The sequence below is a fragment of the Olea europaea genome, chromosome 2 (genome assembly GCF_002742605.1).
Source record: "Olea europaea var. sylvestris chromosome 2, O_europaea_v1, whole genome shotgun sequence".
Taxonomy (NCBI): Eukaryota; Viridiplantae; Streptophyta; class Magnoliopsida; order Lamiales; family Oleaceae; genus Olea; species Olea europaea.
In genome coordinates, this window is record NC_036238.1 from 11,638,452 (window position 1) to 11,697,132 (window position 58,681).

The 58,681-nt window shown below is 35.2% G+C and overlaps 5 protein-coding genes across 7 annotated transcripts in view; 1 reads left to right on the forward strand and 4 right to left on the reverse strand.

The window, feature by feature from the left end:
• LOC111410911 overlaps positions 1-670 on the forward strand; it is a 14,865-nt gene extending 14,195 nt beyond the window's left edge. Inside the window, exon 5 of the mRNA XM_023041508.1 lies at positions 168-670. Coding sequence (XP_022897276.1) covers positions 168-246 — 79 coding nt within the window. The 3' untranslated portion in view covers positions 247-670. The remainder of the gene's footprint in view (positions 1-167) is intronic.
• A 2,024-nt stretch (positions 671-2,694) lies between these two features.
• LOC111410920 (heme oxygenase 1, chloroplastic-like) lies at positions 2,695-6,605 on the reverse strand. Of its 2 annotated transcripts, none has more exons than XM_023041516.1 (4): positions 5,910-6,605; positions 3,457-3,680; positions 3,096-3,203; positions 2,695-3,022 (listed from the first exon to the last, which is right to left on the reverse strand). In XM_023041516.1, exons 1-4 carry the CDS (start codon positions 6,301-6,303, stop codon positions 2,912-2,914), a joined length of 837 nt encoding a protein of 278 aa, XP_022897284.1. In that variant the 5' UTR covers positions 6,304-6,605; the 3' UTR covers positions 2,695-2,911. The 2 variants fall into 2 exon arrangements, with proteins under 2 accessions (XP_022897284.1, XP_022897289.1); XM_023041521.1 differs by having other exon boundaries at positions 2,699-3,004; positions 5,910-6,600.
• A 1,834-nt stretch (positions 6,606-8,439) lies between these two features.
• LOC111410935 (U1 small nuclear ribonucleoprotein 70 kDa) lies at positions 8,440-21,420 on the reverse strand. Of its 2 annotated transcripts, XM_023041531.1 has the most exons (10): positions 21,230-21,419; positions 18,429-18,527; positions 17,833-18,266; positions 17,340-17,406; positions 17,151-17,204; positions 11,372-11,440; positions 11,181-11,246; positions 11,015-11,083; positions 9,629-9,727; positions 8,440-8,957 (listed from the first exon to the last, which is right to left on the reverse strand). In XM_023041531.1, the coding sequence occupies exons 1-9, from the start codon at positions 21,338-21,340 to the stop codon at positions 9,656-9,658; spliced, it is 1,041 nt and encodes a 346-aa protein (XP_022897299.1). In that variant the 5' UTR covers positions 21,341-21,419; the 3' UTR covers positions 8,440-8,957; positions 9,629-9,655. The 2 variants fall into 2 exon arrangements, 1 of the variants encoding a protein (XP_022897299.1); XR_002705789.1 differs by lacking the exon at positions 8,440-8,957 and having other exon boundaries at positions 9,416-9,727; positions 11,181-11,265; positions 21,230-21,420.
• A 2,547-nt stretch (positions 21,421-23,967) lies between these two features.
• On the reverse strand, positions 23,968-27,894 carry LOC111410949 (SPX domain-containing protein 1-like). The gene is made up of 4 exons (XM_023041542.1): positions 27,754-27,894; positions 27,340-27,659; positions 25,086-25,212; positions 23,968-24,601 (listed from the first exon to the last, which is right to left on the reverse strand). The coding sequence occupies exons 2-4, from the start codon at positions 27,652-27,654 to the stop codon at positions 24,165-24,167; spliced, it is 879 nt and encodes a 292-aa protein (XP_022897310.1). The 5' UTR covers positions 27,655-27,659; positions 27,754-27,894; the 3' UTR covers positions 23,968-24,164.
• Positions 27,895-30,441: 2,547 nt separating this feature from the next.
• On the reverse strand, positions 30,442-34,369 carry LOC111410961 (SPX domain-containing protein 1-like). Its single transcript, XM_023041553.1, has 4 exons — positions 34,229-34,369; positions 33,815-34,134; positions 31,561-31,687; positions 30,442-31,075 (listed from the first exon to the last, which is right to left on the reverse strand). Exons 2-4 carry the CDS (start codon positions 34,127-34,129, stop codon positions 30,639-30,641), a joined length of 879 nt encoding a protein of 292 aa, XP_022897321.1. The 5' UTR covers positions 34,130-34,134; positions 34,229-34,369; the 3' UTR covers positions 30,442-30,638.
• Between the last annotated feature and the right edge of the window lie 24,312 nt (positions 34,370-58,681).

Sequence of the window (58,681 nt, forward strand, 5' to 3'; positions counted from 1 at the left end):
TTGTTCCAACCCCCCCCCCCCCCCCTCTTCCGCCCTTCCCTCGAGACAAGAAAAAAAGTCAACTTCCTGGATTCATGTATCACTGTATGGCTTCCACCTGTTGCAGAAAGTAACAGTCATCTCTATTATCAATCACCAGTTCTATATTTGTGCCAATTCTTGTGCAGGGGTAAAAAGGAGATTCTGTGTGGTAATTGTAATGGCGCAGGCTTCATTGGTGGTTTTTTGAGCACCCATGATGATTAAAACACAATGTTGGATCTTCACTGTACGTTCCATTTAGTTCCTCTATGAATTTATCTATCTTGGGCTTACACAGGCATGGATGTAGCAGGGTGGATTACCTTGCAGAAGTTTAAAGACTCATTACGTATTTCTGAGAAAATTTTAAAGTAATGCAGAAAGAGATCAATGTACTTAATATCAATTTCCTTCGTATTTGCTACAATTGTTGAAGGATCATGATGGCCATAAATCGGCTAGTCAAAACTGTTCATCAGTTGTTTGTAATGCACTTGGTATATGAAGTTAAGTTAGGTTCAAACAAGATCGTACTTGTTTTTCCAATTCTCTGAGGGAAGTACTATAGCTGCTAGTTTGTTTTCGTGTTAATATTTATGAATTTCATTAGATTAAATGTTAGAATGAGTGTGTCCTCGCTCCTTAGTCATTTACTGAAGTTATCCAGGACTGGCCTTCTCCATGAAGGTAGTGGTTTTGGAGTAGAAATGTTGTAAATATCTGTTCTCTTTACTTTGGTTGTTATCAATATCCAAATATGGTTCTTCACTTCCTTGCTTGTGTCACATAGCAGCAAAAGTTTTTCTTCAGTGACTTGGGAAGGAAGATGATTTTTCTTTTGAACTTATTTTGCTTGTCTATTAATCGTCCCCTCTTCTTCTCCCTTTCATGCGTCCTCTCCGAATATGGCTTTGCTAGCAGGCATATGGTGGTCATTAGAATTATATAAGAGCTGAGATTAGGTGTTTTGTGTGTGGTACTCCAATGGAGTCTACTTTGGGATGGGGAAGAGAGGTTATCCGATCAAGGCGAGCCCCCTCTTTTTGCTTTCGTTGGACTTTGCTTCTAGATTTCATCCCTTCGATCTTTTCGAGTATTCTATGAGTGCAACCACACATGTAGTGGCACATTTCTTAGATTGAGATAAACTAGGTCTGAACTTTTACTAAGCAGGAGAAGGAGAACACAAGTGGACGAAATGGTGGTGTCTAACTGCCCCTCCATTTGTCTCTCCTTGGTGGCACATGCTCGTAGATGGAGATATATTTTATTAGAATGATCATATATGCGCACACGATAGGATCACTCACTCAAATCGAGACAACTGACGCCCAAAAACATGTAAGTCAGTACATCTTAGATGCCAAATGAGTCCCAAGGTGCTTTGATTTAAGTGATTCGGGATTCAATGTGTCATGATTTGGATTGACGGTTTTATTAGATGTGCATATAGGAATCCCCGCTAAAGTTACCTTATGTTGCCGTAAATGAAGTGGCCTCACATCCTCTGTTGCTTAAATGTAATTTGATTATATATTTCTGAGTATTTGCACTTGCAAGTTTGTACTATCATCATATTATGCCCCTAGTTGGCCCCCATTTTCTTCAAATTAAAATAGGGAAAATAGTGTTTTTTTGGAGAATGAGTGGTTAAAAAGAAGGAAGAATTTTCGATTTACGTGTGATATTATTTTATGAAAAAATGCAAGTTTGTACACTCATCATATTACTTTTGAATATGCATATTTCGAGTATTTGCAAGTTTAAACTCTCATCACGATATTTTCAGACTCATTGATGCCTCAAAGAGACTTGGTTACTTATCATGATAGAGAGATTGTATTTGTTGGTACAAAAGTTTTATTTAAGTTAATGATAATCATGCATAGTTAAATGTCATGTTGTAATCGAGATAAACATTTCATCTAGACATTATGATCTTATGGAAAATATCATCAAACTTAGATAATCAATGATAAAAATCAAGCTATATATTATGAATTATATCATCACCACAAACAGCAACGTGCATAATTCTAAAACCTACCTATAAATGTGGAGCAATAATATATTTTGCTCGACAATAAATAACATTAATGGTGTCCAAGCTCAAATTTTCTTGAAATTATTGGATTTCAATCAAGCTATGGTGTCAACCCTCCTTGACAGAACACTTACAGGTGAAGGGGATGTGCACTTTTTTTGGTATTTTTTATTTAACCAGATCCCATGTAGGTCTTCCGCGCATGTGAGTTTATGTCAACCAACGTGTCAATCATTTTTTGGCAAAGGAGCTTTATTCATGGGATTTACTCTGCAGCAAAAGGTCAATGAATCAAGCTCACATCCCACTAGGAAACATGTTGTGCCTAAAAGTCAAGATAAAGAATCTTGATCACCAACTTCAATTCTCTTGCAATATATGATTTGATAAATCGAAATTGTTATTCTGGGTAATGTTATTCATCAATATTCTAAATGATTGTTAGTCTATACGAGATAGATGTTAATGTTTAAACATACATTCTAGCTTTATTGGACAATATGACAATAACCTCACTGCCAAACAAATCGACAATTATCTAAACTTTAGATGAATTACATTATTCTATTAATTTCACTAAAATTTAACAGTATTGACTTGAGCATCATATAATAAAAACTCTATCAAAATGCATCGAGAAGGGGGGAACTAATAGCTTTATTTGCACAATATTGCACGTGTATAGGAATCTTTCTTCAGACTGTTGTAGCAACACAGTGTATGTTTTAGAGTACAATGTGTAAAGAAAAATGAACCTTGAAATAACAGAAATGGGAAATGTGTGGAATATTAACGGTGGTTACACTTAATGACATCGATTGCACGGGGAAGCTGACACTTTGAGCATCATGACAATATCAAACGAAGGATATCCCCAGAAAGCTTGAACGATTTCTCAGTTTCTTCTAGGCAATGATTCTTCTCCTCCCTCGTCCAGTTCTGAGCAAATTCCCACATCTTATCAGATAAGAAGCCAAGTTAAAAATGATTATGCATTAAATTTAGAAAAAAGGGGCCGTAAAGAAGTTACTTCAGCAACCCGGTTGAGCTTCTCCCGAACATTTTGCAACAGTTCGGATAAGTTTCCATCCCATTTATAGAATTCCAACTCCTCCTTGTTAAGGAGCTTTTCTGCTACCTGATGGAAAAGACATCATATTTGAGCATAAAATTTCTACCTAATAGGATTCTTCCTTCGAGTAACGTTAAGTTGTAAACAAAACTATGCTCGATTTGGTGTCGGGTTTTGCACATTACGCTATGGTTTGCACAGCATGCTTTCTAAACATTTCACATCAAAAGTACAGCTTTACACAGTATGTTCACAAACTGAAGCTCAAAGAACGAAAGTAAGCTTGAATGCCTTTCTTTCTTAAACTGAAACTGATTACCTTCTTCCCAATCATTCTCCCACCAGCTGTATGGGCAAAGTATATGTTATAGAAGTGGCAAATGAGTGCTTGAGGATCCTTTTCGGATAGTTCTTCCAGATACTGAGCATAGCTAACACCAGGAGAAGATGGTTCTGGGATGGCATAACCTTGCGTCTTAAACCATTCCAAATCTTTTGCAAGACTTTCCGACCTCTCTAATCCCGTGTTTCTAAATTCTGCATCTGAGCACAAAATGAAAATAATCAGAACTTTAACAATCCCCAAAATACTAACGTACATATAGCAAACAAAATTTGAAGAATATGTATTTACTTTAGTACTGTCAGAAACTTATTTGAGAATTCAATTCCTGAACAAATGAGTGAATTTTGAAGTGAAAGAAATGCAATATCAAACTCCAAGGACCATTCAGCAGTATCTGAAAGAGAAGATCTAGCTTTTTCTCATAAATTAAACGATGATAAGCTTTTCTTGATAAGTAGTTGAGAATGTGTTACATCCAACTGCTAAATCTAACGGCCTTGCTATTGTGACTCTAAACTGTTAATCAACAGCGAATACTTTCTTATATGGAAATTTTACCCAAATGAAAAATGGGAGCCGAGTGACGGGAAATTGAAGAAGCATATAAACGGATAATTGCCAAAGCAAAGAACTGTTGTTCACATATCCAGGAAGTTAAATATTTGGGTATGAGGATGCAGATAAGCACTACAAAGGGGTTAATAAAACACAATTGGACTAGGACATATATTTTGCTGCACACAAAGATAAGCCTCACAACTGCAATCCCCAATATTCAGGTGTATGCAAAGCTAATAATCATATTGGCGATAAGTTCGGTGACTCCACGTTTAAGCTAACAAGTATGACACGAATCATACACAAGTCATAAGTTGATGAAATGAATGCTTTTCTAATAAATCTAAAGGAGGTTGGGGGGGGGGGGGGGGGGGGGNGGGGGGGGGGCAGCAGATTCTATTAGCTTTTACAATCAAGGAATCAAAACATACGATTCAAGACCATCTATGCAATATAAAATGATGGCAAGAAATAATGAAAATATTTCAGCAATTTTACTACAAGTAATTGCAGGACAAGAGAGATAAGCTACAAAACATTATGCAAAAGCTTACACTCAATACTAAATAGGAGAGCTCGACGTAATGCAAGCGAGAAGGTGGTATAAGAGAAGAGACAGTATGGCCTGCGGTAGTTAAAGATTATTAACTGCATGGAGTGAACAGATTGACCATGATTGGGATTAAATCCTCTAATTTTGGGATATTCACGAGTTCATGACAGTTGAATATTATCTCTAATTTTGTGGAGACAATTTGGGGAAGGGTGACACAATCGCATAATCATAGGTGATTATTTTCCACCAATAATCAAGATTGTCTACTATGCTCCAGCAATATGGGTCAGATCAGAGACTACAATCTTGGAACAAAATAGCTATAATCTAGTTCGTGATAGAGGATTCACAAGAGCATTAACAATTCAATCGTGAGTATTGATGTGTGAGACAGCCAACGAGTGTTTGCTCAACCTTGTCTTGCACAAAGTAGAAGAGTAGAAGAAAGGATTGGCGTAAAGATAAGTGGCACCAACATTGCCTCAAGAACAGGCCATGTTTAACCACCTCATCTAGAGGATTAACCAGTTATAGATGATAGAACTTTATATATATGCACACACACAATAAGCTCATCCATGTGGAAGTTTCATTTTTTCATCGAAGGCTAACACACAATATAATTTACATATATAGGTGACAGTGAGAATAAAGATAGGACATTAGCATGTTTCAATACGGGATAATGACAAGGAATAAAGAAAAGGATTGACACATGTTTATTACAAATCTTTGTAGTGCAAGAATGCCAAACAAGAGAAAACAATGCGGAAAAGCTCATGCTCAATTCTTACGATGAGAGTAGTTATAAATATAGATGTAAGTGACCTGATCTTACAAGGGAAAACAATAACTCTATGGTAATTACAGATTATTATCCCTAACTTTATCGAGAGATTCATTGTGATGGAGATGCAGTCCTCTTGTTTGAGGGATATTGATGAGTTAGTAATTGCTTAATATCATCTCTAACTTCGAGCAAATGTTAGGGTCTTCGATGAGTTGGTTGCGATGTTACGGCAAATAATCAAGATTGTACTATCATACTCTGTAGACACAGAGAACAAAATTTCTGAATTAACAGAGGATCCGTGTTATCTCATAATAGCACAAAAACGTCCATAACACAATTGTTCACCCTAACCATATTAAAAGAGGAAGTTTTTCAAGCTAGCTAACATAATTCAATCACGAATTTACCTCAAAAAATATTAAGAACAGTAACATATTCAATGCCAAACCTTAAACTTAAATATCAAGTAGAGCAGCAAGATCAAAAAATATATTCCAAAAGTAAATGAAACATACTCACATTCAGGAAAAGCAGCTTTGTCCATAATTGTCTCCAGGGTATCATAAACCAATTTACTGTCCACCAAGAATTTCAAGTACCCTTCAACACTAGGCTCCCATTTGCCCAGGGGCTTACCCTCAGGCTCCTTTTCTCCTTCCTTAGCCTGGTCCCTTGTGTGCAATTTCATAGCCACAAATCTCATCTCCTCCACAAACCCCTTAGCCTCTCCAGGACACCTCTTCTTGGACGTCTCAGCAGCTACAGTGGCGGAAACCACCACCATCCTTGTCTTCCTATGAGAAAAACTCATAGTGGGTATTGACAAAAACTGAGGTTTAGGTTTGTTCAAGATTGTGAATTGAGGTTTCTTGAATAAGGGCTGGGACTGTGAGATGGGTGTTATAGAAGCCATTGCAAGATTAAGAACAAAATTGTGACTTGACGTAGACAGATTAAACAAAGCTTATTGTTGAATGCAAACAAGATTAGAGAATTCCGTAAGAAGAATTAGTAGCCTTGAAGCTCTATAGATACGTGTACGTGTATGTATAGGTATAGGTATGAACAGTAATATTGGTATTTTTGCTTGTTTATTGGTAGTGGAGTGTAATAAGTAATAACTACAAAGCTATTCTTCCAAGGAAATGGATATGTTTCTTTTCTTGACACCCTTTTCTTTGTTGAATGTTCGGAAGATGTTTCGTCACGGCAGAGGTGTCGGTGGTGCTGTTCCATGATGTACGACGTCGTGTTTCATTGGTTAATTAGTCGCCAGTTTATTTTATTATTATTTTAGGACATGACTGTAATTTACAACATTTTTGGTTTGTCTATTATGCCCCTATGTGACAACCATTATTACAAAAAAAACTATTCTACGTACTCATTTTTAATCACATTTTTATAATAAAACATTCTAGATATAAATCCATTTTTTTCGTCAATTACTCGTAAGTTTGTTTTATTATTATTTTAGGACATAATTGTAATTTACAACATTCTTGGTTTGTCTATTATGCTCTTATTTGACAACTATTTTTTCAAAACTTTTTATTTTACATATTCATTTTCAATCATGAATTCACATAATGAAACACTTTACATGTAAATTCAAAATATTTTTCTATTTTTAAGCTACATATTTTTCAAAATTCACTATTCAAAATGTTGTTTTTCCCAAATAAATTTCGTACATATTTTTCAAAATTCACTATTCGAAACGTTGCTTTTCCCAAATAAATTTCATCAAAAAGAGGCAATATAACATTTTTATTTATTTAGGGCTAATTATTCATTACATGCTTGAGTAAGGGACTAATGATAGTCAATTGTTAATGATAATATGAGCTATATACTTGTGTAGAGAGTTCAAAATATTTAACTTATATTTCGATTGAGAGTAAGTTATTCTAGATCTACTTAAAGAGGATAGAAATCTAAGCCGAAGGGTCAATTATTCTACCAAATAGGGGTATATAGTTTGTCTTAATTGTGACGATTGTCCATTCGAGAGTAATGACACTGACTCAATTGTGTGTGTATCGGATGAACCAATTGAAGTGTTGATTAATTTTATACAGTACAGTGCTAGAAGAATTAATTACACTTAACTATTTTATGAGTTATCTAAATTAGTTACAGGATACTGATTGCTATCTGTACACTTGATATTTGATGTCAATGAATGAGATCAATTTATTATGATTATCCCACCGTTATGTTGAGAGCTTATAGAATCGAAGTAGTGGTCCATATCAGCATTTAGAGCCAAGAATTCGAGAGGTAAATTAGTTCACTTAAGTATTTTGTTCTAGAGAATAGTGTAAAGCTGAGTTGAGTGAATAATTAACATAATAGTATTTATGTTGTTTTTATAGGGAAACCCTGATTTTGTACGTTGCTTTTATATCTTAAACCATTTGTACTCGGTGTACACTTCCCTCATATGAGGGGAGTGGGCCCCAGGGCATTTAATGCGTAGGCCCCAACCCTTGTGTGAGAGGCATGCTCGGTGTACATATAGCTTGACTCTTGCTTTTATAGTGATTTTATAACACAAGCAAAAAATGCATGCAAAGAGAATTTACAATTGAGCTTTTAAAGAAAATAACATCAAACGATTCATGGATAATTCCTGTGTCATTAATTTTTGCTTGTCTTAGCTCTTGTTTGAGGCCCCCTTTTTTCTCCAAAAAATTCATTTTTTAATACTCATTTTAATCACATATTTTTTATTAAAATAAATTTACACGTAAATCGATTTTTTCTTATTTTTTAACAATACATTGACCAAAAATTACTATTCAAAATACATTTTTTCCCCTGAATCAAGGACTTAATTTATATGCGTTCCATCATGCCTCGTATCAATTTTCCGCGGCACGTGACGTGCTTCATTTTAGCATTATTTCGCTAACCAGTCATCTTTTTTGTAAGTCAATAGGCAGATATAAATGAAGTGACCCAATACCAATCGAAACTAAAAGTGTTTATAATATGAATACTCACTAAAAATTAGGTGATCACTAATATTTTTATCTCTGTAAGAGACTGAAATTTGGACGATGCTTCACTTACAAGTGGGCATTTTACAGGGCTTGGCCAGGGCACACACAAAGACAGGGCCCACACAATTTTTTTTAATGTAGGTCAATCCCACCGACCTGCCAGATACAGTGAGGGGGCCTGTAAACCCCTTATAGAAGTAATAGAACAGTGCCCTATACACAAGACATTGTTGCTGAAATTTTGGATCAAATTCAAATATGATCAATTGCAAAGTGAATAAAGACACTGGAATAGACTTCAGTACGTGCAATGCTACTCATTTTGATCATAGCCTTTTGAAACTCAAAATCAAATCAAACTTCAAGCAACCATGTTTCCCGCATGATTATCCACAATTCGAGGTGATGAAGAATCTCCCCAAAGCCTCTGATCTGATTCCAGAATTTCATTTCCATCCCTTACATTCTTGAAGAAGCTTATGTTGAATTTGGACTGGCTGTCTTCGTCTAGAGCTACCCTTTTTGAGCAACCTCCGCCTTTAGGAGAAGTAGATCGTAACTGTGCCAAGTATACTTGGTTAATGCTGTGTTGAATTCCTAGTACTTGTGGTGGAAAAGTTTTATAAACCGACGATATTGGAAGAAACAACAGTTCAGTCAGCCAACAATATGTGCCCATGCAACTTTTGGTCTTTGAATTGAAGATGATTTTCAGTTTAGTGCAAGATTTGCACCAAAATGAACCCACAAGCTCGACTCAGCCGACGAGCTCGTGATTTTTTTTTTTTTTTTTTTTTAAATTTTCACAACTTTGTCACTTTATTGAAGAGCCCACAGGCTGAGCAAGCTCGGCTTGGGCTCGTATGTAAAAATACGAGCCCGAGCTGCTGCGAGACTCATTTTCGTGAGCCGAGCGGCCGGGTCTGCCATCCCTCACTGAAATTAAGTTTAAGCAAAAATAATTTATAAAAAATAATCGACGTGTCCATCTTTCTAGGACTGAAAAAAAAAAGATAATGACCAATGATTTGGCTGTTTCATATGATCAAACGTCCATTTGAGCAAGAATTTCAATTTCTTTGACACATTACATTACCATACATCTAACCCAAAATAAGTATGCTAGTTACGTGATACTGTACAAGTTTAAAAAAACTTTTTTGAGCATCTTTGAGTAATTAAACAGGCCTAAAATTATGCGAATAACGGGCAATAAATATGCAAAACAACCTTGAGTTCAAAGTAAAGGCCTGCCATTTATGGGGACTCATCAGTTACACCTACTCTGTCACCATGTTCCAAATCCATCCTCGTCTTATCTATCAGCATCTGCAAGGAATAACTTTGATTAATTGTTTAATACAGCACAACGTCAAAATAAGTTCACATAAATTAAGCCAAATGCAGAAAATGACATTTTCGTATTCTATTTCCGCTCTATGAGCGCAATCACAGTTCTTATCATCATCAAAATGTGTGGAATCTCCTGGAGAGCTGTTTTATATCGTATACAATAAGAATTCAGGTGTTCATAAAAACTTTAACTCAAGTGTCGGCAAATTATGAAATCATATATCATTGTCAAGGCAACATTTCTCTCAAGCTTAAGACTGGTAGCTTTTATTTCGTTGAAAAAGAAATGTGTCAGCTCCTTCACTTGCCATCTAATGACCAACAACAGTATGGTAACAACAATTAGACAACACGTGTAAATTATTTTATTAAGAGAATGTATGGTTAAAAATAAGTTTGGATAAAAATGAGTTTTGAAATAATGTTGTTTTTCAAAAGAAGATAGCTATATTCCTATGGGATCGTTTAGGCCATGAAAGATGCTATTTTAATTTTAACAGAGTTATCCATTTGTACCAAAATCAATACGATGATCAATTAGAACCTTTTTAGATGAAATTTAACAAAGAAATAAGCTCTTCATGAGGGCTGATTTCTATTTTAAGCTAGATGCTATTTTGGAAAAAATGCTAGCATGGAAGAGAGCATGACTGCAGTATGTATACCTATTGCAGTAGGCATATCATGAACAGCCCGCAATGAAATTTTCTTGTGATCTTTTAGTAAAAATGTTTATGACATAACTTTTCATCAAGTACAATATTTATATATATTTGTAACCTTTAACTGCATAGTTTTATGCAAAATAGTTTGGATTGATAAATAGAAAGCCATATCTTTATCCCAAAAATAACAACTCTTATTTAAAGGGAACTTACAGAAGCTGACATTGAGAAATTTCATATTTGGACTAAATTAGATAAGCCCATGTTCGGTTATGATTAAAAATCTGATTTTAATTAAAATAGAAGTCAAATAATCAATATTAACCACATCTTTCATATGTCCCACAACTTTTCAACCACATATTTCAAAAACTTCTATCACAATCTACTAAAAAAATCTAATTTGAATCCCCACCAAACATCCTCTAAAAGTTCATCTTCAGATAGGTCTTTATTTTCATCTGTAAAATAACTAAGAAACTGATTGGTGAGGAAAGACAAATCAAGAGAGATCATGCATTAACAGTACAACAAATATTACAGAAGGTTTGACTCAATTGATGCAAAATTGACCAAATAAAGATGTGGATAGGCTAACCTGGAATTCCTGTTCAGAGGTTTTGAGCCTGTCATCATAATCCTTCACTTGCAGATAACATTTATGCAACTGCACAAATTTCATAGAACATGATAACCATCTTAAAGAAACTTCGAGTTATACACATATACTCCGAAACAGCAAACCGAATATTCATTACAATTACCTTGGTTAATTGTAACCGATGATATAATGTGGTCTTTTTTGCAGCGAGCAGTGAATCCTCCAATTTCTAAAGTCACCAAACCATTCTAATCAGGAAAGGCAAATGTAAAGAGAAATCTGTTTGTGAGCACAAAAAGCCAAGAAATGGAGTACTTCCTAACTATAAAACCACCAATTGTAATGAATCACAACCTGGGATTTTTCTCGTAACTTAGAAATAAATTCTTCCTTCTCTGCTGCCACCTCTTCCATTCGAGATATCTGGATCAATAAATTAAATGTTAGATCCTAGAGTTGTCACCTGAGCTTTAATCTAAGTATTATGAGAACAAAAGACAGCTCACTGACATGAGGTCTACAGCTATTTTAGCATGTAGTCTAGATTTCCAATAACTAGAATGAAAAAATTTCAAGAATACGGAAATCAAATTATTCATACTATATGACAAATGCTCAGGCCATTGTATCCCTGCTACACTTTCGAGTAACGAGAGAATGTACACTAGTGTAAGGGCATGTCATGTGTATGGGCGTGAATATTTAGTTAAATCTTAAGTTGAAAGTATTGATTATTTTGAGATGCACTTAAGGATGACAGAAGCTTAAAATATGCTTTTGAAATTCGGGTTCAAGCAACTGATATCAATTTTTGCAGTAAAGGTATGGTAATTTTTCTTCAAAAGGTCCAACTGAATTTTGGCAACATCCAAATGTTAAGAAACAGTAGTAGTAATTTAAATTTGTGAATATACAGTTAACCTTTAATCTTAATTTATAGGAAAAAGTGATAATTTATAATGGAAACTGTTGAAGATTCCGGAATATTAAGGATTGGGTGATTTATTTGTTTCCATATATATATATATATATTCTTTCTTCAGTTGTAGATTTAACATATATGTAATCTTTGCTATGTATTTTATCCCTATAAAAGGGGCTGTACACAAGGGGAATAACATTGAATTGCTCTCTCATTATTTTGGTGTTTAACTTCTACCTCTCGGGGCTGTACACGAGGGGAATAACATTGAATTGCTCTCTCATTATTTTGGTCTTTATCTTCTACCTCTCTCCCCGGTTTCATGGTATCAGAGCCGTGGGTTACTTAGGTAGGTGGAATGGAAAAGACTACCATGACAGGTGCATGCCGAGGAGGATTCGAGGAACTCCACCACAATCTCCGAACCTTTCTCTACAAGTGCACCCAACACTTCAAATTATCAACCCTGAACTCATGGTAATTCATGGTCGACGGCGTCTTGGGTACGTCATTGGAACTACAAAAAGACCATATGAAGATGATCCAACCTATCCTACTTGGGATGCACACAACTCCATGGTAATGGCATGGATAGTTAATTCAATGGAGGAAGGTATTAGGGAGTCTTACCTTATATTACTCGACTGCAAAGGAGCTCTGGGATGCACTTACGATGGCTTTTTCAGACCTGGAGAACTCTGCTCAATTGTTTGAGCTTCGAAACAAGGCCAAAAATCTGCACCAAGGGGAACTCGATGTCACACAGTATTATAATGCACTGCAACGGCTCTGGCGAGTAATCGATACGTTTGTCCAGATTGATTGGGATATACCAAAAGATGCCGAAAAGTATAAGAAGCAGGTTGAAAAGGAGAGAATCTTTGATTTCTTGGCTGGATTAGTCCCCAAATTGGACGAAGTTAGAGGCAGATTGCTGGGCATGAAGCCAACTCCGATAATTGATGAATTTTTTGCAGAAGTACGCAAGGAGGCTAGCCGACGACATGTCATGCTTGGAGACTCTAAGCAATCTTCACTGGAGAATTCGACCTTGCAGCTAGCTGACAAGAGGCATCACAAGGGACCAAAAAGAGCAATTCTTTGTGCGAACATTTCAAGAGGTCGAACCACTCAATTGACCGGTGCTGGGTCTTACACGGCAGGCCACCAAAGAGAAAGCAAGGGTTCAGACTCACCGAGAAGATGTCCAAATGTGTAACCCTTCTGGTCTCTAGAGTTTTGTCGAATCACCGTCGGTTGCAACACAGCCAGATAACGTCTCTCTTCCTTACGCGAGAACAACTAGAGCAATTATATGAAAACCTTACCCCTTAGTTTGACTGCTGAGAGAGGTAATTTTATAATGGCATTAACCAGCACAGGTAATGTAAATCAATGGGTTATCGACTTAGTTGCCACAAATCACATGACGGGGTATAAAAAATTATTCTTATTCTCCATGCTCAAGACATTTTAAAGTAAAAATAGCTGATGGGTCACTCTCACTGGTGGCTGGAATTGGAACTATTAGACTCACCCCAAATATCGAATTAAAATATGTGTTGCATATCCCAAATTTATCTTGCAATCTCCTTTCTATTAGCAAGTTAATAAAAGATTTGCATTGTAAAGTCAACTTTACTGAGTCGTTGTGTATCTTTCAAGACCTAACTTCGAGGAAGAGGATTGGCAATGCTAAAGAACATGAGGGATTATACTACTTTCTGGAAGACACTTCTTGGAATAAACAAGTTGCGAGTCTATCCCTAGAGAACAACAAATAATGTTGTGGCATCATCGTTTAGGTCACCCTAATTTTTCATATCCTAAATATTTATTTCCATCATTGTTTCGTAATAAGATATGTTTCAGTATGATATTTGCCAATTAGCTAAACATGCCCGCTCTTCATTTCAATTTGTTGATTATAAATCCTCATCACCTTTCACTTTAATTCATAGTGATTTGTGGGCCCATCTAGGGTTACGAGTATTACGGGTAAATATTGGTTTATAACTTTTACAGATGATCATACGAGGGTATGTTAGGTATACCTCTTAAAAGATAAGTCTGAAACTGCACAAACCTTTAAAAACTTTTATTCTATGAAACAAACCCAATTTGATGCAAAGATAAAAGTCCTTCCAATTGATAACTGCGAGAATACTTCAATCAAGTTTTGGGAAATTCCTCACTGAGAAAGGTATCTTACACCAAAGCTCTAGTGTTATTACCTCCCAATAGAATGGAATTGCAGAAAAGAAAAATCGCCACCTCCTCGAAACTGCTAGAGCCCTTATGTTTACTAGTAGGTTCCTAAATCCTTTTGTTGAGATGCAGTTCTCATTGCATGTTACCTTATAAACAGAATGCCTACTAGAATGCATAATTTCACCCCTCCATTAATAGCTCCGTTGAATGCTTACCCACAAATTCGATCTCTATTCTCCATACCCTAAAAGGTGTTTGGTTTTACTGCCTTTACTCATGTCCATGATCATGAAAATACCAAGTTAAACCCTAAAGCTTGAAAATGTGTGTTCTTGGGGTGGTACTCATTCCAAAAAAGTTACAAGTGTTACTCCCCAGTTACTCGTAAATATTACACGTATATGGATGTTATGTTATTTGACTCTATTGTTACTCCCCAGTTACTCGTAAATATTACACGTCTATGGATGTTACGTTTTTTGAGTATCTTCCATATTTTTCCCAAAATTTCCCTCAAGGGAAGGAACATAACGTTGATGGAAACTTTTGGGAGTCGATACCACACATACTAGAGGTTCCTATATCACCCATCAAAGAATCAAAACATCCCATACCAAACGAAACTTCTTCCACTAATCACTCCACTTTTCGATGATTCACAACGTGTTGATTCTCTTGTTCAGCCAAGTTTAACGATAGGGGGAGACAAAGAACTTGCAACTACACCTGAGCTACGTGTTTATTCCAAGAGGAAAAATCCCGGAAATGTAGAACACCTCACAGTTCAACCTCAAAACCAAGAATCTGATCCGAATTCAGGTAATTCCTCTACCCTGCAAAATGACTCTACTAATGATTTAGATATTCCTATTGCACTCAGAAAGGGAGTTAGATTGTGTACAAAACACCCTATCTCAAACTTCATAGGGTACAGTCATCTCTCTAATTCAGTTCAAGCTCTGGCTACAAACCTGTCACTCATTAAAGTACCAACTACTATACATGAAGCCTTGTCGATTCCAGAATGAAGAAAGGCAGTTGAGGAAGAGATGGGAGCCTCTAATAAGAATAGGACATGGCAAATTGTGGGAAGCCTAAGAATAAGTCAACTGTGGGGTGCAAATGGGCACTCTCTGTTAAGTACAAGTCAGATGGTTCGGTGGAGCGCTATAAAGCTAGATTAGTGGCAAGGGAATATTCTCAAACATATGGAGTAGACTATCAGGAAACTTTTGCTTCGGTTGCGAAATTAAACACAGTAAGAGTTCTCCTGACACTAGCAACAAACCTAGATTGGAAACTCCAACAACTAGATGAAAAAAATGCTTTCCTGAATGGTGACTTGGAAGAAGAAGTGTATATGGAACTCCCTCCTGGGTTTGATGCAACTATGATCCAGGGAAAGGTCTGTAAACTGAACAAATCCCTATATGGGCTAAAGCAATCCCTACGAGCCTGGTTTGAACAGTTCATGAAGGCTGTGTGTTAGCATGGATATAAGCAAGCTCAATCTGATCATACTCCGTTCTACAGGAACTCAGTCGAAAAATATCTATTCTAATTTTTATGTGGATGATATAGTTTCGACAAACAATAACTATGAAGAAATGGAGAGGCTAAAGAAAGCTCTTTCTACTGAGTTCGAAATAAAAGACTTAGGCCCCTTACAGTACTTTCTTTGCCTAGAGGTTGCAAGAAATAGGAGTGGAATTTCCATTTCACAAAGAAAATATGTCTTTGATCTCTTAAAGGAAACTGGTATGTTAGGGAGTAAACCAGCAGATGTCTCTATAAACCCCAATCATAAACTAGGGGACGGCTTAGGAAGTACATCGGTTGTAAAGGAAGATATCAGCGCCTTGTAGGAAAGCTAATTTACCTGTCACACACCAGGCCTAACATTGCTTTTGCAGTTAGCGTTGTAAGCTAATTCATGCATGCTCCATTTAATGAGCATATGGAGGCTGTCTACCAAATCTTGAGGTATCTTAAAGTGACTCTGGGACTTGGACTCTTCAGAAAAATTTCGAAAGATCTATTGAAACATTCACAGATGCTGATTGGGCAGGGTCAGTAATGGACAGATCTACAATCGGTTATTGTACTTTCGTATGGGGAAATCTAGTCACCTAGAAAAGTAAGAAACAACCAGTTGTAGCAAGAAGAAATGCTGAAACCGAATTTAGGACTTTGGCTTATGGAATATGTGAAATAATGTGGTTAAAGTTATTGTTGGAGGAACTTGGTATTCAGCAAAATGAACATATGAAAGTTTATTGTAATAACAAGGCAGCTATTGCAATGTCACACAATCCTGTTCATCATGACAAGACGAAACATGTTGAGGTAGATGACATTTTATCAAAGAAAAGATAGAAAATGGGACAATATGCATGGTGTATTTGCTTTCTTCTGAACAAGTTGCAGACTTATTGACCAAGGGGTTGTTTAAACCCATGTTTGAAAAAATAGAGGACAAGTTGGAATTGTTCAACTTATATCGCCCACCTTGAGGCGGAGTGTTGAAGATTCTGAATATTAAGGATTGGGTGATTTATTTGTTTCCATATGTATTAGTCTATCCTAGGCAATATATATATTCTTTCCTTAGTTGTAGATTTAACATATATGTAATCTTTGGTATGTATTTTATCCCTATAAAAGGGGCTGTACACGAGGGGAATAACATCAAATTGCAATCTCGTTATTTTGGCCTTTATCTTCTACCTCTCTCCCGGGTTTTCATAAACTAGACTTGATTTACAGTTGAACCACAATGATATATGCAAAACAATTGATGCATACCCACATCCTTGTCCAAGTGGTGTGTGTTTCTGACATGCTTACTACAATGCATTTAGGAGACTATACCATAACAAGGATATAACCAAAGCCCTCAACTCATTTCCACGACAGTTAGTTTTAAACTAAATAGTTTGTATTTTCGCAATAAAAAGCATTGCTCCTTGTCTGGTGCAAGGTTATAAACAGAAAATAGACCTTGTTATGAAGTTCTTCAAGCTCTTCACTTGCACTTGCTAGTTTATTTTCCACCTGAATATACACATACAAAAACAGTGACATGAGTACAAAAACACAATTCACAAAGGATGTCACAAAGTGAGACAGACAAATATATATACACACACACACACGCATGTATATGGGAACATTATATTGAGGTTGAACCTGATTGTGATCATCACCATCTGATTCCAAAGAAAACTCTCTATGCCCATGACCATCAATGCTAGATCTGCTTAGAATTATATTGTCAGAATTACATAGGCAGCAGTTAGCGCTCATACAAATAGAAAATAAATAATGTAATGAGAACAGAGCTCCAATTAAGTAGTAGTATATTAATGGATCTCAGATGCAACTATGTGGACAATGGAACAATTCTGCTGCTAGTTACGAGCAGGCAGATATACATAGAAATCCAAAACAGTTGATTCAATCACTCTATCAAGATTGCCCCAGAAAACAAAGACGAAAGAAAGAAAATGAATACATCTACAAACAAAAGCAAGAAATTAGACACTGAAACACTTCTGACTGAATATTATATCACTTCATAAGAACTATGAACAGGTTCAAGTAATCAAAACATAAATAAACAAATATATGAAACCAATTTTCATCATTATCATCAACAACAAGCCAAGGCGAAGAATATTACCCATTCAGCAAGTGGAGTTGTTCATAATTATCATTATCTTCAATATTGTGATGACTGTTATTCCTCCTTTCCTCAATACTATGATCCCTGTCTCTTTCCCTGTCCTGATCATTCTTCCTTTCAAGTTCCTGCTCATCTGCCATTTGTCTATTGCGTTCATGAAATCTATCTCCATCAACATATCGATCCCTAGCCCGATCATGACCATGTACACGATCATAGCCTCTCTCCCTATCTTGGTCAGAGTCTTGAGACCTTTCTCTACGTCCATCCCGATAACGATACGTATCATAACTTTGGTCTCTTTCTAGATATCTAACCCTATCTCGGTCAATACCCCTATCAGAATCACGTCGAACACTCTCACGATTGAAGTTTGATCTGCCGCCTCTGGTCTTCACTTCATTTACTCTCACAACTCGTCCATCAATAGTCTAATTAAGGGCTTCAATATGTTAAATACATAGAAGAAGACAGCTTGAAAATGTAGATGAGGAAATGGGGGAAGAAATATTTGCAGATAATTAAAGAGACAAAGTGTTGTCTAATCAGTTAGCTTCAGAGAATTGTCTAATCAGTTAGCTTCAGAGAAATACCCTGCCATCCATTTCCTTGATCGCATGCATTGCAGATCGAGGATTTCTAAAAGTGACAAAGCCATAGCATTTCCCCCCAATTGAACGGTCATTAATTATCTGCAAAATCAAACATGAAAACCATAATCATTAATCAGTCTTCATAAGACAATAATAAATGCAGGGAAGAATAGTCAGAGGCAAAGAACCAAAATTTGAAAACACATCGCACACATCACCAAATAAAGATAATCTTTCAATCAAAGAGAAACATAGCCATGCTCTTACTAGAAGTAACTGAAACTCAACTTAGAACTTCAAAACAGTATAAACTAACTCCTAGAAGTGCCAAACAAATGCTAAGGAAATACACAATAATAATGATAATCACCCCTTGAGTGCCAAAGGGGGAGTTTGTGAATATGATTCATGCATTAATAGAACACTGCTTTCTGCAATATATGGAAAATTCATCAATACTACTACTCCAATGACAAAAACATTATCAGTAACTATGCAGTGACAATTGATTTTGCTACTACTTCTTCGACTGACTTGTTACTCTTGTTGATGTAGCTTCACTTTGTTTTCTATTCAAAGCTTTGCCAACAGAGTTAGGGTTCAAGATTGCAGATCTAGTATCTCTTCTAGATCTTTATATACTAAAGTATTTAGCAAAAGAAATTAAATGAATAAATTAGTTAGCCTATGTAAACACCTGAACAATGTTGATATTATCATCTTCATCTAATTTCGGAAAAAGAGAAAGAGAGAAGCCTATAAAGATGATTCTTATTATCAAAACCATAATTGTGATAGTAATAAAATAAAAACAACACTGATGGAACAACTAAATTAAATGAACAGGCTAATGTAGTTATTCACACCTCTTGAAAAAAGTACCATGGGTGGCATTATAAAATTTCCTTAAAAGCTATCTTGTTTAAGCAATATCATGAGATCATATCTCTCTCTTTCTCTCTAAGCTTTGCCAACAGAGTTAGGGTTCAAGATTGCAGATCTAGTATCTCTTCTAGATCTTTATATACTAAAGTATTTAGCAAAAGAAATTAAATGAATAAATTAGTTAGCCTATGTAAACACCTGAACAATGTTGATATTATCATCTTCATCTAATTTCGGAAAAAGAGAAAGAGAGAAGCCTATAAAGATGATTCTTATTATCAAAACCATAATTGTGATAGTAATAAAATAAAAACAACACTGATGGAACAACTAAATTAAATGAACAGGCTAATGTAGTTATTCACACCTCTTGAAAAAAGTACCATGGGTGGCATTATAAAATTTCCTTAAAAGCTATCTTGTTTGAGCAATATCATGAGATCCTCTCTCTCTCTCTCTCTCTCTCTCTCTCTCTCTCAACATCTTAGAATTTTTTTTCCAAGAATTAAAGATAGCTATCAATATGTATCTTCTCAGATAATAAATCTGCAACAGAAACATCAAAATAAACATGACATTATCATGGTATACGCAATAGAAAAATCAATATGTGGAACCCATAGTTTAGGTCGGTATGTGCTGCTAAAAGAACAGAGAATTAAGCTAAGGGCATAGGGTCCATTTCTTTTGATTCTGATAAACTAATCAGTAGAATAATAATAGTCCATGAATCAAGAGCCAATAAGAACCCTCTCCGTCCCCCCCTATTTTTCTTCTCCGCAATTCTCTTTCACACAAATAAAGTGACAGGCCAAGAACCAGTGGTGCAACACTTGAATTACATGAAAAGTTGATGGCAAGTAGCTGATGAATGATTTTACAATAAATCATTTGATACTAAACACAAGTCAGGAATCAGAAAAAATGTTGTTAATGAAGGATGTATTTCATTTTTCTCTAAAGAAAGCCGACTTGAATTAAATATTAAATAATGCCCCTAAGAATGGTAGGGATCATTATTGTATGGATCTAAGCATTTCCTAAAATTAACAATGATGACAATATTGACAAATAACAACAATGAATGAATATGAGCCCTTCAGCATATGATGCTCCTCACCCACAGAACCACTTCATTTAGAAGCTTAAGTTAGCATAGGAAAACATTTACTAATTTAGATTTAGTTTTTAACATGTCACATCACATGCAAGCCAAATTACCTTTGATCAAAGACCTAACACATGCATAATTTTCATTAATTGTTCCCTGTAAGGCCTGAATCCTGTACTTTACTCATCTTGATACCATATTAAACCATCATCTCGTCTGATTCCTAAAGTATCAAAAAAGTGACACATATATAATTAATTTTATTGTTCAACACACCCTTTCGCTTGCAACCAGATTCATTTCCCATCATTGCTCTTTCAGCTTCTTGAACTTTCGCCCCACAGATCTACATATTTCTCCAAACTGGTGTTTTTGTTGTATGTCCAACCCCAAAAACTCAAGTCTAGTATAATTTAACATATACTAAACCAAGAAGACGTAAGACCATCTTCAATCTTCAGCCATCAAAATCTTTATTTTTTTTTAAAGGAATATGACAATCACCTTAATGAACAGAGACTAAAATTTACTCAAGTGCGAAAAGAGTATTAACTAGGTAGTTTAGAAAGAAAAACAAATTCAGAATCAAAAGATGATTTCAGCCAAATAAAGGACTACCTTTTAAACTGTTCAGTTTAGTAATCACACAATAAGCATAGATCCAAGCTGTTCTCTAGTCTCTCGGAACGTATTTGAAATTAACGAAAAAAAAAATTGAGAAATGCGAACAAGAAAAACTCCAATCTAGTAGTCTCAATAAGCAAATATAAACTACAGATATATACAAGGAGAAGCACTGGTAGACCTTGACGGCAACGACGGCGCCGTATATATCGAAGATCCTGCGGAGGCTTTCTTCGGTGACGTCGTACGGAAGCCCGCCGACGTAGACGGAGGTGTTATCGTTTATCGTCATTTCTTCCACTAGCGAATCTTCTACAAAGCTAGATTAGATTATTATCGCCAGGGATTGAAAAGCTTCCGTACGGTTATAACTTATAAGTTGATAAAGCATAATTTATTTTTGAAAAGCGTTTTTTACGATTATAAGTTGGTTTAGCATCGTTTTCTTTTGACATGTTCGGTATTATTCACAATTTTTGTCTACTTTTTTTATAAAAGCATTTGGTACCTAACCTAAGTATATAATTTATAAAATTTTACTTAACGTATACTAAGAATAAAATAGTAGTCTCTCGTTTGGTGTGATTTGAAAATTGACAAAAAGTTAAACTAAAGTTAACAAATAATTTTAATTATAGAATTCATAATTTTTATTAACTTTTTAATCACATATTTTATTTTAAAATTTACTAAAGTCTAATTTTATTTTTTTTATTTACACCAAACATGGGCTAAGTTTAAAATCAGTATTTGTTATTAAAGAAAATTACAAATTTTAAATTACATTTTTTTTTTAATGAAACTCTCAAGTTAACAATTCCATTTTTTTTTTTTTTTTTTTGGGGAAACGAGGAGGAATTTCATCTTATTAATACATTGGAAAAGGAATACAATTCACATAAATACATGAATAAAGAAAAAGCAAAGGTTGCAAGCATGGGTGTTAAAGTTTTAGCTCCAAATTCAAAAAATATCACAATAATATATGATTGCTGATATTATGAAGATTTTGCTATTAATATAGGATATTGTGCAATTATTTTTTGGTAGAGTTTCTTTTTTTGTAATATATATTTTTTTTTATATCCAGGTATTCCAGTTTACACTAAACTAAATCCTGGACCCCCAAAACCCTTGCCCCTAGAACCTTGGATGGGGTAAATCGCGGGTTATGCCTCAACTGGATCACAGGTTTCTCCCACCGCCTGTACACTTCTGCGCACAAGAGATCCTCCTCCAAAGTGATTACTCCATATCAAATAAATCTGGCCGCAGGTTCCCACCAGGATTCGAACCTTCACCCTGCCGCTGAAAGCAAGACAAATGTTGATTGATCAACTAGTTGAGCTGTACCCCGGGGGCTTCTTTTTTTGTAATATTTGTCAATATAGTAGGAATTATATAAGGTTTCTTTGTAATATTCAATTTTTCTTGTAAAAGAGCTCTTTGAAAGCCATTTTGATACCACTTTCACTAAAAGCTTTTTTAATTCAAAAAATTATACAAATATTTTGCAAAGCAACTTCATAAATTCATAAGTAGCTTTTGACTTTTTAAAGATTTAATCAAATGAGTCCTTAATCTATCTATATTCTTTCAGGGAAAGCATAAGCGGTGGCTGGTGGAAGTTAATATTTAGGGCTAGTGGTGGGAATGTGGTTGGTTTTAGGTGTTGATCTGAAATATGGGTATGATGGGAGGGGGAAAACAGGATGATAGCTAGTAGAAGTTGAAATTTCGGGCCGCGATGGACATGTTGTAGCAATGGTGGCAGCAGTCACCAGTGGTGGGACGGGAGTAGTAGCGATAATGATAGGCTTGGGTAAGATGGAGGCATCAAAATATTTTGATTATTTTGTTTTCCATTTTGTCCATTGAGGGTATAATAGTCATTTAACACAAGTTTTGACTTTTTAACGTTCATCACGAAAGGACCACACTTGCACTAGTTTCAAATGTTGAGGACGTAGGGTACCACAAATTAAAGGTTCGTAACCTAGTTGTCTAGATTCAAAGTTCGGTATTCCAAATACAATTTACCCTTCTGTTTATCACAAACAATGTTAGGAATCTGCGGCAATCCAGTTCTAACCACATGTAATATTGTTTGTTGGAAATACTTGACATCAGTATGGTCTATTTCTCTAGGACACCCTAGTGGTTAAGATAGTTTATATGGTAAAACCATGCTTATTCGAGTAGGGTTTAAGTTATTGTATCTCATGTATCATAACTATGCCCCCGTTTGGCCCCCATTACGTGAAAAATTAATGGGTGGAATAGTATTTTTTTTGAAAAATGAGTGGTTAAAAAAGAAGGAAAAATTTTCGATTTACGCGTAATATTATTTTATGGAAGATTGTGTGATTGAAAATAGGAAAGAGAAAAATGAAATGTAATGTAATGTAAATTAATGGGGCTCAAACAGGTGCTATATATAGATATTGGAAAAAAATGCCTACAGGAAATTACTGCCTCTTGATCACAATCACACTATCCTTGATAGACAGAAGTCCGATGGTGGTGCAATATTTGTCATTGTAGGGCAGTTCAATGAAAGATGTGTTCCACGGGTCACTTTTTAGAAGAATCGATTAGTATGAACAAGATCCCACTTATAAGTGTCGTGCGGGCTTGATCTCATCACAATTTCGCTACTTGTACAGAAACTGTACATATTTGTCGATGGAAAATGAGATGACAGTTTTTTGATCCTTTATTTGAATGAATGATTGAGGGCCAAAAATTGCCGCCTCATTTCTGTCAACAAATATGTACAAAAATTCTGTACATGTAGCAATTTTTGTCTCATCAAACATCTACCCATATATATCTTAGTTATTTGCGTGCACTTATTGCAACGACTACTGCAGTCAAGCCAATCAAACCTACCTCCCTCCCTCCGGGCAGTAGAATGGAAGTTAAAGAAGATAACATTCAATGCCTTTATGACATCAAATTTTACACACAACTATAGAAATTGTATTTTAAGCATCTTACATCTATGTCAGGAGAAATTACATGCATAGAAAATGCACGATTAGAGAAACTAAAAACAGATCAAAATTCAAATTATACGGGGGGCAATGACAGGTATAGACCTCCATATAACTAGACTATTTAGCAACTTGTTCAACGACAGGTGATTTATTCCAAGCTTCCTCTAATCCACCAAGCTGCAATGGTGGCAACGAAAACATGCTAACAGTTGAGCTTCCACTACGAATCTCTTTCAAAGCTCGTAAAGCAGATATAGTACTTTTCATATACAGGCTCTCCATGAACTCGATCTCAGCAAGTTCTTTTGGGCCTTTTAGCAGAACTTCATTGTTGGTTGTGGAACTGGTTGAGGGTTCGTCTCCATCAGCTGCCTCAGTTTCAGGTGGTGTTTTGTTCACTGGAAACAGGCGGTCGAGCATTGTCTCACACTCTTTCACAAGCTTGTACAGTAAGTCAGTTGTAAAAAAAGGCTGTTGCACAACCTTCTGTATGAATGGCAGGCGAAGCAGAGCACCAGTTCTTTTGTCATACTTCTTCAATATTTTGGCCAGTCCTGTTAAGCACAAAGTGATAAAGACTAAATCTTAATATTGTTTCATGTGGACCATAGTCTAAGACATTGTAAGTAAAAATTTATAAATAATAATTTTAAGGGCATTATATGAACCAACTTCTCCAGCAAAAGGCTGGTATAAGCCTTATTTATTATCGACAGACTTCTCTATAACACATCGAGATGTAAATGATTAGGACTGTGTTGGCTATGAACAAATTCTATTAATCTTACTTTTATCCATCTAGATTACAGTATTGATGCCACAAGGGATAATTCAATGAATTTTTCAGACAAGACGTATCTAAAACAGAGGAAAGCATGATATGGAAGTTTTGATTTGTTGATATTCTAACTCAATAATTATATAGCAGGAATTCAACAGTCAAGAAATTCATAGTTCTAAAGCTGTCTAATGTGAAGGCAAAAAACAGAAGTAATTAGATTACAGAGTTAACTCGAAAAATGTAAAAGTTTTTTTTACCTGTATAATTAAGAGCACTGTAATTCTCCAACAAAACCATCTCCCCATGAAAGTCGACAATTTCTTTCCATATTTTGATCGTCTCATCGTTCTGGTCCTTGGCCTTAGCCACCCGATCTTGCAATTCCTTTACACCAAATAATGTAAAAATACGTAAGTTCACTACCAGAACCAAATATTCACTCGCAATCTATAGTAAAGCATCTAATTGCAAAATAATAAGAACAGAATATAGTATTCAACACTAAGTGGAATATACAATTTCTTAAATCTGTTGTCCAATTGAGTCCAGTCACCATACGAAACATGCCTTAAATGCTAAAATAACAATGACAATTACAAGTATCCTGCTAAACAAATAGTGGAAATTTATATTGAACTATGCCCACATCATTGTTGTCGAGATGTAGGTAATTCAGCCAAAACAAAAAAAGAAAGTGAAATGTCAATAAAATGAATTGAGTTTTATCATATCTACTGTTGAATAAACCATAAAAATCAGGTAAAAGAAAATGGATGGTCATTCTATTTTGCCCTGTGTTCACATATATATTTTTTAACCCTTAAACTTAGAGCATCTCCAAGAAACTCTCTAAATACAAAATACTCTTTATTTTAAAGAGTAAATTAAGAGTGGACAAAATGTCTCAACAAAACTAGACTAAATCAAAATCGAACCCAACCAAGCGGTTTGGTTCAATTCTACAAAAAGTTTAATGATTTTGATTCTTCGAACCGAGAACCATTTTGTTTTGGCTTTAATTTGATTATTGGAGACAGCCCATTAATTGGAGATAGCTCATTAATTGGTTCTGTGTCATTGGAGATATTTCATTAATTGTGTACACGCTAATTTTGTATTCATTGAATTTTTTTTTCTTTCACCCCTTTTCAATTTACACAGCGCTACAGCATGTCAACTCCCTATTTCATCACGTTAGTAGAGGAGAATTGTCAATCACTTAAAATGCCTTTAAACTATCTTTTCACCTTGATTATTTGATGAATTATTTGGGTTCTTCACATAGAGGAAAATTCAATAAGCATTCATGGATATAAATGGTTAAAGGTTTCCTGTAAAAGTGGAATGTAAACATTTTGCATAATTCATCATTTATTGTGGGGGTATGTCGTCAAAACAGCTACAATTAATTTAGGGCTTTTGTGGAGATAGGTGAGTACCATTTTTTATTTTTATTTTTTTTGATAGGTAATCATAATTTTATTAATTAAAAGAGATTACACGGGATGTGTACAATCACTTTAAACAAGAGAGAAACGTCATGAAATTAGGCAACCCTTCTATTGTTGTTATTTCATGTTGGGTTTTATTGCTTTAGGATATTTTCAATGCTTTATGGTGCAAGCTTGAAAATTTAAGTAGTTAATTCTAACCAAATGGTTCGGCTCCAATTTGATTCCATATCTTAAAAAAGTCATTTGATTCCATTATCAAAAGAATCATTAATTCATGATTCGGTTCGGTTCGGTTATCTTGGAACTAGAACTAAATGGAACCATGTACATCCCTAAAGTTAATGCATAAAAATAAGCTCTAAGAGATTCCATTTTAATTTTTAAAATAGAAGTGGTTTGGATTTCCAAAATTAGAGAGCCAAACTTACTCCATTCTCAATGTACAATGATTGCTTTAATAAGTCACAAAATTCAATACTCTAGTTCTTAAACTATTCAAAACACATTTAAATTGATTGCCTATTGATAAATAAAAAATTATATTAAATAAAATATAATGAGAAACCAATAAATATTTCTTGGAAAAAATAAAAATGAAGAGCCAAAATAGAAAGCATTGTTGAAGTGTATAAAAATTTCAACTCTCTAAATTTAAAGATGCTCTCAACAATGCATGAGATGCTTATAAAGAGTCTCTCGGATATGCTCTTAGTAGCATTAGACATATGGCTATTTGGCAGGCCTAAATATCTTTGCAAGTTCTGATATTACACATTAATGAGAAGGAAAGTAATAATTTCTTTAAGATCACAAAAATCGGATCCAGGATCCGAGAAAGAATTCCTAATTAAACTGTTGTCAAAACCTTTAAATGCAGTAAATTGCCCAAGTTGCAAAATTCTTGAAAGGGACAGAGCGATCCAACTCCAAAAGATTAGTAATAAACGCGTAGAATTCGTCGAAAATCAAATCAATTCAAATGAATACGAATTATTCCATCAAAAATGTAGCACCGCATAATTAAAGGTAAAAAAGAATATTCGTATAGCATAATTACCTTTACTCTGATGATGTATTCTTCCTCCTTCTCAACAAAGAAAGCGTTAAATTTCTCAAGTTCATCCTCCAATAACTTGACGAAATTTGCCTCCGCCTCCGTCATAACCACCCTTTCGCCACCACCATCGGCGGCCAATTCGTCGCCCACTTTCTGCCTCTTCTTGGCACTACCCTCTTCCCCAGCCGATGACGACGGCCCCTTCGCCTCTATCAGCTTGAGCTTCTTTTTGAGCTCCTTGTATGACAAAAACTTGTCCCTCCATTCAGGTAAAGTCTCATCAATTTGATTGCTCAAACTCTTTCCAAACTTCATACCGACTGAAATCCAAAGAAACGGAAAAATTAAAATTATGGGGTTGATTGAAAAACACAAAATTCAACAAATTGAAATTAAGGGTTTGGTCAGAATTACGAATTTGATTGAAAAACAGAAAATGAATGGATGGAGATGAAAGTGTGTAGAGGAAATGACGGAAAAGAAAGGCGAGGAGTGATATAACGGTAACTGAAGAGAGAGAATATGCGAGGGGTAGAGTGGGAATATTCTTCGTTAAAGAGGATATCTCTTGGTTTTATTCTCTTCAGGACAGAGACTTAGATTAATTTTTTATTCCTCTCTTTTCTTAATTATTATAGTTGACACTTGGCAATGAGGTTCATTTTGGCTTGGACTGGGACTGGACTTAAATAATTATTTCTCGAGATATTTATGTCCGGACCGGACCTAGTGAACCGGAGTTAGAAGTTAGGCTGGCTAAAAATATATAAATATGGATTTTTTAGTAGTAATTATGAAAATTGATTTTTTGATCGTTAGAAAGAATATTGAATCATATTTGTGAGTGAATAAATAAAAAATAACGGCTGAAATAATGAAATAACGATAAAAAAAAATGAATTTTTTGAGGTGAAAAATTACTACCAAATTTAAATATTGATTTTTATAATTCCATATGATATTTAATTATTTGAATCAACAAGATCAATATACTTCCTATTTCTATATCAATCATGAAATTATTTTTTTATTAGACACCTAACTTGTTTCTAATTTTAAGAAAAAAACATATGGCTAGTATTTTTTTTTTGTATGATATTTAATTATTTGATTCAACGGGATTAACATACTTCTTATTTCTATATCAATCATGAAATATTTTTCTATTAGACACCTTTTTTTTTCATTTTATGAAAAAAAAACATATGGCTATAATATAAAACACCGTCATATTCAACGGGATTAACATACTTCTTATTTCTATATCAATCATGAAATATTTTTCTATTAGACACCTTTTTTTTTTCATTTTACGAAAAAAAAAACATATGGCTATAATAAAAAACACCGTCATTTTCAATGGGATTAACATACTTCTTATTTCTATATCAATCATGAATTATTTTTCTATTAGACACCTTTTTTTTTTCATTTTACGAAAAAAAAAACATATGGCTATAATAAAAAACACCGTCATTTTCAATGGGATTAACATACTTCTTATTTCTATATCAATCATGAATTATTTTTCTATTAGACACCCTTTTTTTTTCATTTTACAGAAAATAACATATAGCTATAATAAAAAACACAGTCTCGTATGTGTGTGTGTGTACTTATGTATGTATGTGTGTGTGTGTGTATATATATATACACACACATACAAGTATGTATATGTATACATATACTTTTAAACATAATTTATTTACAAAGAATGTTTGTAAAATAGATCCACACATGATATTTATAGGAATCTAATTTAAAGAAAACGTAAACATTTCATAATCAATTAAAGATATTAAATCACCGACTTCTCCATGACATGTTGCATCTCTATCTAACATCATCCACGCCCCCCAAGCAAGTCAAATAAATCCGTAGATAGGGAATTAACCCATGAGTTTGAAACTCAATAGATGTCATTTGTGCATTTCGTTATCAAACTAGAAATTTCGTACTATTGATTCATACCGTTGTACGTAGATGGATTTCCGGCAAAATTCGATATCTATAGCATTATCATAACACGTAGAGCCGGAGAATAATCATTCAAACTATTGTAGTGCCGAAACATCGTACCCGAAGGTACCATTTCATTCAAACATTTACCAAAAATCATAATTTGAAACGAAGTAAACATTTGCACCTCTACCTACCTTGAATTTTCTTGGATATCAAAGAACAAATCTAGATTCAAAGTTCGGTATTCCAAATACAATTTACCCTTCTGTTTATCACAAACAATGTTAGGAATCTGCGGCAATCCAGTTCTAACCACATGTAATATTGTTTGTTGGAAATACTTGACATCAGTATGGTCTATTTCTCTAGGACACCCTAGTGGTTAAGATAGTTTATATGGTAAAACCATGCTTATTCGAGTAGGGTTTAAGTTATTGTATCTCATGTATCATGACTATGCCCCCGTTTGGCCCTCATTACGTGAAAAATTAATGGGTGGAATAGTATTTTTTTTGAAAAATGAGTGGTTAAAAAAGAAGGAAAAATTTTCGATTTACGCGTAATATTATTTTATGGAAGATTGTGTGATTGAAAATAGGAAAGAGAAAAATGAAATGTAATGTAATGTAAATTAATGGGGCTCAAACAGGTGCTATATATAGATATTGGAAAAAAATGCCTACAGGAAATTACTGCCTCTTGATCACAATCACACTATCCTTGATAGACAGAAGTCCGATGGTGGTGCAATATTTGTCATTGTAGGGCAGTTCAATGAAAGATGTGTTCCACGGGTCACTTTTTAGAAGAATCGATTAGTATGAACAAGATCCCACTTATAAGTGTCGTGCGGGCTTGATCTCATCACAATTTCGCTACTTGTACAGAAACTGTACATATTTGTCGATGGAATATGAGATGACAGTTTTTTGATCCTTTATTTGAATGAATGATTGAGGGCCAAAAATTGCCGCCTCATTTCTGTCAACAAATATGTACAAAAATTCTGTACATGTAGCAATTTTTGTCTCATCAAACATCTACCCATATATATCTTAGTTATTTGCGTGCACTTATTGCAACGACTACTGCAGTCAAGCCAATCAAACCTACCTCCCTCCCTCCGGGCAGTAGAATGGAAGTTAAAGAAGATAACATTCAATGCCTTTATGACATCAAATTTTACACACAACTATAGAAATTGTATTTTAAGCATCTTACATCTATGTCAGGAGAAATTACATGCATAGAAAATGCACGATTAGAGAAACTAAAAACAGATCAAAATTCAAATTATACGGGGGGCAATGACAGGTATAGACCTCCATATAACTAGACTATTTAGCAACTTGTTCAACGACAGGTGATTTATTCCAAGCTTCCTCTAATCCACCAAGCTGCAATGGTGGCAACGAAAACATGCTAACAGTTGAGCTTCCACTACGAATCTCTTTCAAAGCTCGTAAAGCAGATATAGTACTTTTCATATACAGGCTCTCCATGAACTCGATCTCAGCAAGTTCTTTTGGGCCTTTTAGCAGAACTTCATTGTTGGTTGTGGAACTGGTTGAGGGTTCGTCTCCATCAGCTGCCTCAGTTTCAGGTGGTGTTTTGTTCACTGGAAACAGGCGGTCGAGCATTGTCTCACACTCTTTCACAAGCTTGTACAGTAAGTCAGTTGTAAAAAAAGGCTGTTGCACAACCTTCTGTATGAATGGCAGGCGAAGCAGAGCACCAGTTCTTTTGTCATACTTCTTCAATATTTTGGCCAGTCCTGTTAAGCACAAAGTGATAAAGACTAAATCTTAATATTGTTTCATGTGGACCATAGTCTAAGACATTGTAAGTAAAAATTTATAAATAATAATTTTAAGGGCATTATATGAACCAACTTCTCCAGCAAAAGGCTGGTATAAGCCTTATTTATTATCGACAGACTTCTCTATAACACATCGAGATGTAAATGATTAGGACTGTGTTGGCTATGAACAAATTCTATTAATCTTACTTTTATCCATCTAGATTACAGTATTGATGCCACAAGGGATAATTCAATGAATTTTTCAGACAAGACGTATCTAAAACAGAGGAAAGCATGATATGGAAGTTTTGATTTGTTGATATTCTCACTCAATAATTATATAGCAGGAATTCAACAGTCAAGAAATTCATAGTTCTAAAGCTGTCATAATGTGAAGGCAAAAAACAGAAGTAATTAGATTACAGAGTTAACTAGAAAAATGTAAAAGCTTTTTTTACCTGTATAATTAAGAGCACTGTAATTCTCCAACAAAACCATCTCCCCATGAAAGTCGACAATTTCTTTCCATATTTTGATCGTCTCATCGTTCTGGTCCTTGGCCTTAGCCACCCGATCTTGCAATTCCTTTACACCAAATAATGTAAAAATACGTAAGTTCACTACCAGAACCAAATATTCACTCGCAATCTATAGTAAAGCATCTAATTGCAAAATAATAAGAACAGAATATAGTATTCAACACTAAGTGGAATATACAATTTCTTAAATCTGTTGTCCAATTGAGTCCAGTCACCATACGAAACATGCCTTAAATGCTAAAATAACAATGACAATTACAAGTATCCTGCTAAACAAATAGTGGAAATTTATATTGAACTATGCCCACATCATTGTTGTCGAGATGTAGGTAATTCAGCCAAAACAAAAAAAGAAAGTGAAATGTCAATAAAATGAATTGAGTTTTATCATATCTACTGTTGAATAAACCATAAAAATCAGGTAAAAGAAAATGGATGGTCATTCTATTTTGCCCTGTGTTCACATATATATTTTTTAACCCTTAAACTTAGAGCATCTCCAAGAAACTCTCTAAATACAAAATACTCTTTATTTTAAAGAGTAAATTAAGAGTGGACAAAATGTCTCAACAAAACTAGACTAAATCAAAATCGAACCCAACCAAGCGGTTTGGTTCAATTCTACAAAAAGTTTAATGATTTTGATTCTTCGAACCGAGAACCATTTTGTTTTGGCTTTAATTTGATTATTGGAGACAGCCCATTAATTGGAGATAGCTCATTAATTGGTTCTGTGTCATTGGAGATATTTCATTAATTGTGTACACGCTAATTTTGTATTCATTGAATTTTTTTTTCTTTCACCCCTTTTCAATTTACACAGCGCTACAGCATGTCAACTCCCTATTTCTTCACGTTAGTAGAGGAGAATTGTCAATCACTTAAAAAGCCTTTAAACTATCTTTTCACCTTGATTATTTGATGAATTATTTGGGTTCTTCACATAGAGGAAAATTCAATAAGCATTCATGGATATAAATGGTTAAAGGTTTCCTGTAAAAGTGGAATGTAAACATTTTGCATAATTCATCATTTATTGTGGGGGTATGTCGTCAAAACAGCTACAATTAATTTAGGGCTTTTGTGGAGATAGGTGAGTACCATTTTTTATTTTTATTTTTTTTGATAGGTAATCATAATTTTATTAATTAAAAGAGATTACACGGGATGTGTACAATCACTTTAAACAAGAGAGAAACGTCATGAAATTAGGCAACCCTTCTATTGTTGTTATTTCATGTTGGGTTTTATTGCTTTAGGATATTTTCAATGCTTTATGGTGCAAGCTTGAAAATTTAAGTAGTTAATTCTAACCAAATGGTTCGGCTCCAATTTGATTCCATATCTTAAAAAAGTCATTTGATTCCATTATCAAAAGAATCATTAATTCATGATTCGGTTCGGTTCGGTTATCTTGGAACTAGAACTAAATGGAACCATGTACATCCCTAAAGTTAATGCATAAAAATAAGCTCTAAGAGATTCCATTTTAATTTTTAAAATAGAAGTGGTTTGGATTTCCAAAATTAGAGAGCCAAACTTACTCCATTCTCAATGTACAATGATTGCTTTAATAAGTCACAAAATTCAATACTCTAGTTCTTAAACTATTCAAAACACATTTAAATTGATTGCCTATTGATAAATAAAAAATTATATTAAATAAAATATAATGAGAAACCAATAAATATTTCTTGGAAAAAATAAAAATGAAGAGCCAAAATAGAAAGCATTGTTGAAGTGTATAAAAATTTCAACTCTCTAAATTTAAAGATGCTCTCAACAATGCATGAGATGCTTATAAAGAGTCTCTCGGATATGCTCTTAGTAGCATTAGACATATGGCTATTTGGCAGGCCTAAATATCTTTGCAAGTTCTGATATTACACATTAATGAGAAGGAAAGTAATAATTTCTTTAAGATCACAAAAATCGGATCCAGGATCCGAGAAAGAATTCCTAATTAAACTGTTGTCAAAACCTTTAAATGCAGTAAATTGCCCAAGTTGCAAAATTCTTGAAAGGGACAGAGCGATCCAACTCCAAAAGATTAGTAATAAACGCGTAGAATTCGTCGAAAATCAAATCAATTCAAATGAATACGAATTATTCCATCAAAAATGTAGCACCGCATAATTAAAGGTAAAAAAGAATATTCGTATAGCATAATTACCTTTACTCTGATGATGTATTCTTCCTCCTTCTCAACAAAGAAAGCGTTAAATTTCTCAAGTTCATCCTCCAATAACTTGACGAAATTTGCCTCCGCCTCCGTCATAACCACCCTTTCGCCACCACCATCGGCGGCCAATTCGTCGCCCACTTTCTGCCTCTTCTTGGCACTACCCTCTTCCCCAGCCGATGACGACGGCCCCTTCGCCTCTATCAGCTTGAGCTTCTTTTTGAGCTCCTTGTATGACAAAAACTTGTCCCTCCATTCAGGTAAAGTCTCATCAATTTGATTGCTCAAACTCTTTCCAAACTTCATACCGACTGAAATCCAAAGAAACGGAAAAATTAAAATTATGGGGTTGATTGAAAAACACAAAATTCAACAAATTGAAATTAAGGGTTTGGTCAGAATTACGAATTTGATTGAAAAACAGAAAATGAATGGATGGAGATGAAAGTGTGTAGAGGAAATGACGGAAAAGAAAGGCGAGGAGTGATATAACGGTAACTGAAGAGAGAGAATATGCGAGGGGTAGAGTGGGAATATTCTTCGTTAAAGAGGATATCTCTTGGTTTTATTCTCTTCAGGACAGAGACTTAGATTAATTTTTTATTCCTCTCTTTTCTTAATTATTATAGTTGACACTTGGCAATGAGGTTCATTTTGGCTTGGACTGGGACTGGACTTAAATAATTATTTCTCGAGATATTTATGTCCGGACCGGACCTAGTGAACCGGAGTTAGAAGTTAGGCTGGCTAAAAATATATAAATATGGATTTTTTAGTAGTAATTATGAAAATTGATTTTTTGATCGTTAGAAAGAATATTGAATCATATTTGTGAGTGAATAAATAAAAAATAACGGCTGAAATAATGAAATAACGATAAAAAAAAATGAATTTTTTGAGGTGAAAAATTACTACCAAATTTAAATATTGATTTTTATAATTCCATATGATATTTAATTATTTGAATCAACAAGATCAATATACTTCCTATTTCTATATCAATCATGAAATTATTTTTTTATTAGACACCTAACTTGTTTCTAATTTTAAGAAAAAAACATATGGCTAGTATTTTTTTTTTGTATGATATTTAATTATTTGATTCAACGGGATTAACATACTTCTTATTTCTATATCAATCATGAAATATTTTTCTATTAGACACCTTTTTTTTTCATTTTATGAAAAAAAAACATATGGCTATAATATAAAACACCGTCATATTCAACGGGATTAACATACTTCTTATTTCTATATCAATCATGAATTATTTTTCTATTAGACACCTTTTTTTTTTCATTTTACGAAAAAAAAAACATATGGCTATAATAAAAAACACCGTCATTTTCAATGGGATTAACATACTTCTTATTTCTATATCAATCATGAATTATTTTTCTATTAGACACCCTTTTTTTTTCATTTTACAGAAAATAACATATAGCTATAATAAAAAACACAGTCTCGTGTACTTATGTATGTATATGTATGTATGTGTGTGTGTGTGTATATATATATACACACACATACAAGTATGTATATGTATACATATACTTTTAAACATAATTTATTTACAAAGAATGTTTGTAAAATAGATCCACACATGATATTTATAGGAATCTAATTTAAAGAAAACGTAAACATTTCATAATCAATTAAAGATATTAAATCACCGACTTCTCCATGACATGTTGCATCTCTATCTAACATCATCCACGCCTCCCAAGCAAGTCAAATAAATCCGTAGATAGGGAATTAACCCATGAGTTTGAAACTCAATAGATGTCATTTGTGCATTTCGTTATCAAACTAGAAATTTCGTACTATTGATTCATACCGTTGTACGTAGATGGATTTCCGGCAAAATTCGATATCTATAGCATTATCATAACACGTAGAGCCGGAGAATAATCATTCAAACTATTGTAGTGCCGAAACAACGTACCCGAAGGTACCATTTCATTCAAACATTTACCAAAAATCATAATTTGAAACGAAGTAAACATTTGCACCTCTACCTACCTTGAATTTTCTTGGATATCAAAGAACAAATGTGTAGAAAGCCTTTCTTCTTCTCACCATTGTTATTCCCTAAACTTAAATTGACATAAAATATATTTTTTTTGAAAGAAAATAAGATGAAATTCTAATTTAAAGAAGGATGTAGTAAAAAAGTGACATTCTATTTCTCGTAACATTTCTTTTTAATGAAAAACTAAATGGAGAGTTGTATTATCATAAAGTTTGTTAAATTGAATCTTTAATTAAGAATTTAAAGAGTTTTTAAGCCTAAAAAAAAATTCATAAAAAAGTTTTATAAAAACATCTACATGGTGATTCAAACATGGGTTGCCTATATGAAATACCATGTAGATGACCATTGGGACAACCCAGTTATTCATTAAATCTTTGTAATCAAATTTACTTAAATTTAATCTCTTAAATTGTTGAGTTTTTAATTAATTTATAGCTTGGGCTTTCAAAATCTTAAATGGTTTGAACTTCCACAACTCGTTTCTTGAATGAGATATATATACATACTACTTGTACATACATATACATATGACAAATCCAAAATATTTTTTTTTCCAACCAAAGTACAAAATTAGTGAAGTTTATTTGTCATTAAAACTTGTTTATGATCATATGTCAAATCCAAAACAACTAGATAGAATGAACGGTAATTTCTATTTCACTCATGATTTTATAAGGTCGAATAAACTCAAATCTAATTCTTAAATGAATATATAATATTTTAATTTCTTTATCAAAGTAAACAGTTATATTTTTAAATTAGTGAGATTTTCACCTATTATATACATTTAACCCCTGTTTTACAAGGATTAATCTAGTTATGTATTAAAGTCAAAATTAACATTTAATTTTAATAAATTATTTCATCCACAAATTTTTAATCACATATTTCATTACTTTCTATCAAACTCTGCAAAGAATCTATTTTAATCTTCACCAAACAGGACTTAAATTTTGAGTTAAAATGAAGAATGATTTTCAATTAAATTTTTAACAGTATATGGAAAGAGAGTGTCTTCCAACTAATATATACACAAATAGTGTAAGTATTGCTAACTTTGCTTTCTTCTTTCTTTATAAATTTTCCCTCTAGTAGTTAGGAACGCTTGACTTTTGCTTGATTTGAATACTTTTAATGGAAAGAATATTTTTGTGGAATATACGTATGCAATGAAGAGTGTAAGTTGACCCAAAACACAAGGTTAGATAGAAGTAATTTTAAGAAGGAAATTGTAACTTTACTAGCGACTTGGTTTTCATTTTCGATTATTTTTTCAGTACGATATTCTCTAATACCTATTTTCATAATTTTGATAATTAACTATTTACACGTGCTTAATATATATATATATATAGACACACACATACACACACACACACACACAAAATAATAATAAATAAATCAAAGCTACTGTTTCATTTACTCTTGGAAATTAATTATCAATGTTCATTTTCATTGTTTGTTAAAACATATACAATATTTGATTTTTCTATTAGTTTAGACTGAAATATAATTTTCTATACACACACACACACACACACACAAAAATAAATAAATAAATCAAAGCTACTATTTCATTGACTCTTGGAAATAAATTATCAATGTTCATTTTCATTGTTTGTTAGAACATAATATTTGATTTTTCTATTAGTTTAGATTGAAATATAATTTTCTGATAAAAAAAAGGCACCAACGCGCCAGCTAGAATTGGAGAGTCGGTTCAAACCAAGGCACAAGCCAAGTTGTGAACTAGTATAAATATCGCATGTGGAATATGCTAGTTTGCTTTGAGAAGAATATATACGACGGAGGCAAATGTATCCCCAAAGAAATTTTGGAATTTATGTTGATTTTGATTTACCATAAATTATCAAGTACCTTGAACTTTAATTGGTTGCAGATTATCTTTTAATGAATATATTTTTTCAACATTGAAAGGGGCAACTATATCCTGAAAAATCAGATTAAATTTTATATAATGAAACAATTCTCTATTTTTATCCAGAAGTAATAAATAGAAGCAAGCTATTGAAAAATTCATTCACCTGCAAATAATTGTAGACAAAGTATCTGATGTATTCATTGATACAAGAAAAGAGACAAAACTATAAGTACTGGCAAAAAATACTCAAACATAAAAAATATCATATATAACAATCTACTGTAATGAATGAATCTTAAATATCCACAAGCGTGTTCGATCAATCGATGCCAAAAAAATTGTACCATAATAGAAAATTAAGAGAAATATCAACTAAAAAACATTGATCAATTAAATACTGATAATGTGATTCTCGTAGATAGATTATTGAAATGAAATAATATTATTATGGACAACATATTCACTTTTAATACGAGTGGTGGCTTTGATTATAGACAGGGCAGGCGATCACCTGAGGCTCACTTTTGTGAGGGTCCCCAAAAATATTTATTATATTATAAAAATAATTGTAAATAAAAGAAATTTCAAATGCAATCAACCAAGAAGCTATCTGATTAGCAAACATATCAATCTTTAATTAAAATGTAAATGATGAGTTATTGCAATCTTTATTTTGTAGAAGTATTTGAAGTTTAATTATATAAATGTCTTAGTAAGTTCAATTAAAATAGAAGAACCTTTAATTTTTTTTAACTTAATTTTTCATTCCTTAACGTGGATAATATTCCATGACAAGGATTGTTTGATGAATTATCATATATTACTAAAACAATTGAACTTGATATTGGTGATTAAGAGGATAGGGTTATGATAATTATTCTGATATGAAAGGAAGTCATACATGTTTACAGAAAAGATTACTAAAGTAAATTCAATGACATGTTACACACCATGTGATTGTTAAAGTGAAATGTCTAACACTTAATAGATATGGGATGGAAAGTTTTTCCAAGTAACTAACTTCCCTAAATATCAAATGGAGATACCATTGTTTCTGGTATGGAAGTTTCTATAAAAATGGAAAACTATTATCACAAGTGTGTTGGGGAAGTCTAGTTAAAAGTGTTAAAACAATAAAATTTCTAGCGCAAAAAAATATAAGTCACTTTGGAGCACATGGTGAAAACATGTTATGACCTTAGAAGTTCAGAGATACTAAAAGTTTATCTTCTAACATTATGGATTTCGAGTTATTGTTTGGGCTGGTTATTTGATACAATATATTGTCGGCTGTGAATAGAGTAAACAAATGTTGCAAAGTGAGGACATGTCCATTGATGTTTATATTAGTCACTTAAAAGAACTTATTTTATTTTTTTGAAACATATGGAGAAAATTGAATTTAAATTTGACAAGATTATCATTAAAGAAAATGCTACTCAAATGGAAGTTGGACCTAAATTTCATGAAAAACGTATTATTTATATAAAGAAGCACTTTAATATCAATGATGGAAATATTTTTCGGATTTTTGTTTGATTAAAAAAAAAAAAAAAAGAACATTGCGGATGATAATTCTTTGAAGTATCGGTGTAATAAAATTTGAAAAAATTTTGAACCACAACACAAATTTGATATTGATGACCAATTATTTTCTTAGCCCGAAACTATGAGGAACTGTTTATTGAAGAGATTAAAAAAAAAAAAAAGTGATGAAGTGTTAGATAATATTAAAATGATGAACTACTATTTTTTGAATGTGTAAACTGCTTATATAAAACTATATCAATTACAGTTTGCATTCGTCTACATCAGTTTCTTAAAGTTGAAATTGATAAAATTATACATTTGGTCAACAATGTCACAAGAAATATTGAATGTCTTGATCATGGTGTATATTGAAATATAAGTTTTAAAATAAATTGATTGTAATAGTAAAGGACTTATCTCCTCGTCCAAGGCCACAGGCCGTGGAAATCCAGGCCCATGCATATCTCAATAGTAAATTATAGTTTTTATATCAAAGAACAAATAAATTTAGAAAAGTAAGTTTAACCCCTTCCTATGCGTGGGTGGGTGGTGGGTGCCAAATAGGCACCCTGGAAGATTTCTAGCACATCTCAATAGTAAATTATAGTTTTAGATTTGGAAAAGTAAATTTAATTTAGACTTTTGAAAGTTTTAGATTTAGATTATTATTTTTATAACTTTGAATGTTTTAATTTAATAAAACTTTATTATTATTATTATTTTTTTTTTATTTTTTAATATTTACAAGGCCTTCTATTTGAAGTTCATCTAAGACCTCTAAAATCTCAAGATTGGCCATATCTTCATATCATTCAATATGAATATCATGTACCACAATCTGTTAAAGAATGTCAAATAAAATTGATTGATAAAATGAAACGAAACCATATAGGCATAATGAATTTCTTAGAGAAATGTAAGATGTTTCGGCTTATAGTTTGAATCATAGAAAATATAATCATTGTAAGATATAAAAGAGTTTTTGCAAGAAAGATGAATAAGAACAATAAAATTATAAGATAACACTACAACAAAAAAAGGTATTTTGCAACAGTAAAAAAACATTGCCAAAGACTATTTGCAACGTTCCCACGTATCTTGCGAACCATGATATTGCCGTAGAGTAGAAGGATATGGCAACGATTTTAGAGTGTTGCTAATATCATTTTTGCAACTTTTTTGAACGTCGCTAATAACTTTTTCGCAACGTTTTTAAAGATTTGTTAATAATCTTTTTTGGAACGTTTTAAAAATGTTGTTGAAGCTTGTGTTAATCTTTTTGCAACAATCCGTAAATGTTGTTATTAACGTTTCTGCAACATTTTTTCAATGTTGCATGTAACTTATTAGCAACATTTTTTTTTGAATGTTGTCTTTACTTGTTTTTCAAGTTTCACAACATCTTTTAAATGTTGTCATTTACCTTTTGCAATATTTTTTGAACGTTACCTTCAACTTATTTGCAAAGTTTTTGAAGAGTTGTCTTTTCTCTAATTAATTTGCTAGGCTTTTTCACCTTTTTTTTAAAAAAAAAATTATTTCACCTAACCGATATATTTAAAGATGTTTTGTATTTTTATAGTAAAATATGCACAGTAGACAGCATAATTAAAGATCTTTATGATAGTGTATGAAGTTGAAATTAAAATTTCATTACATAATTTTAAACCATAAAAATAGAAAATGGGAACAAATGTCATCCTCTTGCATCTCCATTTCATGAAACTAACTTGAAACCACTATTAACATTTTAAATAATTGTGCATGTAGCCCCCCGGGGTATAGCCCAGTGGTGCAAAGGACAGGAGTGAGGTTATCTCACGCCTTGCTGGTAGCCGTAGTGTAGGGGTTCGATTCCTGAGACATAGAATTTGACTCCTTGTAGGCGCAGTGGACAGGCAGCTCTTGTTCCCTGGCCTGCTGGGGCACACCCCGTGATTTACCTCCTTCACAAAGCTCTGGGGGGTGGGAGTTCTCAAGGTTGGGGTTCAACCTTTTTTTTAAAAAAATAATTGTGCCTGTACAAATAACCTTTTCACCTTAGCAGCCTTGACTGAGTTACAAAAAGGTCACATTGAGGTATTATGTTAAAAATCAATTCAACATGCAGCTTGTCCACTTCTAAAACAAGAAGAAACAACATCAAGTCTTGAAAAAAGTTTAGCTTTGAGGCCTACCACTTTTACAAAGCAGAGTTGGCAATAACCAATGTAGACCATCACTTGACACAAAAGCAACTAGAAAAGATTCTACTAGTACAAGCGTGTCAGATAAAAAGAACCAAGAAATCTGAAGCATAAGAACTGCAACACGACTGGGGCATAGCTCTAAAAAAAAACTTGCAATAGATAAATACACCTTGTTAGGCAATTTGTTGTCAAACTACCTTCCGGGCAATGATGTAACCTCGATTTTATTTATTATCAATCGGCCTTGGCCATATGATTGAACTTATGTCGACACTACCATCGAGACAACCCAATCCAATTTTCTACGGGCCAGTAGAAGCAACATATTTTAATAGTGTTGCTCGTAGCCCATCCCATTTACTTGGATGGCTACGATATCCATTTGGAGTCTAATACCTTTGTGTTAAGCCTCTTTTGGACCACTAAGTTAACCTACCCTAACTTACCATATATGGTCACACCTTTGGGCTATAATTCTTGGCTTCCTTCACGCCTCCAAAATAGTGGTCTTCTTTACTCTCTTTGTGAGTTCTTCTCCCCTAACTCTCGGCCTCCTTCTCTCAAGCAACCTGTGTGGTTTCTCTTGGACTATATTGATCTCATCTTGGCCGACTCTTTGAGGGTATGAATAGCAACCGTAGGTGGGAAGAAGAAAAAAGAGATTTGGGTATGTCTCAATAGTGGTGGTATCGACTTTGGTGGAAACTGAGCTAGGTATCACCTTGGGTATTGCTAGATTTTGGTCTCACATCTGGTATCAGAGCCAAGGTCATCTTCTCCAACAAGAAATCGATAATAACCGGCGACGGGTTCGCGATTTTCAAAAGGGGTCGAACCTGTAACTGCTTATTCTGACCAAACACGACCTCCGTTGGACAAATGGAGGCCGGACCCATAACCAGTAGGTGGAGGCGCCTCCGGTGGTGAGGCACGTTGAGGCGGCGTAGCGTGGAGGAGCTCCTGCGTGATTTTTTTCATGCCATTTCATTTATTTTGATTTCCTGAACGTACTAATGTGTTTGGTTTAATATTTCAGGCTGTGCAGAAAAGATTGGACAATTTTGCCCCCACCTTCAATCTGCATTTGTTGCTGATCAGAAATTTGCTGAATTTTTAGGGCGAATAGTGGTGGCCCTAAAGCAGCAAATTCGCATCTCTCCACGTTACGGACTCAGATAAGTTCGCTTTGGTAAATTGGTTGAAACCTTTATATTTCTGCACTAGCAGATCATCGTGTGGGGTAATCATTAGGTTTGGGGGTTGTCATTACTTGGCAACCATTGTTTGTGCTAGAAATTAGGGATACTTGCTCTTAATTGTTTGAGTGAGTATTTGTTTTTGGGTTAAAATCAGTTTTTAATTCTTAGTGATCTAATTACTGTGTAACTAGTTATCTACTAGACGTATCTTTTGTTGCATTGTTACTTCTGCTGCTTACTTATTCCGTTAGAACTACCGTGACCTTACCCGTTCGAACATTCCCTTGATCTAAGACCTCGAGTTTTACGAAACCCTGGGAATCTAGAACAGTGTATACTGTCTGTGACCCTATGACTACTTTGTGTGGTTTGATTGTGGTTTGTGCATTCTTTGACTGTTGTGTGAAGATGTCAACTCATAACTTTGATTTGGGAATTTTTAACGAAAAGGGTGACTTTTCTATTTGGCAACAAAAAATGAAGGGCATTTTAGTCAAACAAAAAGTTTCAAAAGCCATTGAAGGCAATTTTCAAACTGATTTTTCAAAAGAAAAAAGAGAAGAAGCCAATGAACTTGCTTACACCTCAATCATTTTACACTTGTCTGACGTCGTTTTAAGATAGGTGGGTAAACTGAAAACTACCAAAGAACTTTGGAAAAAATTAGAAGACTTATATTTGCTTAAGTCTACACCGAATAAACTTCACTTGCTCGAACATTTTTTCAGTTTTAAAATGGATTCTTCAAAGGATCTCGATGATAATTTAGACGTGTTTAACAAATTGGTGCAAGATATAGTTAATTGTGATGAGACTGTGTCCGAAACTTATAAGGCTATAATTTTGTTCAATGCAATTCCTGATTCCTATAAGGAAATTAAGAACGCCATTAGGTATGATAGAGACACGTTGACACCTGCAATTGTCATAGACTCCCTTAGAAGTAAAGAAATAAAAATTATGGCTGAAAAACACGATAAGAGAAATGATGAGGTACATATGATGCAGGGTAGAACTCAAATTAGGCAAAATAGTGATGATGAATATCAAACTAGTGGCGAGTCAAGTGGTAATGGATGGAAAAAGAAGAGCAAATGTAGGTCTAGATCAAAATCTAGGACTAAGGTAAGAAAATGCTATGTTTATGGAAACATGGGCATTTTATAAAGGATTGTCATAAGGAGAAGGGTAAGCTAAAGGTTAAGGAGAGAGATGAGGTAAATGTGTTAGCATCTACTTTCGATATAAATGGTGGTGAGGTCTATATGATTACAAGCCCCATTACATATACTGTTGAATTAAATCTAACTGCTGATTCCCACATGCATGAGTGAATACTTGACTCTGGTGCATCTTTTCATGTGACGTCTGAGAAGAATTGGTTTTATAAATTGCATGAATCTAATGTTTGGCATGTTGTGCTGTGTGATAACTTTGTCTATACTATTGCTGGAATTGGTGACATAAAGGTAAAATTTGACACATGTTTTGTGTACACGTTAAAGGATGTTAGATATATTCCTAAATTGTCTAGGAATCTGATTTCAGTAGGGAGACTTGAAAATGATGACTTTACTGGTAAAATTGAAAATGGTATGCTAAAAATGATCAAGGGTGCTTTAGCTTCCATTAAGGGAATTAAGAAAAACGATATATATATTACTCTTGGGGAAGTGATTAGAGGTTTGAACTCCTCTATCTCTTCTGCCAAGATTGATCACACACACACATGGCATAATAAACTTGCTCACGTAGGCATCAAGGGACTTAAGCTACTTAATGAAAAAGGTGCTTTTAGTAATGACTGTGTGTCAGATTTGTCATTTTGTGATCATTGTGTGCTTGGTAAGCATCATAAAACTTCTTTCTCTACGAGTGTTAATAGAGTTAAAGACATGCTTGAATATGTGCACTCTGATCTGTGGAGTTCTGCTAGTAATCTCACATCGGGTGGGAATAGATATTTTCTGTCTATTATCAATGACTACACTAGGAAAGTGTGGGTCTATCTATTGAAAGATAAATCTGAGACCTTTAATAGTTTTAACAATTGGAAGAGACAAGTGGAAAACCAAACTGGTAAGAAAATCAAATTTTTAAGGACAGATAACGGCATAGAATTCTGCAATAAGGAATTGACAGTATGTGTAAAGAAAGCGGCATAACTAGACATAAGACCGTTCCTTACACTCCTCAGCAAAATGGGGTAGCAGAAAGGATGAATAGGACCATACTTGATAAAGTACGTTGCATGATGTTAAGTTCTGGTGTTCCCAAGTCATTTTGGGGTGAGGTTGTTATGACTGCTTGTTATTTGATTAACCTGACTCCTTCTGCTGCATTGAATGGTGACACTCCGCATGAGAGATGGTCGGATAAACTGAGTGATTACTCGATGCTTAGAACTTTTGGCTGTACAGCTTTTTCTCATCAAAGTGAGGGTAAGTTGGAACCTAGAACTAGAAAGTGTATCTTTCTAGGATACCCCGAGGATGTTAAGGGTTATAGGTTATGGGATAGAAGCCAAAAAGGGGTTAAGATCATCATAAGTAGGGATGTCACGTTTAACGAGAATGAGATGCCGTGTATTAAAGGGAAAACTGAACCTGAGAATGAAACTGAACCAGGTGAAGAGAGAGACCCGTATAAGGTGAAGTTAGGAAAGCTCAGTACACCTGCCCCTACTGCTCCTAATGAGGTGGAGATTGAAGTTCAGGAACCTAAGGTGGAGAATAGTAACGAAGTAGTGATAGAAGAGCACTATGAGAAAGAAAATCTTTTAGCTAACTACAATTTAGTTAGGGACAGAGAGAGGAGACAAACAAGAGAACCTAGAAGGTTTGGTTTCGAATCTGAATTAGCTTTCGCCCATGCTAGTTATGAAGAATTAGCTGATAAAGAGCCAAAAACCTTTGAAGCGGCAATAGATAGTGATCAATCTAAGGAGTGGCTTAAGGTGATCAAAGAAGAGATGAGTTCTCTAGAAAAGAATCAGACTTGGGAACTGGTACCTAGACCTAAGAACAAATCGATCGTCGATTGCAAATGAATTTTTAAGGTTAAGGAAGGTATTAGTAGTTCGAAACCCTTAAGGTTTAAAGCTAGGTTAGTAGCTAAGGGTTACACACCGAAAGAAGGAATTGATTATAATGAGATTTTCTCACCAGTTGTTAAGTACACCACTATTAGGGTCATGCTTGCCTTGGTTGCGTATTTTGACTGGGAACTTGAACAATTTGATGTAAAAACTGTCTTTTTACATGGTGAATTTGATGAACAAATCTTCATGAATCAACCAAAATGTTTTAAGGATAAGTCAAAACCTGATCATGTGTGTTTTCTGAAAAGGTCCCTATGTGACTTAAAACAATCACCTAGACAGTGGTACAAGAGGTTTGATTCTTTTGTACTCACCATAGGGTTCCAAAGAAGTAAATTTGATAATTGCCTATATTTTCAATACAACGAGACTGATAATAATTATCAATTTTTGTTGCTCTATGTGGACGACATGCTTTTAATTGACTCTTCTTCAAAGTGGATAAACAATATAAAAGCAAAATTAAGTGGTGAATTTGACATGAAAGACCTAGGTAAGGCTAAGAGAATTCTAGGCATGGAAATAGAAAGAGATAGGTCAAATCCCGTTTTGTTCTTACATCAATCTCCATACATATCCAAGGTGTTGAAGAAATTTAATATGAGTGATTGCAAACCTGTCACATTACCCCTTGCTAGCCTTTTGTTTTATCTAAAGAACAATCTCATTGCAATGAGCGTGAAATAGAATACATGAGTAGAGTCCCATACTCTAATGTGATTGATTCCATAATGTATTTGATGGTTTGCACTAGACCGGATTTAGGTTTTGTTGTCAGTACTCTTAGTAGGTACATGGTTAATCCAAGCCCTAAACATTGGGAAGCATTAAAGTGGTTATTAAGGTACGGGTAACGTAGATCTAAAGTTCAGTGCTAATAAGGAAGGTGTAAAATTGAAGGGTTACTTCCTCTTACGTGTTTACCCTATCAAATTCATGTGTTAGCTGGAAATCACAGTTACAACATATTGTTGCACTATCTACCACTGAATCTGAGTATATTGCTACTACTGAAGCAATTAAAGAGGCCTTATGGCTTAGACGTTTACTTCATGAACTATTTATCTTGAATGAATATGTGGTTGTATATTCTGATAGTCAGTCATCCATACATTTATGTAAGAACCCCATTTTTCACAAACGCACTAAACACATTAATGTTAGACTACAATTTATTAGAGATATAGTATCTCAAGAGGTGGTGAAACTTGAAAAAGTCCACACACAATACAATCCTTCAGATATGGGCACGAAGGTGTTGCCACTGGTAAAGTTTAGAAGTTGCAAGGATCTTCTAAACATTAGTACAAGTAAATAATTTTCAATTTTATTGGTTTTCTATTAGAGGTGTCACTAATGGAAGACATTTTGTTTTGCAGGTCCTTTGACACCAAGGTGGAGGTTGTTAGGCAATTTGTTGTCAAACGACCTCCCGGGCAATGATGTAACTTCGATTTTATTTATTATCAATCGGCCTTGGCCATATGATTGAACTTATGTCGACACAACCATCGAGACAACCCAATCCAATTTTCTACGGGCCATTAGAAGCAACATATTTTAATAGTGTTGCTCGTGACCCGTCCCATTTACTTGGATGGCTACGATGTCCATTTGGAGCCCAATACCTTTGTGTTAAGCCTCTTTTGGACCACTAAGTTAACATACCCTAACTTACCATATATGGTCACACCTTTGGGCTATAATTCTTGGCTTCCTTCACGCCTCCAAAATAGTGGTCTTCTTTACTCCTCTCTGTGAGTTCTTCTCCGCTAACTCTCGGCCTCCTTCTCTCAAGCAACCTGTGTGGTTTATCTTGGACTATATTGATCTCATCTTGGCCGACTCTTTGTGGGTATGAATAGCAACCGTAGGTGGGAAGAAGAAAAAAGAGATTTGGGTGTGTCTCAATAGTGGTGGTGTCGACTTTCGTGGAAAATGAGCCCGGTATCACCTTGGGTATTGTTGGATTTTGTTCTCACACATTTGAAAGGTCTTAACATTTAAAAAAACTAAAGGAATTATAAGATATCATAGCAGAAGAAATCACTAAACAAAAGATAGAAAAGAACAATACAAAATCAGGGAGTTAACATGCTAATAAAAATGCTCACAATCAATTCTAGAGAAGCACCTGCGGTTTCAAGAAATTGATCACAGGTTGAACTTCTTGGTAGGACAATTTTTTTAAGGATCCATGTAAAAGCATTGTGTTTATATTTTTCAGTAAAAGATATTTTGGTCATTTGGTTGAAATTGCATGATCATGGATTTAATTTACTTGAGATTTTAGGTGTTCAGGCATCTTACTGGTGCATGGTTGACGAGGGAAGGATCACACAAATTACTGCCAATCTTCTAATACAAAGAAGTGTAATGTTCATGCATCTTACTGGGGCATACTACTGGGAACTATATGAAATGATAGAAAAGCTTGATTCATAACGCATATATATAAATAGAACTAGAATTGATTCCGAAAATAGAAATAGATTCACACACATATGCAATTAGTCCAAGATACATACCTTCAACAGATAAGTCTGATACTGCTCTTTGGCCAAGCAACGGTACTTCGCATGGCTTTACTAAGAGTTCAAAGTTCATAAGTAGGTCTGTATAAGGTCAAATTACCCGTATACACTTTTTCAACCCAAAGCTTCCAATAGTCTCGTCTGAGTGGCAAGTGATGCACTTTTACACTTGGGTATTGTTCGCGAAATATTTCTTTTCGATTTTAAAACCCACCGCAAATGTACGGTTCGTTAACAAGTAGTAAAATGGACTACGAGTCCAAGTATCGTTCCCACGAGGATCGAATTAGCTCTAATTAGACTAATGTGACCTTAACCGAATCTAATTGAATGAAAATTTGATTTAAATGTGAAAAGCCCTAATTTTGGAAGAAATCCCCAATTTGAAACCCTAATTGCAAAGAAAACCCTAATTTCGAAATTTCACTAATCGAATGAAATAAACACGCAACTGAAATGTAAATATGCAATTTTAGAACTAATGTATTGAAATAAATCGAAATGAAATCATTAAGAACTCGAATCCCCAATTGACTATTAAAAACCCTAATTTCACAAATTTAACGAATCGATGGAACAAAATGCCAATTCAATGTTCTTAAATTATCCAATACACTCTCTCGATATATATTGAATCTACTCTTACACACCACTAGCCTATATTTCTATGGATGATGCAATGTACAAGAATGCATGACTTTTTATGAACATCTTCATGAATTGCATAAAGCATAAAGGTAAGTTTCCATCCCCTATCGGACCCTATGTCAATTTATATTCTATCGAATTTATTCCCCTTCTTTCGAATGAAAATAACAAATCATCTACAATCACATAACAATTGGCCAAATAATTATGGAAGCATTCAAATCATATAAATCAAACATTTGTCCAATCGAAACTATTGTTGAATTAATGAAATAATGGAAATTTAAATCATCAAAAGGTTCATCAAATTCCTAATGAACAAAAACTCTAGCCTATAATCATCATTACAAAATCAAGAAATTGAAAAATGGAATAAAAAGATAATAAGAATACACCCGTATGGAATTTCTTCAATCCGTGTGTATAATCTTCAATCCCGTCTCGAACCCGTGCGAAATTGAATCCAAAATCAAGTTTCTTGCCTCCAATTTTGGTCTCTCCCTTCTCCCTGGTCGTCCCTTCTCCCTGGTCGTTCCTTCCCTTAATATAATGAATTTGGGTATTTATATCGCGTCCAAATTAAGTAGGAAAGGAGTTTCAACCAAAACGAAAAACTACGCCCGAAGTTTTAAAACTTAACTATGCGACCGCATAGAAGGGATCTATGCGGTCGCATAGATCATTTTTTTGGCTCATTGAATTCCCTGAAACCTTCTATGCGACCGCATAGAAGGTTACACTATGCGGTCGCATAGAAGTAGCCATCTATGTGGTTCGTGCAATTTGGTCCCTGAACTTTTTTGTTGCTTCTCTTGACTTCTTTCTTCGATTTCTTCATCTTTTCAACAATTCTTATCTTCCAATTGATGATCGGCACTTTCAAATATTATGCCACTCATTCGGCACATCTTTTGAGTATTTGCACTTTAGTCCTCCAACTTTCAATTATCTTCATTTTAGTCCATCTTCCATTCTTTCTTCCTCCACTTGTTTTGCTTTGTCATTGAGCTCATACTCGGCATGTTTTTATTCTCGTTCTGCATTTAGCTCAACTTCTCAATAATTGCACTGTTGGTCTTCGAACTATCAAATTGTTGCGTTTTGGTCCTTCTTCGGCTCTTTTCTCCTGAATTCCACAATTTCCATTGAATTACCTACAATGCATGAATTTAACTGGATTAAGTCACAATTCAACCATTTTATCCATGTTTAAGTCATGTTTGTGAATCAAATAAGTGTGTAAAAACACACTTATCAAATCCCCCAAACTTAAACTATTGTTTGTCCTCAAACAATGTAGTGACTCAAAGTTAAACAAACATGGCTTAGTAGCTTGCCGTGTCTCAGGATTGGAACTTAGCAATACAATAGAACAATATCAATATTGCAAGAATAAAATTAACCTTTACTCATCAAATGCAATACTCAACGTGTGTGTGTGAACTCATGCCAACATATCAAGCTTATGAATGGTTTGTTCCCGACCCATAATGGTCAAATTTATCCTTACATCACTTGAGAGATACACAAATCCTCCAAACTTATTCTTTTCACTCAATTATCTTGGGGTGTGTTCTAAGGTTAGGAGTTTAAAAACTATAATCCTTACCCTCTCTTAGTTTGGATAGATCTTACCCTTACAAGTACACGTATCAACAAGTAGAGACTCTCTTTAATTTGATTGTTTCAACCTTTAAGCTCAAACTAAGCTACTTACCTCGCATCAAGGTTAAAGTCATATCAACCAAATGTCCAACAAGGGCTTTTTCTTTTTTCTTTTTTTCAGGTTTTTTTTTCTCCATCTTCTCATTTGCTTTCTATATAACCCATGTAACGAGTTTTAAGCGATGACTCCCAAACCAGTTGGTCTTAGGGCACCAGATTTTAAACTCTTGCAGCCTTATTCACCCGAGTTATAAAGGCTCGATAAGATAAATTTTTGTCAACTTCTCCTTTTTCTTGCTTTCTATATGACCCCTTTAATGAGCTTTAGGTCGATAATTCCCAAACCAGTTGGTTTTAGGATATCAGGTTTTAAGCCCTAACAGACTTACTTGCTCGAGTCATAAAGGCTTTAGAGAGAAGTGATAATTTTCCAATTTTTATTTTATGCCCTTTACTTGTTTTTTTTTTTTTTAGACATTTGATCTCAACAACCATCCTCAACTTAAAACTTTCACCTATTTCTCACCTTCTGGGTCTAGGCAATCCACGCAATATAAATTCATGCACTGAGCCTCTACTTATCTCCATATTTACCTATAGTGGCTCAACCATCTCCAAACTATCTTATGGTGATTTAACGGGTTAATGATATAGAGGGTTAACCTAGGTTTCTCATATTTTACTCCAACAATCCCATTCAATAACTTAACATGAAAACATGAGCGGCGTGCAAAAGAATGTCAAGCATTGCATCAATAAGTATCAGCTAATTAAATCCTGTACTATATCCACAGTTCTATTTTACACCTGTCCAATAATCACATCATAGCCGGCAAGGCTACCAAACCCACACAAGCATGCAAAAGTAAAATCAACACTCATTCATCACGCATGCATCATGCAAGAAGGTAGTCAATTTAATGATTGATTGTGAAAATGCATATTAACTACATGCCGAATATTTGTTTGAAAATTATGCTACCATCCCCCAAACTTATACAGTACATTGTCCTCAATGTAAATGTAAAGTTAGAAAAGCATAATTTAAAAATATAAACACAACTTGGCAAATAGAGGTAAACAACACTCCCCTGATCACAGTGGTGGTCGTGGTGTGTAGCTGGGACCCGCAGCATGATCTTCAGGAGGAGATGGAAGGCGAGATAGGATTTGTCTCATCAACTCTGTCTGCTGCGCTTGCTCTTCCTGGATGGATTGAAGACTATTCTCCATACTTCCCAATCGATCCCAAGTTTCGTTCACTCGCCACTGTATGCCATCCATTCTCCCAGCATACATGTTGAACCTACCATTCATGGTCTCGACTTCCCGCCGTGCCGCTATAGCTTCATTCAAAGCACCCCTTGTCTAGTCCCGGGAAGAGTAGAGGTCTCTCTGCACTTTGTCAACAGTGGTAGTCATGGTCTCGAAACTCTGCTGGAGATGTTGTATGTCCCGGCTAGTTCCAGTGGTGGTGGCGAATATCTACCTCAAAACCTGATTGTCCATATCAACCTGGGGTGGTGGTGGAGGAATTTGAGGCATGTCAAGGTCTGCATCTGCTTGACCTTCCTCATTCAATTGCTGTCGTTGTCGTGCGTTTTCTAATTTCTGTTGGTGCTTCAGTCTTGCTCGGTCTTGGGCCTCTAGTGTGGATTGCTTGATAAAGGGGCTTGGCTTTTCTGGTGCTTCCCCAGGTTGGATTTGTATCCCTGCTGCTCTACATATTCCACTTATCAGACTGGGAAAAATTAGTGAGTAGTGCCTATCACCCCAAGTGCCTGTACCATGAATTTGGTTGTAGATGTACGTGGCTAGATCAATCTTGTTCCCTCTAACCAAGTGGTATATGAATCCGGCCCTTGGATTTGTAAATGTTGTTCTGTGGGATATAGGCTCGATTTTATGGCACATGAATAACCATAAAATTGTTATGGATGGGATGAGATCTATCTGATGCCAGTCTGCTGTAGGTAGAGGCCAAGCGTTTTCATGTCCCAACAATATTTCTGCAACCTCATTCCAGTTGAAGTCTTCGGGAATAGGGACCACATTATTCCAGGATAACTGATAGTAGTCATGAATTACCTCTGGTGAAAACATAATCCATTTGCCCCTAACCCAAATCTGATGTAAGTGCTCCGATCCGAGAGTGTCGATTTCTGTGTTGAAGTTTGCATAAAACTCCTTTGCTAGATTCTCATACACCGGATGAGGTCTTTCTATTACCTTTTCCCAGTCACAGTTGTGAATCAGATATGATATTTCAAAGTTGGGGAAATCTTCTAGCCTAACTGGCCTCTCGGGAATGATTGCCCAATTACGCACAACATTGGCATAACGGGCAGCTGCATCTGATGAAAGGAATCTTCGAACACCCCCTTCGGGTTCTCTTGTTCGTGCCGTTCCAGATGAGGAGCCGACTTTCTCTTTTCCCTTTGAAGTTCTTTTAGGAGACATCCTGCAAAAGGAAATACACAATATCACTCACTTGGTGTAGAAAAAATGGGCATGAATAAACTTTGAATTCATAATCCCCCAAACTTTCTTCAATATGCACATTTACGTGTGTTTATGTAATGTTTCATATCATGAATCATCAATATAACTCTAGCATTGCATAAGTATGGAAAACTCAAAATTTTGGCTTGAACATGCATTTCTAAAAATTTTTACCCATGACCAAGTGACCAAGTTCGGCCCCGGGCATCACCGAGAAATATCCAAATTTTCCCGAGCAAGTTTTGGACATGTGAAAGTACATAATGATATCTAGCATATATCCAAATTTCACCCTAATTGGAGGTTGTTTGCATTAGAAAACATAGGGACGAAGGTAGTGATGTGAGTGGATATGTTGAACCATGAAATGCCTTTGTCAATTCAAATGTTAAGGTAATGTTTTCAATTGAAATATCACATGATTTTTCGACAAAAACGCTATACAATAATGATGTAAACTATTACATAAGTGAAAAGCCCAAAAAAATCAAAACATGCGTTAATGTGGCATTTCGTCGAACACTTGGTGTGCAATGTGAATTTCTTCCTATTTCTTACATACACACACCACCATGAAATTGCCCTCAATTCACAACACCATGTCAAACTACCTTATTCCTTCTAACTAATGCCAACACAATGAATGATAACCGGAAAATGAAGCTCGAAATTAGGGATTAGAAGAACATACCTTGTAGTTCCAATTTTCTTATTAAATGAAATGTGGCACCTCAATGTAGAACCCAATCCAACTTAGGTGCTAGAATTGTGAATGTGTGAAGTGGGTGCAAGTGAGGAGTGATATGTGTGTGGTGTGCAAGTGTGAGGGTGGGTGAAGTGTGTGTCTCGAGTGTGAGGGAGAGGGGGGAAATTTTGGGGAGAAATGGTGTGGTCACGGGTTAAAACCCGTGACCACAACACTATGCGACCGCATAGTGTTGCACTATGCGGTCGCATAGTGCAAACAGAGGCTTCCATTTCTCTTTCGGTTAAGGTCTATGCGGTCGCATAGACCTTTGGTTTATGCGGTCACATAGACCAAACCGGGTTTCAAAAATTTTTTTTTTTTTATATTGACTTAGAATTTAAACTCCCCCAAAATCGATTTTTCACTTAAAAAAAAAATTGACTCGCCTCGCTATATTCCTGGAAAAATTGAAAATTTTGACTCGAAAAGAGGAATATGCTCATTGAAGACTTGGCACCAAAACCGATTTTTTTCATAACTGTTGTCGCGCATTCTGAAAGCTTAACCAAAACGAACATCTTCGCACATCGGAATGTGTGACACACACTCGAACACCCAAACACTTCATTTAGAACCCATTCATGCAACATTAAACGTGTAGTGCCTAGGCTGTCATACAAAATATGATCGATGACCTAAGAAACAAACTAAACTCAAACAAATTCCTAAAATAATGCAATGCAATAAAATAAATTTAAGGATACAGTGGGTTGCCTCCCACTCAGCGCTAGGTTATAGTCGATAGCTCGACTTTACCATATTGTGTCATTCTGGCGATCCAAGATGGACGGTAGATTTGTCCTTTGAGAAATCACCGCCCCAATAGTGCTTCAAACGCTGTCCATTAACTTTGAATGTCCCCTTGCTGTCGTGAGTGATCTCAATTGCCCCATGTGGAAACACTTGTGTAATGGTATATGGACCAGACCATCTCGATCTCAATTTTTCTGGAAACAGTTTAAGCCTGGAGTTGTACAGTAATACTTTTTGCCCCACTTGAAAGTCACGCCTCTGGATATGCATGTCATGCCATTTCTTGGTGCGCTCTTTGTAGATCTTTGAGTTCTCATAGGCTTCCATTCTGAGTTCATCAAGTTCATTCAGTTGTAACAGCCGTTTTTCACCTGCAGCCTTCAAATCCAAGTTCAACTTCTTCATTGCCCAGTAAACATGATGTTCGATCTCGAGAGGTAAATGGCATGCTTTCCCAAAAACCAGTCGATATGGAGACATTCCTATAGGAGTCTTGAATGCAGTCCTGTAGGCCCACAAGGCATCATCCAATTTCTTTGACCAATCCTTTCGTGATGAGTTAACTGTGACTTCCAGAATACGCTTCAATTGCCTATTGGATACTTCGACCTATCTGCTGGTTTGGGGATAATATGCGGTGGCTATGCGGTGCTTGACGCCATATTTTGATAACAACTGCTCGAACTGACGATTGCAGAAATGTGTGCCCCCGTCACTGATTATGACTCTCGGTGTCCCAAATCGGGTGAAAATATTCTTCTTCACAAACTCAATCACCACTTTTCCATCATTTGTAGGCAATGCAACCGCTTCAACCTACTTCGAGACATAGTCCACCGCCACTAAAATGTATTGATTTGAAAAAGATGGTGGGAATGGCCCCATGAAATCGATCCCCCAGACGTCAAATAATTCCACCTCTAAGATACTACTCAAAGGCATCTCATTTCTTCTAGAGATGTTACCCGTACGCTGACATCGGTCACACCTCTTTACAAATTCAAACGCGTCCTTAAAGAGTGTGGGCGAGTAAAAATCTGATTGGAGAATTTTCGCCGCTGTCTTAGAAGCACCAAAATGCCCTGCATATATTGATGAGTGATAGTTCTCTAATATCAAAGGCACCTCTTCCTCTGGTACACAACGCCGAACGATTTGATCAGCCCCCCGCCTGTAGAGAATGGGGTCTTCCCAAAAGTAGTACTTCAATTCCGCGAAGAATTTCTTCTTCTGGTGACTTGAGTAATCTGGCGGTATGATAGACCTGGCTAAATAGTTAACTATATCTGCATACTAGGGTGTTTCCATCACACCAAAGATCTGCTCATCTGGGAAGATCTCGTTTATTTCCACTGTCTCTTCCTGTTCTGTGTCCTCAAGCCGAGATAGGTGGTCCGCTACCACGTTTTCACTGCCTTTCTTATCCTTGATTTCCAGGTCAAACTCTTGAAGTAGCAATATCCAACGGATGAGGCGTGGCTTAGCATCCTTCTTCTCCATCAAGTATCTGATGGCGGCATGATCTGTGTAGACTATGACCTTCGACCCCACAGGGTATGATCGAAATTTTTCAAACGCATAGACTACAGCAAAAAGCTCTTTCTCCGTAGTGGCATAATTTAATTGAGCATCATTCAAACTCTTACTTGCATAGTAGATCACATGAAATACCTTATTCCTTCGTTGAACCAACATGGCTCCCACAGCATAATCACTGGCGTCACACATTAATTCAAATGATAGATTCCAATCCGGTGTGATAATTACAGGTGCTGAAGTCAACTTCTCTTTCAAAGTGTTAAAGGCCTGCAGACACTCATCATTAAACTCAAATGTGGACTCCTTCATCAGTAAACAGCACAGAGGTTTGGTAATTTTTGAAAAATCCTTGATAAACCTTCTGTAGAATCCAGCGTGCCCAAGAAAACTGCGAACACCCTTCACTGAGGTAGGTGGTGGTAAATTCTCGATCACCTGAATCTTTGCCCTGTCCACTTCAATACCCTTTGCTGAAATTTTGTGCCCTAGTACGATGCCTTCTTGCACCATAAAGTGACATTTCTCCCAATTCAACACCAAGTTGGTCTCTGTACACCATTGTAGCACAAGACTTAGATGCTCCAGGCACTCATCAAATGAAGATCCAAACACAGAGAAGTCATCCATGAATACCTCGATGAATTTCTCAATCATGTTTGAGAAAATAGCCATCATGCAGCGCTGAAAGGTAGCGAGAGCGTTGCATAATCCAAATGGCATCCTTCTGTATGCAAAGGTGCCATAGGGGCAAGTGAAGGTGGTCTTCTCCTGATCGTCTGGTGCCACTGGAATCTGATTATACCCGGAGTACCCATCTAGGAAACAGTAGTGCGAATGCCCTGCTAATCTCTCCAACATCTGATCAATGAACGGTAATGGAAAGTGATCCTTTCGAGTAGCTGAGTTAAGTTTACAGTAGTCAATGCACACTCTCCATCCAATCACTGTCCGTGTAGGAATCAACTCATTTCTCTCATTTTCTATTACTGTGATTCCTCCTTTCTTGGGAACAACTTGCACTGCACTGATCCATGCACTATCTGATATTGGATAAATAATGCCTGCATCGAGCAACTTCAATACCTCAGCTCTAACCACTTCCTTCATGTGTGGATTCAATCTCCGCTGCCCATCAATGCTTGGTTTAAATTTTTCCTCCATGAGTATCTTATGCATGCATATAGATGGGCTGATCCCCTTTATATCTGCAATCGACCATCCAATAGCTGTTTTATTCTCCCTTAACACCCGAAGTAGTTTCTCTTCCTCTACCTCACTGACAGTGTTTGAAATAATAACAGGTAGTGTAGAAGATTCCCCCAGGTATGCATACGAAGATGTGGTGGCAGTTGTTTGAGTTCCAATTTGGGCAGTTTCACAATAGATGACACTGATTTTGCAGTTCTAGTTCCCAGCTCTTCATAGTAGCGTCTGCGCATATATGGCTGGTTACTCTCCAAAAATCGAGCACATGTCTCAATCTCACTTGATTCAGAATGGGCGGATTGTGAATGTGCAATGCATGCCTCATATGCATCGGAAAGATGATGTAGCCGAAATGTGTCTTGAACTATTCGGTCGACTACATCGATCTGGAAACAACTGTCTGCCTCAGTAGGGAATTTCATTGCTTTGAACACGTTGAATGAGATTAGCTCGTCACCAAGCCTTAATATCAGCTGCCCCTTCTGAACATCTACAATTGCTCTCCCAGTGGCTAAGAAAGGTCGCCCCAAAATGAGTGGAACATCTTTATCTTCTTCCATGTCCAAGATAAGAAAATCAGCTGGAAATATGAACTTCTCCACTTTTACCAGCACGTCTTCAATGATTCCTCTTGGATGTGTAAGGGATCGATCTGCTAACTGCAATGTCACTGTTGTGGCTTTTGCTTCTCCCAAGCCGAGTTTCCTGAAAATAGAAAGAGGCATTAGATTAATACTTGCACCCAAATCACACAAAGCTTTATCAAAATAACAGTCTCCAATAGTGCAGGGTACAGTAAAACTCCCTGGATCTTTCAGTTTTGGGGGTGGCTTTCTCTGGATTCTGGCGCTGTATTCCTCAGTCAACATTACTGTTTCGTGTTTTTCTATCTTTTGCTTGTTGGAGAGGATATCCTTCAAGAATTTTGCATAGCTCGGCATCTGGACAAGTGCTTCAGCAAATGGGATGTTGATATGCAGTTTCTTGAAGACTTCAAGGAACTTACTGTATTGCTAATCCATTTTGTGCTTTCTCGACCTTTGTGGAAACGGAATAGGAGGCTCATGAGGGTTAACAGGATTAGTATTTTTACCCTGTGATGTCTTGGAGTTCCTCTTAACCTCATCTTCTGTTGCATTGTCAGTTTGCTCCACACTTTCTTCCTCCAAGGTTGGCATTGATTCCTTGTTGGCTCCCGAACTTGTTACATGTGGTTCCGGTAGTTGTACTCCACTTCTGGTTGTTATAGCCTTTGCATGTTCCTTAGGGTTAACTTCAGTATTGCTGGATAGGTTTCCCGGTGCTCTACCCGTCATGGAAATTGCTAT

Excerpts from the sequence above, each read along its gene's own strand:
- LOC111410920 (XM_023041516.1), bottom strand. The coding sequence starts at position 6,303 with ATGGCTTCTATAACACCCATCTCACAGTCCCAGCCCTTATTCAAGAAA. Across the intron at positions 3,204-3,456 it reads GGAGAATGATTGGGAAGAAG|GTAGCAGAAAAGCTCCTTAA; the intron begins GTAATCAGTTTC and ends CTTTTCCATCAG. Across the intron at positions 3,023-3,095 it reads AGCTCAACCGGGTTGCTGAA|ATGTGGGAATTTGCTCAGAA; the intron begins GTAACTTCTTTA and ends TTATCTGATAAG.
- LOC111410935 (XM_023041531.1), bottom strand. The coding sequence starts at position 21,340 with ATGACGATAAACGATAACACCTCCGTCTACGTCGGCGGGCTTCCGTAC. Across the intron at positions 17,407-17,832 it reads CAACTCCACTTGCTGAATGG|ATCTAGCATTGATGGTCATG; the intron begins GTAATATTCTTC and ends AATTCTAAGCAG. Across the intron at positions 17,205-17,339 it reads ATGGTGATGATCACAATCAG|GTGGAAAATAAACTAGCAAG; the intron begins GTTCAACCTCAA and ends GTGTATATTCAG.
- LOC111410949 (XM_023041542.1), bottom strand. The coding sequence starts at position 27,654 with ATGAAGTTTGGAAAGAGTTTGAGCAATCAAATTGATGAGACTTTACCT. Across the intron at positions 25,213-27,339 it reads AATACATCATCAGAGTAAAG|GAATTGCAAGATCGGGTGGC; the intron begins GTAATTATGCTA and ends TTTGGTGTAAAG. Across the intron at positions 24,602-25,085 it reads CAGTGCTCTTAATTATACAG|GACTGGCCAAAATATTGAAG; the intron begins GTAAAAAAAACT and ends TGTGCTTAACAG.
- LOC111410961 (XM_023041553.1), bottom strand. The coding sequence starts at position 34,129 with ATGAAGTTTGGAAAGAGTTTGAGCAATCAAATTGATGAGACTTTACCT. Across the intron at positions 31,688-33,814 it reads AATACATCATCAGAGTAAAG|GAATTGCAAGATCGGGTGGC; the intron begins GTAATTATGCTA and ends TTTGGTGTAAAG. Across the intron at positions 31,076-31,560 it reads CAGTGCTCTTAATTATACAG|GACTGGCCAAAATATTGAAG; the intron begins GTAAAAAAAGCT and ends TGTGCTTAACAG.